The 72,089-nt window shown below is 48.0% G+C and overlaps 1 long non-coding RNA gene across 1 annotated transcript; it reads right to left on the reverse strand.

Moving 5' to 3' along the window:
- Positions 1 to 5,428: 5,428 nt before the first annotated feature.
- On the reverse strand, positions 5,429 to 37,512 carry LOC144172772 (uncharacterized). Its single transcript, XR_013323099.1, has 3 exons — positions 37,141 to 37,512; positions 30,530 to 32,853; positions 5,429 to 5,864 (listed from the first exon to the last, which is right to left on the reverse strand). It is a non-coding gene; the product is annotated as an uncharacterized LOC144172772 (long non-coding RNA).
- Positions 37,513 to 72,089: the final 34,577 nt, after the last annotated feature.

Raw genomic sequence — 72,089 nt, forward strand, 5'->3', positions numbered from 1 at the left:
TCGTCGAAGTGTAGGAATTTAAGGTCATTGGCAGGGCTCGGGCAGCACCATTGCTCGCCGGCAGGGGTGTCCTCAGTTGTCGCTGGTCTGTCGATGGTGTTGGATGGGCGGTGTATCCAGGCAAGGAGGAGCACCTGGGTTACAAGCAGCCGTGAGTATATGTTTGATAAGGTGTATAAAAAACCCCCCGAGTTTAAAATTTTTCTCCCCTTAAGTTTCTCCGCCTTTACCAAGAAGTCATGTTTCTGTTTCCAAAGATTGCCCGTTTCCTGCGCATCATTTCAAAAAAAAAACCTACGAGAATAACATTTTACTCCTTTTAAGTTTCTCCGCATTTACCAAGACGTCCTGTTTCTGTTTCCAAAGATTGCCCGTTTCCTGTGCATCTTGTCCAAAAAACAAACCCTCCGAGATTATAATTTTGCTCTCTTTAAGTTTCTCCCCATTTACCAAGACGTCATGTGTCTCTTTCGAAAGATTTTCCGTTTCCTGCGCATCTTTCCTAGAAAATCCTCCAAAATTTAAATGTTCCTCCCTGTGAATTTCTCCGCATTTACCAAGACGTCATGTTTCTATATCCAAAGATTTCCCTTTTCTCGCGCGTCTTTTGTAAAAAAAAAACCTCTGATAATAAAATTTTACTTTCTTTAAGTTCCTCCACATTTACCAAGACTTCATTTTTTTGTTTCCAAAGATTTCCCGTTTCCTGCGCACCTTTTCTAAAAAAAACCATCCGAGATTGAAATTTCACTCCCATTAAGGTTCTCGCCATTTACCAAGATATCATGTTTCTGTTGCCAAAGATTTCCCGTTTCCTGCGCATCTTTTCTAAAAAAAATTCCCCGCATTTCCCCGAGGGGAAGAATGTGAAAGTGCGATTGCACGAGTTGAATTTGTGCGGTTCGGTAATGTTCGCGAAAGAGAGATCACACACACACACACAACTACAAAGAAAGAAAGATGCATTTATTCACAGACACCTATTTGTGTTGTCGTTGTACTTGATTGCTAAAGCGGATCTCAGCTTTGAAATTTCGTGTCAGTACTCCTTTAAGCGGGTGCATTAGCCCTTCTCACGCCCGATTCCTGGCCAATCCCCCACGTGGGTATGTGCCATGTCAGCGGCCAGGCAGCGCGCGCCCATCTCCCCCCGTTGCCAAGGAAGACGAGGAGATTCCTGGCCAATCCCCCACGCGGGTATGTGATGCGGACATCGCCGGTGGACGCAGGTTCAGGGTCGCTTAAGAAGTGCATTGCACTTAAAAAAAACCCGAGATTATAATTTTACTCCCTTTAAGTTTTCCCGTACTTACGAAGACGGCTCGTTTCTGTTTGATACCAAATGAGCAATTAGCGGGTGTGTCCACCACTCTATGCTTTCCCAGTCTGTGCGATCTTTCTATTTGTACAAGTCCAACCCCAAGTTTTTTCAGAGCGTCGATACTTGTTTTGGAGACCACAGCTTGGCTTGCTCCGTAGAAATCAGTACACAGTATTTTCATTCTGTCGAGGAAAGGTGTTGTGTCTTGCGTCCGCGTATGTGCTGTAGTTCCAGCGTCGTAAGCTTTTGCAAAAAAGGCAACTGCACATGGCATTGCCCGCAGAAGCAGAGGAATGTGCATGTCATGCAGGATCGCTTCACCAGTTCCACGTGCCCAATCTATAAAAGGTAACAGATGCGAAAAACAAACATATGTGGATTATTACAACTTACTCGCAATATAAAAGCGAAAGCGTAGTTGAACCTTGTAGTGATCTGTTGCACTCTTTCTTGAACATTACGGCCGAAGCCGTCACCACTTGACCATGCAGCTCCCTCGACACCACCTTCCGAAGCTTGTTCTGCTGGCTCGTCGTCGCCAGCAGCCTCCTGATAACCCTGTCACTGCCTTCATTTCTCCAGGGGCTCGCATTGCACGCGAAGCAGTTGCCTACCTTTTCCCGCTGGTGCTTCCGTTTCCTGGGGCCCGCTGCGTCGCCTTTTGTCACAGCCTTCCCCGTAACAGAGCTTGGCTCAATAATGTTCACCTCTCTCTCTCTTCTGACACACGCATTTTTTGTACATTATGCGTTACATACATAGATAAGTAAAGCGTTCGCCTTAAGACCAGCGTTACGGCGACCTAACCCCTTCAGGCGTTCCATCTGGACTTAATTTAATCCCGTGTTTTGGGCAAACATTGGTCAATGAATACATCGCGTCAAAATTACATTCGTGAGACTTATTCTAAGTGGATATTCTCTCATTATTACACAAAGAAGTTTACGGTCTTGTATTGAAACAACCACGCCCCCCCACACCCCCCCCCCTCGTCTTGGACTGCTCTTGTTTTACTCGATCTAAGCCGACGAGCAACGACCGCACCCACAAATAACTCTACAATTGTCGTGGCGTACCTGGTACGCTTCATGGTACGCTAAGGAAACATGAATGGTCGGTGGATAACGACTCTTTCGCCCACATGTCTTCGCATACGCCTAGGTGTGCATATGCTCCAGGCTTTTAAAGCACTGCATTTGTACCCAAGCAGCGTGACAATCTTGCACGAGAGATCATGAGCCCAGATCACTGTAAAAACTGCGTTACTTGTCCCTATTTCGTACTGTTGTCAAAAAAGGTTGCATATATACGCTGGTCATGACGGTTTTTCTTTTCTTTGTGACGTACAAGTAGAAGTATGACCGCTTCCCGGAAAAAAATTCAGTTGCGAGCACCGTGTTTTGTGTTTTCTCTTCTCACTCTTGGTCTTCTTTCGAGCTGCTCTAACCATGGGCCAACTTTCTCCAAGGTTGCCTTTGCACGACCATTGGAAACGGGATAAAAGATAACGACCAGAATGAAAATTACTCTTATCTTATAAGCCCGCAGCAGTTCCCAAATTGCCAACTCTCCTCCTTCATGTCAACCTAATCGACCTGTAAATTCCCTCTGTAATAGATGTGCTGCAGCAACAGTTCCCATTGATAATTTTTGCTTCACGTTTAGCAGTAAGAAAATATGGTGGCATCGCATGTGGTTTTCTGAGAAACAGGAAATGCCAGCACCCAAAACAATGATAAACAAATTAGCTACTCATACAGTGTGGGTATACTGACCATTATTTTAAATGTGCCGGAACTGACCTGTAATTTGGGTCGTGTCATTTTTAGTGCGCAGGACTTTGGCCACCGCTACTGCACTGTGGCGGCGGCGAGGGCCACGGGCACGGGCACGGCGAGGGCGTTGTAACCGAGCGGGTTACGACAGAAAGAAAACGGCGGAGGAAAATATGGCGAACGGGTTCGGTGGAGGGCAGTCCGCGGTGTCCGCGGGGACGATGATGTACGTACGCTTCCTAAGGTGCAGTTGGCGGTTCCTTTCGGAGACGCACTTCGCGCCGCCTACGCAGAGGCTCACCATCGCTGCCGTCGAGAGAACCAGCTCAGTTTAGCTGCACATAATTTTCGCCTTAAGGGGTATCGTAATCGCCAGCCACAGCAGTTTTTACCTTTGAATGATTTCAAGAGTTCGTGGGCGACACGTTACCTTTCCGAAACCTATCTATAAATCTTTCTGCAGTGCTCAAAATGTATAGCCATCTCGTTTATAGTGGGAGTTTTTCCCAAGAAGAAAATCTCCATGTGGCACTCATAACTCTTGGGCACCTTCCGGCACCATCCCCGTAAACTTGGTCTTAATGGCGCAATCGGCTCACCTATGGTATAAGCGCAAACCATACAATTCCCTGCCGTCCTGCTTGTCGATGCAAATTCAATCTAAATCACCTTGTGATTCAAATAAGTGCAAAACACGTAAAAAACACAGGATCACACATCCTAGAAGTGCGCCCAAATAGGGGAGGATGAGGACGAAGACACCATTCATGGCAAATGTAAATCGTCTTCCCAAGAGAGAGGAGCCCTTCCTCCAAAGCCGCTGTAACATTGGGTGGCATCCAGGCCCTCTTGGCCAGTCTGCGCTGATCTTCCAGGTTCGAGCTCGACAGCATGGCTTCCCACTGGTCGGTCCATGGATTGTCGTTCCCAGGCACTGTCGTAGCTTCAGAACAGGCCCACGGGATGCTGTGGTAAAGCGTAGCTTTTTGCCGGCCGCATAGGGGGCACTTATTTGGCGGGTGAATGCACGGTACGTCGTGTGCAGGAGGCTGGGATGTGGATTTGTGCTTGTCTGGAGTAAACGCGTTTCTACAGCTTCGTCTTTGGTTATCTGTTTGTGCGGCGGAGGAAGAGTATGGTAGCTCAAACGCTGATGCTGTGGAATGTCATGGTATGTCCGAGGGATTGGCGGAAGAACTGTGGACTGGTTTCCCTGCTGTGCGGGACAGAATAATCATGGCTAGGCTGTAGACCAGTGACCGGTCGCTGTTCTTCACGACTGCCACACTCCTTCACTGTTAGGTGCGAAGCCCCTTAGGACCTCGCCTTGTCCGTGGCTTGTCCCTTGGCGTCCGTGTACACAGTGTTGCGCACGGGCGAGGAGCATTGGATTGCATTGGATTGGATTAAATGGAATTGTATCGGATTGTATTGGAATTGCATATACTGTACACACGCGTTGTCACTCATTTACTTGCGCGAGTGGGCAATGCCACGGGTGATTTACGGCAAGAACGATTCCCAGTTCTTCGCCCACTCGTCACGATTCACTTCGTGGAGATGCGTGCATTTTTTTGTTACAACCTCGAAGTTCCTCTACCAGGTATCCCGCAAGCATTTGGGTATGTTGCGGCTATTGCGTGGGCCATGAAGATGATTGATACAGGCCATCAGGTGGATATTACGCACGTACGGAAAAATTCAGGCTCATAAGACGCATAAACAACATTTCGCTATAAACGGTAGTGACACCAACTTATCACCAACAAACGACCAATGGATCTCTTTTCTTCGTCACGAGCGAGTATATCCTCGTTTGCCCGCAATCGTTTCTACATCACCGCCTCACCGGGCGATTGAAGCAGCACAAGGGGAGCTCCTTCGCTATAGTAATATACCGCACAGATGTCACCAGGTTATATAAACTGTGGGCAAGTCACCGCGACAAGGAGTTTTTGTCTAGGTTTAACTTCAACCAAATGCCTGCATATCATCATTTCAAGCCTAGCAAACATTTCAGTTCATGGTAAGTCATAGTCACGCTGGAATTCGCCTTCTTGTCTGGTTGTTCGCGAAATGTATGATGAACTCAGAGAACGCTACAGATGCAAGCTGTCATGCGAGGGTTATTCAATGTTTGCTCGGTGTGTAATAAATCATTTAGGCAAAAAAGCATTCACGTTGTCAAGTACTAGTGACTGCTTTGAAATTGCTGCGGGTAAATTTGGTTTTTCTATAAATCCAGAAACCAATTTTTAAATAACATAAAACCAGTTGGGCACATCAAAACAACAGCATGCTCGATTTTTGTTTCCCTAATACAGTTTTTACCGTTTTTGTTTAAATGGCGTTGTCTAACAATTCCTTGGAGTAGCCCGTTTTCTGAAAATGCTTGGTACAATAATAATGCAAACAAGAAGAGCAGGTTAATTCACAACTTAGGAACCGTTTTATTGCTAAGCGGGTGAAATGGTTGCTGTCATATTGTGGTAATTTGGGTACACAACCGTAAGCGAGAAGAAACATGAAAAAAAAAAAAAAACAGATAACGTTGGATCAACCATATCGTATTCCTTTTCAGTATTTCATAACCAAAGTTATTTTTCTTGCCATTGCTTCACACATTTCATAACTCTTCTCATTAAGTAAATTTTGTTCCCATTTCGGAAAGAAAATTTCAGGCATGAAATCTCCTTGAGTCCACCCTGACTTTTCACTCGAAACCCGTTTCTTGTGGTGCGGCGTCGACTATGGGTTGAAGGTCAAGACTGCAAAGGCAAAAATAGAACAAGCACACAGTAAAGAGTAGAGCAGTAGGTAATGGCCCCAGCATATTCCTCGCTATGTTTTTTTAGTCATTGAGTGCTTAACCCCAAATTATGAAACAACGCTTACTTTTCAACAGTTACAAATTGCCATGAGTTCTATTGCGTGCGGTCAACGCGTTTTCCAGCTTTCCTAGACATTCGGCAATCTTCGACCGCTAAGAACAAAATATTTTTTTTGTTGAATCAGGTGTGAATACTTGCGCTATGATTTTATTGATTGCTAAAATGTAATGCATGACAGCTATGCTTGCTCATTAATAAAATGAAACTCTTTAAACATTGCATCCACAATACTTGGACAGATATTTCAGGGGCGTATTTTGGGTCTTCACTCCAGGTTCTACACACACTCGGGGTGATTGTATGCGTGACTATTCCCAACATATTTCAAAGACGATTGTGTTTATTGGGCCACTTGAACGCGAAAATTTTCCCCTTCATGTATGTTGGTTGGTCTGTCTCTGTGTAATTCGATTCAACCGCCCAATAAAAGTAAAACAGAAGCTGCACAATAGGTTTATATACCCACAGCCAAATCTAAACGTCTACGTCCGGTGGCGATGTTCATACTTGTCAACATTGGTGAACAAGAACAACACATTATGCATAGATGAGACAGAAAATCTATAGATAAGTGATATTTGCAGCTTCCCTTCATTAAAAATTATATATAATTCATTTTGCGATAGAAAATGAAATACTACATCCACTGCAGAAAAAAAATTTTACACCACCCAGATCCCCTACCCTTGAGCAGTGGGAGTGCGCGTTGCAGAGCTGCTAGCTCGAAGACCAGGAGGCCCTGATCTCTCGGGTGAAGATGGCAGCCGCGGCGCGCGGCCTACCGGAATAGGATGGCCGCCCACAGCTCCTAACTCTTTTTCTCCCCTACCCCGTCCCTGTTGTTTCAATAAACGTTTTCTCTCTCTCTCTCTCTCTCTCTCTCTCTCTCTCTCTCTCTCCATCGCGATTGGCCACCAGCGGGCCAACCGATGCAATCGTGCTTCGCGTCGGCTCCACCAAGTACCGGTTCTCCGACGCGCCAAGTGGATGCAAAACCACTAAACTAGTACCAATGGACAGATATTCTCCACGAGATCACCGGGAGACCAGATTTTCCCCTGGGAAGCCATTATTTCTCATTTTACGAATCCGGGAAGTTTCGAAGCGGTGGCCGCCACGGTAACCCTAAATCAAGAGTTAGCCGGCCGGTGGCGGTTATGCAATGGCTTCCTCGAGCCTCGAAGCCAAGATGTGTGTGCAAGCAAGTCGAAGGGGAAGAAATTTCGCCTGAGGATTTTTTCCGAGATGCAGGATGGAAGCTTGCGGGTGAACGCGTGTCGAGTCGCCGACAGCGCAACGCGAGCTCGACGCCCACTGTGGCGAATACCCAAGCCAAGAAAGCAGCGAGAGGTAACAAGAACGTCAAGGCCTCGATAATCAAAGCCGCAAGAATGCCAGCCTTACCGCTGGACGAAATAAAGATCATCATACCACCAAGAGGCGACCTTCACATCGCCAAGCTAGGGGCCACGGAAGACTTCTTGGTTATCCAACGAGCGGCTGGTTTCAACAACAACTAAGACAGCGAGGACATCCTGTGCCCTAAATTTCCAGAGAACATCATCGTGGTTAGTACATCAAAAGAAGAAAACGCCACACGCTACCAAGGCCTTCGAAAGATAAACGTTCTAGGCAAACCATATGAAGTCAGCGCCTACTGCGCCGACCCTCATGACACCGTCAAGGGGGTGATCAGAGGCATCCCAACCAGGATAAGCACAAGAGAAGCTGACATTCATGGTAGTAAATGGGAGAAATCCAACGGCCGTGGCGACAGAAAAATCAGCAGCACAACAACTGTCATCGTAGCCTTCGAGGGCTTGCAAGACCCCAACTTCGTCAGATTCAGGACTGGACTTCATCCGCCACCTGTACAAAAAACAAATCGAGGTTTGCCATAAGTGCGGACGCATCGAGCACCTCAAAGACGTATGCCCAACAACAACCGCCTGCGTATGCGTGGGATGCAGACTCCAAAACCCCGAGGAGGGTCACCCCTGCACACCCAAGTGCAAACTCTGCGGCGGCACACACCCAACCGCCACAGAGAGTGCAAGGCGAGGTACAAGACACCGTACATCGTACGCAGGAGGCAATGCGAGCGACGGAAGGTTGCCAACCCACTTGATAGCGAACGCGAATTCCCGGCGCTCGGAAATCTAGCTGCGCACAAGTCAAGAACGCCTTCCAGGAATCGCTCGCAGTCGAGAGAGGGCAAGCAGAGGAAACACAGCTGTAGCGCCGACCGCTCCAAACCCAGGTGGTCGTGTCAGTCACAGGACAGAGTGAGCTGGGCCGACAAAGCACGAGGGGCCATGAAAGGAAAGTGAACTGAAACCAAGAAAAAATCCAACCAAGTGAGCAAGAATGAAATGTATGAGCTGTTCAAGGAACTGTGGGAAGAAAACACAGCCATGAAAAGAGAAAATGCAGCCTTGAAGCCCACCATCCAGGAACTCAACAGAAGGCTGGAAGAGAAAAACACAACTGAAAACAATACAAATCAGAGCGAGCAGCCGGGTACCAGTAAGACGAGCGAGAGGGTCCCAGAACTGGCTACTAGAAGCGAGCGGTTCAGGCACACAAGGCTAAGAACAGCGTCGAAGACATTGCGAGGCTCGAGAGCATGGTGATGGCCATGAAGACTGCCATAGACTCTATTCAAACCACCCTCGTGGAACATAGAAACATGTTCATAGTCCTCGAAAGGAACGTACAACTAATCATTAGCCACGCCGTCTTCGTTCAACCACAAGTAACCAAGCCCCACCCAACGAATTCCACCCGGGACAAACATGGCCGCCGGCACAACAAGCGTAGTGTTGTGGCAGTGGAACTGACGTGGTTTCCAAGGAAAGTGAGCATTCGTCCGGCAGTACATCCAGCAAGTCGGCAGGAACCCGGACGTGCTGCTACTGCAAGAGACACTCACGAATACACAGTCCCTCCCAGGGTACCCTCTGCATGCGGCCCCTGCAGGTGGCAGAGGAGTATGCACCCTGGTAAGAAGGGTCTAACCTTCGTCGAATATGAACTCAACAACGTCAGCGTCGAGCACACGCTAAGGGAACGCATTCCGAAGAAACACTGAAGGGACAGCATTTTCATCGTAAACTTATATAGTAACCCGTCGCAAAAGCAACAGAGATTTAGGAACGTCCTACATAGGGCGAGCAAAGCAGACGGCAACCACGTACTGCTCGCTTGCGGAGACTTTAACGCAATGGACCCCGCATGGGTATACGCCAAAAGTAACATCAAGGGGAACCTGGCGCTGAACGCAAGTGAGCTGAACTTTAAACTCATCACAGATGCCGCACACCCAACCAGAATTGGGAACTCTGTGTCCAGAGACACCCCCCCCCCGGACCTCACTTTTGCGAAAAATGACGAGACAGCCCCGATCACCTGGCCAAACACCGGGGACGACCTCGGTAGTGATCGCACGCTAGTAAAAGTCACCATACCCACCCGTAGCCGTGCCGACAACAGGAAGAAGTACACCTGGATCTACTGGAACGATTTCAGAGAAGCCAGGGCACAAAGCGGCGGAGACGAAGAAATCGATGACATAAAAAAATGGTCTAACAAGATCACCCTGGACACGCGCAACGCGACCAGGGAAATCGAGACCGAAGTCGAAGTCGACAGGATACACAGCAAGGTAGCCCACCTCATAGAAGCCAAGAAATCCATAATAAACAGGTGGAAGGGACAACGGCTTAACAGAAAATTACGAAAGAAGGGGGCGGAACTCAACAGGACGATCGAAGAGCACTGTCCGACGCTCTGCACGCAACAGTGGAACGAGCTGTGCAACGCCACTCATGGCCAGATGCACAACGGTCGGACCCGGAACCTGCTCAAACACCTCTTTGATGAGACCAAGACCAAATCACACCAAAGGGACCGATTGGAAAAATTGCTGCACAAGGAGGTCGCCAAGCACGGAGCCCAAAACGTTGAGCGCCGTCTGAGAGACAAATACACCCCGACAACGCCAACCGAACACCACGGAACACACCAAGGCGAATCCAATGAGCGCTTGTACAGAGACATCGACGTCGAGGAGTTCAGGACGGCACTGCACGAGCTCAATACCAGATCGGCACCAGGTCCGGACCTCACCTCGAACAAAGCTCTCAAGAACGAGCGATTCGAGGCAGCAGTCCCTTCGGCCGTCGGCTCACCGATATAACATACGCACGCAGGTTGCCCCACCCAGTCTACTGCCTGGAAAGTCGGTCGCAGCTGCGCATGCCTGTTCATGGATTTGCTGCGACTGGGCATCTGTGGCGTCATCAGCTGCAGTAACTTCTGCGGGGCATCAGGCGTCGCTGCGTCCACAGGCCTTCTCCAGGAGGACATAAGCGCACGGCGTCACCTCACTGACCACTACCCAACGAGCGATTCGAGGCAGCAGTCCCTTCGGCCGTCGGTTCACGGATATGAGCTACGCACGCAGGTGATTATAGTTTTATTCGCAATTGCGTACCAACCGCCTGGACTTCTTGTCTCGAGTCACTCACGGGTCCCACTGTTGCTGCGCTTTCTAAAGAATTTGAAGAATTCAAGAATACTGTGGAAACAAAACTGCTTGATTTGAGTCGCGCGCTCGACTCTGTGAAACTTTCTGTTGTGACATGTAACCCAGCTGATGTTAGGAAGCTTGAGAACGAAGTTGTTGAGTTGAAGAAATCGACGGATTACATCAATAAAGAATTCGAGGCCGCAAAAACCAAGAACGCTGCCCTTGCTGCTCAAAACAAAAAAACTCGAGGAAAACAATGACACGCTCATGCGCAAGGTCGCGCAGTTCGAGCAATATTCGCGCTTAAACAATCTCGAAATAAAAGGCGTACCTGTGACGCAAGGGGAAGACTGTGAAAAGATAGTGGCGTGTCTTGAGAACAAGATGGGATGCCCCTTAAAACCAGAGGACATCGACATGGTTCACAGGATTGCGACGCGTAACAGTACACACATGACCATCGTTTTGCGGTTCTTCCCCCGTGGTAAGCGTTCGAATTACCTCACCAAAGCCCGCAATGGCCGTCCCAAAACCAGTGATCTCGGCTTTCCTGCTTCTCAAGAGGCTCCGATTTACGTTAATGAGCACGTAACGCCTGACAATAAAGGACTTTTCTCAAAGGCACTCGACCTCAAAAAGCAACGTAAGTGGATGTTCGTCTGGACGGATCGTTGTATTATCAAGGCCACAAAAGACACTAGAAGAACCAGTGTACCGGCTCGCATGCGAAAGCGATCTAAGGTGTTTCAGCATGTAAACACTGGTTCACCCACTTCCATGATTTGTTAAATTTTCTGTCTTACGTATCGCCTGAGCCCGCCAAAAATGCCTTGAGTCATCTGCAAGGGCTATCCGCAATACATATTAAGGCTCGGTGCTTGAGAAAGAACTACGATAATATTAGCACTTTCGTTGATTCCCTGGAACACAGCTTTTCACGGTTGTGTTTTTCTGAGACTTGGCTAACGCCCTCCGATAAAAACCTTCTCAACATTCCCGGTTATTTGTCCGAATATTGCGATCTTTCCGAAGATCCTTACGGTGGTTCTGGTCTGTACATTCATAAAGACATTGCTTACAAACACCGACCTGACTTATCGCTTAACGTGGGGAAATGTATCCGTTTGGGTAATAAAATTCGATACTTTCTCAACATGTGACAACAGTTGTAAAACTGCCTGCGGCACAATTTATCGGTCCCCCTCATCCGAACTATCAGCTTTCTTTAGTGCATTTTCACTCGTTCTTGATTTACTATCTCTTGAAAACAAAAACGTTATAATTTTTGCCGACATTAACATTCTTGATACCTCCAATTCTGTTTGTTCAGAGTACATGAGTTGTTTTCTAGCTACGGTTTTCAGTCGCTAATGTCTGTTCCCACGAGGTGTAGTAGTAGGGGTTCTGATTAGTTACTCGATCCCATTCTGTCAAACTTTTCCACTTCCCCCACTGTTGGTGCAATTGAGACATTGATTACAGACCATTTCCCCGTATTTCTGTGCTTCGATACCAACCTGTAAACATCAATAAACTGAACTTCAGGTCTTTCTTTGACCACGAAAAATACTTCGACTTGATTTCTAACATTGACTTGTCCTCTATCATCAACTGTTTCGACCCTGAAGTTGCCTTGGACCAGTTTTGCACTGTCATTAATTGTTCGGGTAATAACTGCACTACCGTAAATCAGTCCAATCGAAAATACTCTAGTCCGCGCGCACCATGGCTTACAACTTCTCTCCTACGTTCCTTGCGTAAGAAGGATAACATAAGAAAAAAAACTAAAGGACAACCATTTAATGACAAACTTAAAATGCGGCTAAATAATTATGGTGTAAAATCCTTTCTCTTGTGCTCAAGAGAGCTAAACGTAACTATTACGAAAAATGCCTTCAGGAGTGTGGCAATGACGTAAAGAAAAAATAAGAAATACTTAATGAATTTTTAAATAAGGTCCAACAACCGGACAGAGTAATTACTCTACGTAAGGATGTATCCGTTATGACTGAACCCGCAGAAATCGCAAATGCCTTCTGCGAATATTTTTTTCCGCAATGTGCATATCGCCACGGTTTCGCATTACGCTCAGCCTTTCAATCGCAGTTTGCAATCTTTTTCTTGAACCCCACCTGTCCGCAGGAAGTTGAGTCCATTCTTAGCACACTAAATGTAACAGGCCCTGGCTTAGATGGTATTCATGGCAATCATGTTATCATTAGTAAACCTATATCGCACGTACCGAGTCACATTTTTTACTGTGTATTTAAGACCGGAATTTTCCCACAGCTCCTAAAAGGGGCTAAGGTTGTTCCTGTATTTAAAAAAGGTGATTCTACAAACCCCGAAAAATATAGGCTAATTTACATTCTTTGTTTTTTCGACAAGATTCTAGAAAAACTAATAGAGGTAAGGTTGTCTAGGTATTTCAACAAGTTTAATATTCTCACTTCCAACCAATTTGGATTCCGAAAAGGTTTCTCAACTGACATTGCCATTGCTACTTTTACTGATAAGGTTAAATCTTACATTGATGAAGGTAACATCTCGGGAGCGGTCCCAATCAAAAGCTTTTGACACCATTAATCACAGCATTTTGTTTAAAAAATTGGAATAATATGGCATAACTGGTCCAGGTCTAACTGTTATAAAAAGTTTTCTTAAAGATAGGTATCAAATTGTTTCCATCAACAGTCATAATTCCGCATGGGTAATATCAAACAGGGGTGTTCCACAAGGTTCTATCCTAGGCCCCATGTTATTTTTAACCTACATTAGTGATCTTCCTTTGTGCCTGTCCTATTCTACTTGTATACTTTATGCCGACGACACCAGTGTTTTATCACACCATCAGGATATCGATTCCCTTATCTCTAATTTACAATTAGACCTCCTCTCCCTCGAGCAGTGGTGTCATGCAAATAAAATTTCCATCAAAGTCTCGAAGACCTGTTTCGTACCCTTCTATTCTCCTCAAAGAAAATTGGGCGCCATCTCATCTTTGAATATCAATTCTCAACCGATTCCGTTACATTAAAAGGCTTCTTTCCTGGGTATCATTATGGACATGCACCTAAAATTCCGTTTTTATGTTGTCTCTACCTGCAAAAAATTTCTTACAGAGTAAGTGCACTTCTAAGGGCAAGGCATTTCTTTAACGTTCGAACTCTCACTTGTCTGTGTTTTGCATTCATCCACGGTCACTTAACTATTGAATTTCATCCTGGGGAGGTCCATACAATGTTTACATTACCCCGTTAGAAAAGATCCAAAAACAGGTCATGCGTATCACTACTTTCTCGCCCCGTCTATCACCATCGTCGCCTCTATTTTCTCAGTTGAATATTCTTCACCTTTCTAAATTATATGCATATAGTCTTGCCATCATGTTATTTCGCGCAATAAATAATGACCTTGTACTAGACATGTTCCCTTTTTATTTAATGTCCAACCGTAATAATAGACGTTTTGCGTCTCAAAATAACCTGTCATTACCCAAAGTATGAAGAAATTATGGAAAACAAACTATCGCATTTTCCGCAATAAGCTTTTGAAAGACTTTAAGCATTGACCTTAAAAACTCTAAATCCGTGTTCTGCTTTAAAAAGTATTTACACTGCATTTACTGGAATAAAAGGAATTAGGCTATGCCAGTACTACTGGTTTTGGTTGTGAAGAACATTTTCTGGCCTCTTGTTTTTTGTTGTTGTTGTTTGCGTGTACTCATGTATAAATTATTTCTAATGAAAATGTTTGTACTTGTTTTTTCATTTTTTTTCTTTTTCTAGAATGGTTTGCTCTCATTAGGTATGTGCAGTATATACAGTGGAGCCATATTCTATGCATACTTTGCTATTGTTTGCTTTTGACTTGTTTCTGTATTGCCACTATTTTTTTACCGTTACGTGCTAATGAATTGCTAACTTCCAACTACGTCTTTTTATATGCTCGTAATTTATGGTGTAGGAGCATAGGAGGTCCCACCCACGGTTTGTTACCTTGGGACCTCCTCTCGTATACTTACATTATGTAATCGCAGATTATTGCATTTTTTGAAATAAACTTTGAAACTTTGAAACCTGGACGACAAATGTATCGAGAGCCGGACAAAGTACTACAACAAGTGCTGGAAAAGTAGTGCCGTCCCGAAGAAGTGGAAAAAGGCCAACCTCATACTAATCCCCAAGCCAGGCAAGCCACCGAGTACCGGCAACCTCCGCCCGATCTCGCTCACATCGTGCGTGTGAAAGGTGCTGGAGCACGTCCTGCTCAGCAGATGGCAGGAGTATCTCGAAAAAAAAAGAACTATACCCAGATACAACCATCGGCTTCAGAGTACACCTCTGCACTCAGGACGCCATGGTTCAGCTGAAACAACAGGTCATCGACGGAGACTCCAAGATACCAAGGCAATACTTGGTCTCGACCTGCAGAGTGCCTTTGATAAAGTCAAGTACTCAACAATCCGGAGGCAGATATCCCGACTGAACATGGGCGGGAGGACGTATAACTACGTCAAGGACTTTCTCTCGAACACAACAGTCGATCTGAAAGCGGGCGACCTTAAGATGGACGAGAAGAACCTCGGCAGCACAGGCACACCACAAGGCTCCGTCATATCGCCGATGCTATTCAATTTCGTGATGATACAAGTCGCATAAAAACTCGAACAGATCGAGGGAGTCAAGCACACAATCTACGCGGACGACATCACGCGGTGGGTTTGCGGGGGCAGCGACGCCCACATAGAAGCAACCCTACAAACAGCCATCGACGCGATTGAAGACTGCCGTGAGGGTACGGGCCTTCAATGCTCACCGAGCAATTCCGAACTCCTGCTGTACCTCCCGAGCAAAAGATAACATAGGAAAAGAATTAGGAGAGAACGCGAGAAAATTAATATTAGAACCAAAGCAGCTAGGGACGGTGATCCCGACGGTGAACACAATCAGAGAGCTCGGAATGACAGTCGAGGACAACGGGAGAAATGGAGACACCATCACCCGCCTCATCTGCAAAGCGGCAAATGCAATGAGATTCCTCGTGAGAGAGGAAAGCCTCGTCAGACTAATTCAATCATTTGTGTTCTGCCACATTGCGCACGTGGCGCCTTTTCGCAGATGTAGAGGAGCGAGGAAAGCAAGATCGACATAGTCATACGGAGAGCCTACAAGATGCACTAGAACTGCCGGAAACCACCAACACGAATCGGCTACTGCACGTGGGTGTCCACAACACGCTGGAGGAAATAGCCGAAGCACAGCGCGCAGCCCAGCTTGAAAGATTTTCGATGACTAAAAGAGGCAGAAAAATCCTAGACAAGCTCGGTATACGATACCACGACCAACAAGGCATCAAGAATCCGATACCGGCGAAATAAGAAGTGGCTTCAGAGTTGACCCAATCCCTAATAGTGTGCCCCCATAATACAACCAGGGGAGAAGAAAGGCGAGAGCCGCGGCACTCATAGACCTACATGCTGGCGACGAGGGCGTCGGATACGTGGACGCGGCCGAATACCCCGGCCGCTAAGGCTTCGCCGTAGTGGTGGTCGATGCCAACGGGAACACTAGAGCGTCAGCCAGCACCCTAAGCACTCAACAAAAAGAGGGCGAGGAAATAGCCATCGCAGTGGCCATCGCGGATAGGGACTGCCAGACCGTCCTAAGCGACTCCAGGCAAGCCGTAAGGAACTTTGCCTAGGGGAGGATCGCACTGGCGGCGATCAGCAAACTATATAACAAGCAGGAAAGGACAAGAACGTCCGCATAAAGTGGTTTCCGGCGCACGCAGGAAAGACGTCGGAGAGAAACGAGAACCACAACGAGACGACACGCGCCGCGGCGCGAGAACTAACCGACCGCGACCGCAAGGGCTGTCGACCACCGTGGTTCAGCTCCAAAGACCGCATGGTGAACTACAACGAGATGACGAAGTTCTTCAGACTGAGCCGCAGGCTTATCCCGCCTCCCTGTAAAGGGCTGCACAGAGCCCAGGCGGTTTTGTTCCGACAACTGCAGACGGGCACCCTACCCAGTCCGCCATTACTAAACAGGATGTACCCCGAGACATACCAGAGCGACAAGTGTGCGGCCTGCCACCGGGAGACGGCAACCTTCTCGCACATGCTGTGGAACTGTACCAAGAACCCCAGCGAAGAAAAGTCAGGAAGCATACCGCCGCGACTGGCAGCTGCGACGAAGAGTGAAAACCAAGAAACACCACTTTGAGCCGTCCAGTAGGCCCTCAAGGCACTGGCCAGGCAGGGGCTCCGCGAACCGGCAACGGGGAGAGATAGATAGATGAAACGTTTATTTGAACTGAAAGGTCTTGATTGAACTAGGGTAGGTTCCCTCCTTCCAGGGCCTCTGTTTCCTCTGCCCCAGTCTTGGCCCTAAAGATCAGATACTTCTGAACCCCAGGGTCAGAGCTGGCCAGAGCTGCCTCCCATAGCTCATATAACTTGGTGTTGGTGTTTACTGAGGGCCATATAGTACGACAACCCCAGGATGATGGAATAGGGTGGATATTTCACCGCACTTATTACATGCGTTTGAGAATTTCTCGGGGAACATCTTCGATATCCTGAGGATGTTGGGATAGGTGTTCGTCTGTATTTGTCTAAGAGACTGATGCTCTGCAGCTGTTAAGTTTTTATCTGGTGGAGGAAAGAGAGCTCTGGCTTTTCTTTGAATGTTGAGTCGCTCACCAAAGGTATTGGGGAGAGGGGTGAGTAAGCTAAGACTACTGGCTGAACGGTTAGTAAGTTCTCGCGCAGCTTGGTCTGCTCTCTCATTACCCTCAAGCTCCTCATGTCCCGGTGTCCAAATGATATTTTGGAACTTAGTGATATTTAGAGGTAACATTTTTGTGAGCCTTTTGTGGATTCGGCAACGGCAAACGGGGATCCACGCCGGGCGCCTGCCCCGAGAATGACGTAGGCTCAGCCTACGCGCGCGCGCGCGTACTGCAGGCACCAATAAAGTTTCTCCAATCTCCCGTCGCCCGCGCTACTACAGCTCCAGGCAGAATTTTAAGAAATGAAACGGCACCAGTAATGAAGGTTTCCACTGGATAGGTTCCATGCACGTTCCGCTTGGAACGCACGTGGGTGGAGTAGGGCAACGTGGTTCTATAAGCGTTAGAGCGGGGTGCCTCGGTCATCGCCTCAGGCGATGCCTCGATTCGTGTAGGGCAGCGCTGGCATCGAGGCAACCAGTGTGGTGCAGTGGAACGCGGTAAATTTAAAATAAACCTTTAGCGTGTTTATCTTGGCAGGAGAGACGGGAGAGCAACAGCATGAGAGGTGAGCGGGAAAGAGATTGGAAGCTTTTACATGGCAGCGGCGGCAGACGACTATCGTCTTTAGTCGACATTTGCGACGGGAGGAGCAGACACGTGGTCATTTTTTAAAATTGCACAGCTGTAAACGAAAGCGCACAGGAAAGTTTATACGCTCAGCCGCGTGTTTGGGTGTCCGTAGGATGAGAAGGGGCCCTAGTTTTCTTAGCTACCTAGCCACTGTTCTCTGCACGCGCCGTTGGTGACCGCACGTGTTCACCTTTCGCGCTCTATGCCCACCTTCTTCCTTCATCCAGCTGGTTGCCTCCCGAGCTTTAAAATTTGATATAACACGCATATAGTGACCCTGGAAAAATGTCTTTACATCAACAAAGTCGTGTTTAGAAATGACTTTGATTTTATTTAATTGAAGTAAGCGCGGTCTTTTCACGCTGGCTGTACCACATTGTGCGTCGCACAGCAAAGCCTACTGGTAAGCAAAAGATGCGCAGAAACGAGCGCGAACGTAGGGAAAGAACACCACCGACGACGATCGGGCTGTGACCGCCAGGGGAAAGCGGGATACCGAATACCTCGACACGGAAAGAACAAAGTGTCAGCGTGGCTGGAATCCCGCTGAACGCTTCCCCGGAACGACGGCACAGTTTGTGCTGTAGTTTGCGGGTCTACGAATTCGGCGTCGATTGTGCGGTGTGTGTGTTTGTGGTATCCCGGGGACCTCAGCCCAATTGCTACAATAACCCTCAAACTGTTGCGCTGGACATCCTTTTTCACAGAGGGGAAGGAAACCTATTTTTTAAGAATGAAGGCTGGCTTTTGGAAGATTAAGAGCCTTACCTCATGTGATTCTCCAGCAGTTATTATGGGCTTTGCTCTGATTCTGCGCCCTTTTTTAGAGAAAATACAGAGCGGGATTTAGGGCTTAAGCAGGGCTCCCTACCTTTACAAGTTCCGCCGCAAAATTCGGGAAGCCTGTTTTCAGAAGGTTGTTCTGTACAGTTTCTTTTGTGAAACCTCTCCGATAAAGAATGTGATCGCAAGAAGCACTGAAAGAGAGATGGTAACAGAATCCAGGATATATAGCAATGGAGGAAGAATAGCAAGAAGGAGATATTGGCCAAGAGAGAAGCATGTAGGCACGCCCAGATATCCCGTTGAAAGATCTAAAAGGGGATACAGTGGAACCCCGTTAGAACGTTTTTCACCGGACCGGGAAAGAAAAACGTAACAGCCGGGAAAACGTAAGAGTGAGGAGAAAGCCACGAAAATGGGCCGGCGTCTAACTGGCGCCGTTGAATCACCCCCTACGTAGAGCTCCATTGTTGCCATCACGTCTGTATTACCGTATTAACTCTGTGCTGTCATCGCACATACATATTTTAGTGGATCTCTGAAGTGTCGGTGATGTTAGTTGACGTGTTGCGCGCCGGGCTGCCGTTCAGTGTTGCTTCCGCAGCGGCAGAGCCCGTGCCGCGGCATTTCTTCAAGGCGCCGTAGAGCGCTATTCCGCGGAAAGACCTCAAGGTAACGTCACAGACATACAGCTGCGACATTCGTTGATAGCCTTAAAACATCGTCAACTGTTACGAACGCATCGTGAACGATCAAACAAAAGATACCGCGAGGCAGGTGGACCCTGGGGGAGAGCGCGGTGCCCCCTATTTCCCCTAACATACCTGAACACCTGTCGAAAGAAAGACGCCAAAGTCATGCAGAAAACCACCCAAAGGGATGTTGCGTCCTGCCAAAATGATGGGCTTTTCTTCGACAAAACTAGCGCAAGTTACAGTATGGGTGGTGTAGAAAGCGCCGAGAGTAGCAAGGAAGGAGCAGCAGACGACGCGCCTAGACCGATCTCAACGAGCGCCTAATCTCAACGCTACCGCAGCGCCACGACCTGTAGGTCGGCGGCAGCACCGGCCCGCGCCGTGGTACTGGAAGGCCGCGCTCTTTACAAACTGACCTAATCTAAAAACGCTGCACGGCACAATTACAACAGTGCGGCGGCGCTAACATCACGCAATTCCGGCGTTCAGAAGTTAAACTTCTGTTGTAAGCACAGTAATGATGGTGATAGAACTCGCGATGGATGGCTATTTTGTGACGGCCTCTCCAACTCGCTTGCGGCTTCTTTTAGCCAGTTCAGTATAAAAGACTGGCCAAGCCTCATGAAACGGCAAAATGGCTGTGCCCAAGCGGCTTCGTAGTGTCAGGTTGCGACGCATCATACGAAAACGGGCCCACAGTTGAGACGTTACAGCGGGGTTCACAATCCATTAAACGCTATTGAAGCTGTGCCGGAACCAATGGCAAACAACGTAACAGCCAGGAAAACGCAACAGTAAGGATCGTAACAGCGGGGTTCTACTGTATAACATTATTCACCCACTTGCGCTGAAGATGCGGCGGCCCGACGTCAGCTGTAACTTTATGTCCTGATGTGAAGGCAATTACCCGTTGAAGTCCATTAACCGATGATCGAGTAATAAGAGTCAAGTTACTTGACACGGCGTAAAACTGAACTTGAAGGTTGCCTAATCTTAAGCATAACCTTCGGATGTTAAGCCTAGCGTCGCATTTTGCGCTGTAACTTCGTGAATAGGTACTTATTGGAAAAATACCTTGTACGTCATGCTGTCGGTATTGCCTGACATCGCAACACTTCGACGCCTAACTTCAGGCATAGGCAGGCGCGAACCCGACAGCTGCTGCTTCTGTTCTAGCAAAGTGATACTTACCTACAGTACAAACAACAGCCGCTGTGGGGAATTAGCAAGCGCTTCATAAGCTTCGTGCATACTGAGGCAGGCACCAAGCAATGAATTATTTCGTCAATCAATTCTTTACACCGCAAGCTCTGGGGGGCTCGACGGCAAAAGAATCTGGGCCTGTACACTGCATGTTGAGCGCGTACTATGAAGCTTACAAAAGTGTTTCTACCTACGGAGTACCACCCCTACGCTTTGCGGCGTTATACACCGCTTGACAGGCGGAATGTGGTATGCTGCTGCAGGATACTGTCGCGAAGGCGGTAAAGTTAAACCTTGACATAACGAAGTTGTCAAAATGTCGCAATTTTTTATTGATTGATTGATTGATTGTAGGGTTTAACACGCCGGCGCAACGCAGGCGATGAGGCGCGCCGTAGTGGAGGGCTCCGGATTAATTTTGACCACCTGGGGATCTTTAACGTGCGCCGAAATCTCGAACACATGGGCGTTTTTGCTTTTCGCCTCCATCAGAAAAGCGGCCGCTGCAGCCGGGAATCGAACCCGCGACCTCGTGCTCAGCACCGCAACGCCTTAGCTACTGAGCCACAGCGGCGGGTCGCAATTTTTTGTTACATGCGGGTTTTCGTTACACGCTGGTTTCGACTTAAGCCTCGCGTGAATGGAGTGGAAACTAAATCAGAATGCTAGACCTCACTGAAAGTGAACTCGCCCTTCAAGGACTTATTTCAGAGAAGAAAACTGCGTGATTTGCGCCTGTTGCTTTAGTGCTAGCATGGGCACTACACGGCGCTACACGGAGGGAAGGTCACTTACCCCGTATTCACACGAGTAACAAAATTATTACTTTTGCCTTTCGAAACTGGTTGATTCCAAACGCGTGTCAAAAACCAAACTTATCCTGAAAAGGGCGCCTTTTCCCGAACTTGATGCTCACTTCCGCACTCAAAATTGTTGAGAGGGTGCCATTTGGGATACTGTGCCTGGCAGCAATGGCATTTACTTGCTTGTCTTGAAAATAGGAAGTGTTTCGTTTTCTGGCAGCAGAACTCATCACAGACGAACCAACACCAGAGGCAGCAGTGGAGACGCGCGACCAGACGCCTACAGGCAGGCCTAGCACCTCAAAACGTAAGTGTCAAACCGACACCGCACTCAGGCGTGCGAACGCACGGTCGTTTGCGGTGCGGAGAAAAAAAAAAGATGAAATGTAGCTACCCTTGCGTCGTGGTGTGACGCTACGCAAGCGGAATCTCAAGCGGGGGCTGCGTTATAAGCTATAGAATGGCGCTAGCCGCTGCATTCATTATCCCCATCATGACTAATTTTGTTTTCAGCGATTACAGACGTTTTTGTAGCTGCTGGCTCCTTAAAGTAGTGCTAGTACTCGGTTAGTTAGTGCGTTTACCCACCCAATTTTTTACTAAAAGTTCAGAAAACAACTTCTGATCAGCTTGGCGAGTTCGTTACATCAAGGTTAGCCGCCGCAACGCCTTCGTTACATAGAGGTCGCGAACACATGGGCTTCAATGGGCGTGGAAATGGGGCATTGAAAAACTTCGTTAAATCCAGACATTCGTTAGAAAGGGGTTCGTTACCTCAAGGTTTAAAGGGAATTTGTTGCGAAATAGCTACGAGCTAGGCACTTCGTGCGCGATGCAGAACGTAATTAAACGCGGTGATATGACGCGCCCGCAGCAGTCAGCCGACTTAAAATGTGATAAACCCCCGTTATTTGCGAGAACTATACAAAATTATGCCAAGAAATACAAATCACGAGTCTTGCGAAACAGAGCATGGCTGCACCCGCATTCCATTACTACTAAGACCGAACAGCGGCGTTCTTTTTGCATTTACTCAAGGCAACAGAAAAAGTGCGCGAAGTGAACCTGTAGATAACGCTGGAGAATTGGGAAAAGACAGGACTACACCCATACATAAACACCATCTCTGGTCGAGAAGCCCTAGGTCCGTGAGCTCTTTCCTCAGTTTCCGGGAAAGATGGGTAGTGTGTGTTAGAGAAATTTTGACAAAATACAGGGTGTTAAGTGGATTACCTTAAATTAGCATAAAAGACCGCCGGAAGCTCATTTATCGTTGCTGTTGAGATGGTTTTTTGTTCTTTGTGTTTCATTGTTTCTAGGACGGCGAGGTGGTGGAGGTGCAGAGCAAAGCGTGGAAACGTCTTTTAGTGTACTCCGTTTTTCTGGACACACCGGGATGTCCCCTACGATGCGCGCCGGGGACCAATACGTGTATGTAGCTTGCAGAGATATATGCAGCCAAGGAAATGCTGCCCTCTGCGTCCTTTTTTTTTTTTTTTTTTTGAGCCTGAGCTCCATCTTAATTGTCTTGAGTGGAGGAGAAGCCGGTAACTTGTGTGAGTGTTGCAATGACAATTGTAGTGATAGGCCATCGAGAGAGACACTAGAACTGCGAGATCACTCGACGGTCAGAAAGTATGAATGCGGCAACCTGCCGCGGGTTCTGCAGCCGTTGTGCTTCCTAAAGATTTAAAGCTATAACCACAAGCGCGGTCGAGCTAAAAAATATTTTTCTAGTCCTTCCAGCAGGGACTTTAAAGCAGCCATGGAGACAAAATTCAAGTTTAGACTTTATTCACTGAGAGATTACTCAATTTGACTTCTAATTTGATTCTCCCGCCAAATCTTGTGTTTTTGTGTAGTCTGCAATGACGTCACAAGAACAGGTCTTCAAGCGAAACCAAGTGCGCCATTGCTCGGAAGCCGACCGCGGAGCCTTTTTTACCCTCAGTCCTACTAAATAGCGCAATCATACTGCGCCGAGCCGTTTTCTGCCTTTGCTTTGTTTTCGACCGTATTAATTTGCACATTGCACCTTTTGTTAAGCTAGGAAATCATTGTTCCGTGTGGCATGGTGTTCGCTCGACAAATGTGGTAACGTAAGACACCGTCTTTTCCGCTAATCGGCCAGTTTCGTCTGAGACAACCCCAAAGCCCCGCACTGCTGTGCAGTGTTATGACTCACTGGCGCCATGTTTGCGAGGATCAGTCGCCCGCCGGTGGACCACCCCACCGCTTGTCGACGGAAACGAAAGGAGGCCGACACGACGCCGCGGCGGCCACTGATTGACAGCGGCTTTTGAGCGGCGTTGAGTGTTGTTGCCCCAAAAGGGATTAAGGAGCCGCCGGTATTCCCCCGGCCTGAGCAACTGAACGCGTGTGCGCGTTAAAGCCCAGACGGCGACGACCGGACAATGGGACCCCGTGGCGGCGGCAGCACAGCGAAGAAGGCAGTGGCAATGGTCAAGCCATTAACCCTTCCCGGAGTGATTCCACGAACCTTGTTAATCTGTGCTGTTAGGCTCCCTGGGAACGCAGCGCGCGGCAGACACCAAAAGAATACGCGGCGCCCGCGCGGGTCCTGACGAGTGGCAAGGGTGTGTGTGTGTGCGTGTGCTGTGCATCTGCCGACATACCTGAAAGGCGTGTCCCTACCCGAGGGCGGTGCTTCACAGCGAGGAACGTACACATCACCATTGGTCCGCATTGTTTTGTATGGGGATCCCTAACCTAGGGAACTAGGGATCGGGGGTCAACAAAAACGGCGTGCTGCGGCCCGCCAAGATCTGTCTTCTGTCTTCATCTCGATAACTCACTGTAAAAATGTAAATAAACCCGTTGAGTTTGCTCTAAGCTCTCCCCTAGTCCTGGCTCGACGGAGCGACGGCGACCGGCCCCGCTACCAGCAGACTGCGGTCGCTACAACTCGCGACAACTGGTGGCAGCGGTGGGATCTGAGCCTGGAGGACGGAGAATGATCAACACGCCGAGATCACGGAGACTGACAGCTGTGAACTGGTGAGTGCTGGCTTTGGTTTTTTTGGTTGCCAGGCCGATAAGATAGAAGTGCAATCTTTTCGCTGGTAGAGGCTACCACAGAAGCAGTTGTTTCCGGAACTTATGGGTAGAGAGTGAGCCGCACCACACTAGTTCTCTGTCATGGATTGGAAGCGTTTGTTGAAGAATCAGCTGCTGATTCTAGGGGAGGAGCTGGGAGCAGAAGTAGATTCGGGGATGAAGGAGGACGAAATTGTTCGCGCTATCGAGGGCTTGAATCTCACCAGTGAAGATATTACAGAAACGTGGAATGAGATTCAAAAGCAACAGGAACAGGAGCGCGAGCAAAAGCGGGAGCAACAGGAGTGCCAGCTAAAGCAACAGGAGTGCCAGCTAAAGCAAAAAGAACTGGAAGTAGAACAGCTGCGCCTGGAAGTGGAAGTGAGGAAGATGGCTGAGGTTCAAGGAGTGGAGGTAGCAGGAAGACAAAATCTTTGTGATTTATCTAAGCTAATGCAACCCTTCAAAGTAGGGCAAGATGTGGGCCTCTTTCTTGTGAACTTCGAGAGAACCTGTGAAAAAGCGAAGCTTGGCCGTAGCACATGGGCTCGAAATTTGCTAAGTTTGCTGCCATGTGAAGCAGCGGATGTGATCGCGCGGCTTCCGGTGGAGGATGCGGACAATTACGACAAAGTGAAGGATAGCCTTCTAAAGAGGTTCCGACTTTCGTCAGATGCGTTCCGGCAGCGGTTTCGCAATCTGACAAAGAAGCAGGGCAGCACGTATTCTGAGTTTGCCTATGAGTTGAAGGTAAACTTGGTAGAATGGATGAAGGGAGCCAGCGCTTTTGGGAACTTCGAAAAGGCTCTTGAAGTAGTAGCTCTCGAACAGTTCTTTTCTAAGCTTTCCGAGCCAATGAAGCTCTGGATCCAAGACAGGGCCGGAGTAGTAACAGTGCAGGCAGCTGCCGACTTGGCTGATGAGTACGCGTCACGCCGGGGAGAAAGGGACGAGGTTCCTCCCGCAAAAGCGGGAGATAGAGGAAAACCTTGGACGGGAAAGCAGGGGGCTGGCGCAGGTATGACGGCACAGAAAAAGGCGGACTTCGCTGAAAGTAGTCAAGGATCGCAAAACAAACAGGAGGGAAAGGCTTCGGAGTCTTCTTCCAAAAAGAGTCCTTTTGACGCGCGGCAACCACCTACCTGCTACAAATGCAAGGAGGTCGGTCACATTGCCATAGGCTGTCGTAGGCCCAGGCCAGCCCTTTCGTACACTTGTGACTCTGCTACTAGCGAGGAGCTACTTAGTCCTTACCTTTTTAACCTAACAGTGAACGGGAAGCCATGCCGCGTCTTACGAGACAGTGGGGCAACCATTGATCTGGTGCACCCGGACTACGTGACACAAGCAGATTACAACGGCAAGTGCGCATGGATTAAACCGGTTTTGCAAGAGGGAAGCATTTGTCTCCCGGTAGCTCGAGTAGTCATCACTGGGCCGTTCGAAGAAGTAGAGACGGAAGCGGCGGTGTCAGACAAGCTGCCCTCGCAGTACTCCTACTTGTTCTCGAATCAGACCGACCGTCTGCTTAGAGAACAAGGGAAAAGTTTTCAGGAGGGAACAGTCCAAGCCTTGACTAGAGCTAAAGCATGCACGCCAGCAGCCGAACTAGAGCGGAAAGAACCGAGTTTCACCGGAAGTACAGCAACACCAGCTGGAGTCAGCACAGCGGAGTCTACTATCCCGTCGCCTACTGAAAAAAAGAGAGAGGGGTCAGAGGAGGAGACTCGCGCTGGTATAGCTGAAGGGGAATCGGAAGAGGGGCTGCTCGTGTTGCCTGTATCCAAATCACTAGACAATGTACGGGAGAAAGTGACAAGAGACGAGCTCATCGAGCAGCAGAAAAGCGATCCCAGCCTTAAGGAGATTTGGAACACCGTCAGGGAAGGGGTGGCGAGGAAGAATGTCAGTTTTCCCGTCAAAAATGGCATATTGTACCGCCACTACCAGGATGCAAAAGGTCGCACGTTTGACCAGATTGTAGTTCCGACTAAGTATCGGCATTACATTGTTGATCTCTGTCACGGAGTTGGTCGGTTGGGGCATTTAGGAGCTCGGAAGAGCAAAGTTAGGCTCCTAACGGAGTTGTATTGGCCAGGATGCTTCACCGAGGTTGAGAACCACGTAAGAGCGTGTAAAACCTGTCAGAGAGTGGGAAAACCGCACGAGAAGGGAAAGGCGCCACTTGAGCTTCTTCCGCTCATTTCAGGGCCCTTTCAACGGCTGGTAATAGACGTTGTGGGACCACTCCCAGCGACAAAATCAGGCTACCGGTATTTGCTTACCGCTGATTTTCTAGCAACCAAATTTCCAGAGGCAATCCCAATAAAGGAGCAAAGCTCAGTAGAAGTAGTTAACGCACTACTGTCTGTTTTTTCGAGAGTGGGCTTTCCTCAGGAGATATTGTGCGACCCGGGCTCAGTGTTCACCAGCGTACTGACCGCGGGCTTCCTGGATAAGTGCGGGATAAGGCTGATGAGCCGAGTTCAGCAGGGGGCTGAAGAATCCCCTGTTCTCTACTTAGTCGACCTTGCTATGTACTACAATACTTGGGAAGACCACCTGTACCATCTTAGCGATGTCCTTAGACGTTTGACGCACGCTGGACTGACAGCGAAGCCGGCTAAGTGCCAGCTAGCTCGCGCTGAAGTACGGTACCTAGGGCGCGTGGTAGGGCAGGGCAGGAGGCGACCTGACGAGTTGAAAGGAGAGGCGGTTAGCGAATTCCCGCAACCAGAAATGGAGGATGCTTTCCAAGGCCTCAAAACGGCTCTTGTAAACTCGCCCGTACGGCATGCACCGAACTATGATCGTCCCTTTACTGTGCAATGCGATGCCCGCAACAGAGGCTTAGGAGTAGTACTCTGCCAGGAGGATGAGAACGGGAACGAGAACCCTGTGCTGTACGCCAGCAGGAAACTCTCGGTTCGCGAGGAGGCCTACAGTGCGTCAGAAAAAGAATGTGCCTGCATTGTGTGGGCCACCCAAAAATTAGCCTGCTGCCTCTATGGAACTTCTTTTGTCTTCGTCACTGACCACTGCCCACTGACGTGGCTGTCGCAAATGTCGGGAAAGAATCCACGACTACTACGCTGGAGCCTTGCGCTTCAGGAGCTTAACTTCACTGTGAAGTATAAGAAGGGTTCCGCCAACGCTAATGTTGACACATTAAGCAGAGCCTTTTTAACTTTTTCGCTTTTGCTTTCTTTTGTTTTCAGTTGAGGAACGTTTTGCAGTAGTGATTTTGAGTAGTGTTTTAAGTAATTCAGTCTACGTTTTTAGCTGTGAGAAAGAGTATTAGTGTGGTTGCCATATGCAAAAAAAAAAGCGTAGGTGCATTGTAGCACCTTTGAAAGAGTAGCCTGGTTGCCGAAAACTCATTGCCGGCGCTTGCTGGTTCGGGGAGGTTGGTCTTTGTGGTTTCAATGGTGCTGGAAGAATGCTGCTACTGTGATCTCTCCCGTCGAGCAGCTGATACTACACGACGTCCGAGATCTTCCCGTCGGCGGAGGAGCTGTTATGACTCACTGGCGCCATGTTTGCGAGGATCAGTCGCCCGCCGGTCGACCACCCCACCGCTTGTCGACGGAAACGAATAGAGGCCGACACGACGCCGCGGCGGCCACTGATTGACAGCGGCTTTTGAGCGGCGTTGAGTGTTGTTGCCCCAAAAGGGATTAAGGAGCCGCCGGTATTCCCCCGGCCTGAGCAACTGAACGCGTGTGCGCGTGAAAGCCCAAACGGCGACGACCGGACAATGGGACCCCGTGGCGGCGGCAGCACAGCGAAGAAGGCAGTGGCAATGGTCAAGCCATTAACCCTTCCCGGAGTGATTCCACGAACCTTGTTAATCTGTGCTGTTAGGCTCCCTGGGAACGCAGCGCACGGCAGACACCAAAAGAATACGCGGCGCCCGCGCGGGTCCTGACGAGTGGCAAGGGTGTGTGTGTGTGCGTGTGCTGTGCATCTGCTGACATACCTGAAAGGCGTGTCCCTACCCGAGGGCGGTGCTTCACAGCGAGGAACGTACACATCACCATTGGTCCGCATTGTTTTGTATGGGGATCCCTAACCTAGGGAACTAGGGATCGGGGGTCAACAAAAAGGGCGTGCTGCGGCCCGCCAAGATCTGTCTTCTGTCTTCATCTCGACAACTCACTGTAAAAATGTAAATAAACCCGTTGAGTTTTCTCTAAGCTCTCCCCTAGTCCTGGCTCGACGGAGCGACGGCGACCGGCCCCGCTACCAGCAGACTGCGGTCGCTACAACTCGCGACAGCAGCTAAAACAAGCCTAGTGCACGCAGTATCAACAGCAGTGCGCATCGCTACTTGTATTCTTACGTGTGCTTTCGTAACTTCCACTCTTTACCCCACCACTGGAACTGCCGTAAAAAGAATGCGCCCCAAATTTAAGCGCAAATAGCTCGTTCAGCAAGCTTAAAATCTCTGCCTAAGTTTGCGTGTGCTTTTGCCGGCCTCAGCCAATGGCAGAGCTGGGCATGTGGCATCGTAGGTTCTGTGGCCGGAAATGAGCTAGTGGGTCGCATGGCCATTCCCTTGTTTTCTAATTATACAGCTTAGTTGAGCGAAGTTTACGTTAAATGTGGTGTCAGTAGGATTCTAACTAGGCGATCTTTCGAATAAACAAAACTTGTGTTTTGTCTGGATGGCCCCTTTATTACTACGTGATTTGTGAGTATTCACTATATCGGTTTAACGAGCACTGTAGGTGAGAATTTGGGTGCTTTCATCAAAACGCGAATCGCTTTCTGTATTCTTTAATATTATATGAAACTTCCATCCTAACGTTCCGAAGGGTAATGTGGCTCAAAGAAGTATTTTGTGTTGGCCAATATTGTGTGCTTTTGCAGTGTTATGTATGTTAAAACTGTGATCCATACGCTTGTAAAGACTGTTAGTAAGCGCTCTTTAAATGTAACATCATGCTTCCAGGACGAGGTAACCCGCTGCGGTGGCTCAGTGGCTAAGGCGCTGTGCTTCTGAGCACGGGGACGCGAATTCGATGGCCGGCCGCGGCGGCCGCTTTTCTGATGGAAGCGAAAAGCGAAAAATTGGCCGCGTATCTGCTCCTTTCGTTGCAAATGCCGTCAAAAGACGATAGTCTTTATCTTCTTTTGCCAAGTAAATGCCTCCCTTCGCTTTCCCGCTGACCTCTCATGTTGTTCCTCTTGCGTCGCGCTCCTCCCAAGGTAAAGACGCCAAAGGTTTGCTTAAATCATTTTAAATTTCCCGCGTTCCACTGCTTCAAACCGGGTGTCTCGATGCCAACGCTGCCGTACGGCGAAGATGCGCGTGAATCGAGGAGCCCTACTTCAACGTTTATAGAACCGCGTTTCCCTACTGCGCGTGCGTTGCAAGCAGAACGTGGAACCTATCTAGTGGAACCTTTCGTAACTGTTTTGGGTTGATTTGTTAAAATTCTGCCAGAAGCTATAGTGGCGCGGGCGACAGCAGGCGACGGCGGAGTGAATTTTTTTCTGCAGTTGATGAAGTATTTAATTTCGCAAAAGTGAAGCATGTAGGTTTTTTCATAAAGGAACAATGCAAATATCACCTCTGTATTAATTTGCTGTCTTATATTTGCGTAATGTCTTGTTCTTCTTCAACAATGTTGACAAGTGTGAACATTACACCGGACTTAGACGGGTAGATTTAGCTGTGACTATATAAGACTATTGCGCAGGCATTGTTTTACTTTGGCCGGGTGGCTGAATCGAGTCACAGACAGACAGACAGACAGACAGACATTCAGACAGACCAAAATTTCTGAGTTTAAGTAGCCCAGGAAAGAATATCGTATTTCAAAAGCCCGAGTGTACGAGATTTTGGCGTACGTTAAAGATCCCCAGGTGGCTAAGATTAATCTGGAGCCCTCCATTACGGCGCGCCTCATCGCCTAAGTTGCGTCGGAGCGTTCAACCCTACAAGAAATCAAAGCAATTCTAAAACGAGGTTTCACTTGGTTTAAGATAAGCCTAAAACGGGTGCTAATTTTAGTTCCAACACTCTCGATGCGGCATGATATCACCGAACTGTTCATGAACTGAAAGATGCATTCAAGGTATAGGAACCATCACCTGAGGATCAAGCGGCCGTCTCTGACGAATCCGCCGCTCTCCAGATTTTCGGGCTTGAAATATTTGTCATGAATCTTAATAAGATGGCCGCTCACTTTCGTTGGTCTTGAAAAGTACCCAGACCCAAGAGCACTTGGCGTCGTAGAATGGCACAGTTTGTCGGGTCCGTGTGGATGGAGGATGCTGAACTTCAGTTGGAGATTGAACGGCCACTCCTGAAACTGATCAATCAGCCCTTCGTGTAGTCTGAAGCAAAAACCAATGTCGCCGTCACCATAGAAAACGAGGCCCGCTGACACGTAGTAGCCACGAAGGTATACTGGCTCCCCTACGACCAAAACGCAGTCTTCCTTTGCTATTTGCTTTAGTGGCGCGTATTTCTCGAGTATCCACCTGTGCCGTGTTTTTGCTGCAACATTAAGGATTGAGAACATGAGGGCAGAAGAATTTCGGAAGAGATCGCTCGTTCGATCACACTGGGAATCAATCGCCACTGATATTCGATCAAGTACGTCCTTTGCTTTGCGGTTCCCGTCTTCCAGTGCTTCTATGTAAGCAGTATGTTCCGCAACCATCTCGGCTTTTGTTTCAGAGTGCTCGTCACTCACTGCTTCGCGGAATGCGGCGAAGTGCGCAGCAAGCTCAGTTTTTGTTTGCGTGTTGCCGGCTCGTATAACTTGTTTAAATGCGACCAACTGCGCAGCCAGCTCAGCCGCTGTTTTACGGTGCCCGTCACTCAAGGCTTCCAAGAATGCGTTGAGGTTCATTGCTAACTCAGCCCTTGTTTCCCGATGCCTTTCTTCCATTGCTTTTGTGAATGCGGCAAACTGCGTAGCAAACTCCGCCTTCATTTCGCGGTGCGATCCTTCTGTCGCTTTTCTGAATGCGGCAAACTGCGTAGCCAGCTCACCGTTTGTCTCGCGCTGCCCGTTCCTTATCGCTTCTCGGAATTCTGAAAAGAGCGTAGCCAGCTCAGCTGTTGTTTTACGATGCCCGTGTCCCATTGCTTCTATGAATGTACCGAAGTGTGAACCCAGCTCAGCCGTTGTTTTGCAGTGGCCGTCTCCGATTGCTTCTATCAATGTCTCGATGTGCGTTGTCAGTTCAGTCTTTGTTTCCTGATGGCTATCTTCAATTGTTTCTTTGAAGGCGGCAAACTGTGTGATTAGCTCAGCCGTTGTTCTATGGTAACCTTCTCCCATTGCTTCTCTGAACGCAGCAAACTGTGTGGTCAATTCAGCGGTTGTTGCACGAAGCTCTTCACTCATTGCTGCCCCGAATGCGGCGGACTGCGGAGCCAGCTCAGAGATTGTTTCACGGGGCAGGTCTTTCGTAACTTCTGTAGATGTGGCAGCCTCCGCAGCCTGCTCAGTTTTTGTTTCATGTGTACCGACTCCTGTCAATGCGTCTCTGAATGCAGAGAACTGCATTGCCAGCTCAGCCGCTGTTTTGCGACGCCCGCTTTCCATTGCTTCTATCAATGTGGCGAAGTGCTTCGTCAGTTCAGCCTTCGTTTTTTGGTGGCCGTCTCCAATTGCTTCTGTGAATTCGGTGAAGTGTGGGCTCAACTCAGCTTTTCGTTCCTTATTTCCGTCTTTTATCGTTTCTCCGAGTGCGTTCAACCGCATAGCCAGCTCGTCCTTTATTGCTGTTCTGAATTCGGCAAACTGCGTTGCCAGCTCAGCCTTTGCTTCACGGCGACCCTCTTCTATTGCCTTGCGCAATGTGGTAGCCGCTTCATTCGGGCCTATACCTAATTGCACCGCTTCTGATGGACTTTGAATCCGTGCTTTATGTCTTTCAACCATGCTGTTATTCAAACCCTGTTGGTTCACATCCGACTTGTGCACAAAATCACCAGGCTGATCTTTCCGTTCAGCCATATGAAGTCGTAGTTGCCTAAGGCTCTCTTGTAATTGCCTTTGTTTGGCGTTTCTCTTGTTGGTGTCGGCGTCGTTCGAAAGCGTTTCCGCCAGTGCGATGTTAAAAACTCGGCTGATTTCCTTTAGCTGGGCTTGAATCGAAGACAAAGCTGTTGGATTGAAGGTGGCTATTCGCAGACCCTGTTTCGTAAACTCGGCACGTGCGCTGAAAGTTTCTTGTCCTTGCGAGACAGTTTGATCCAGTTGGTCTGTAGCTGCAATGGATACTTTTGCGGCTCCACCGTGAGTTTCCAGATGCGCGCACACGTCGGTGGCGAGGATTCCAGCTGCACACTTGGAACATCTTACCAAGTGGTGCTCACAGTCGTGGTGAAAGTGCTTGGAAATATTTTCAGCAGCTGTGACGACATTGCAACCGTTGGCTTGATTCCAGCAGAAAACCTGCACAAAATAAAAATATTTGTGTGAGATAATTTAGCATTTACTATTTTTGCAATATTTTTATTTATGAAACATATTTTCATACGACGGGTATTTTCGAAACGAGGCCGCATTTGTTGTCGGCGCTGCAAAACAAGATCAACCTCTCACTGTGCCAGTATCATGTCTAAACGAGTCGATAATAGTGTTCACTTGTGCCTGTGGTGTTCTGCGGTGTCACTGGTGATATGCTGCTGCCGGCACCGAAGCCCGTAATTGGCACCCAGAACCGCGTCCCCGGATAGTTCATGTAGGAGTTTGAGCACTCTACCAAAACGCAGCTGTTTTTTTGTAGTGCCCTAAACTTACTATTTGCTAGGAGACGTGGCCATAGCAAGTTTTTAGTGTGGGGAAAGGCAAGAAGAAGCGAAAGAGAACCCAAACATTGCATGAGCTCCTATCAGCCACGCAGCGCCAATCTCGCAAACGCCGCGGAGAAGCGGCGGCAGGCTGTGCAGCGATCGCAAAGCTCGAGGTGCATTGGCAGCTGCCAGTATAGTGCCTAGATATATTCTAGGCTTTCTACTGCTAGCGACAGCGGCCGGTGGGAGGCGAAGGTGTTCGCGAGAGGGAGAACACAGGGAGAGACGTTGTGGAGTCACAACGTAATGCTGGCGGTCGGGCGCACAGATCCTGGCCACTTCCAAGAGGTTCTCCACAACCAAAAGTCTTACGCCATTCTGGCAAAAACGTTGTCTCGTCGGTCATCGACTAAAGAGACCGACGCTCTAAAGCATCTGCGTTAGCACTCGGCAACTGGAGCTTGAAGAATTTTGCTATACCGCGACGGCAATCCAAGGACAGGACGTGCGAAGAACCGACTCATTTCAAAAAATTTTACCGTATTTCTTGGCGGTGAAAGTTTTGATATGCCGTAATGTGTAAAATAAGCCCTCTGAATTTTCCACAATGTGAAAGTGATGCTATTCCACGCAGTGAATGGCAGCACCCATTGCGAGCTTAAAGCAAAGGGAGTCTAGATGAAGACATCAAGCTCAATTTTGAACTGTTACGCTCATGATTTTGATTCCAATGGTTTAGGTAGGTTATTTTTTGTCAGTTGTTACACCACTGTCCAGTTTATGCTGCTGCTGCTGCTCAGTAAACGTTCTTCAGCTTAGTTCTGTGTCTTCAAAAAAAATACAGGGTGTTTGTAATGCTGCCCAATGTCAGTATTTCTTTCCCTTTTTTGTCCAAACTGACATTGATGAGTGTCGTCGCAGTATGCAAGTTTTAAAGAGTTTTTAATGTGTTGTGCAAAAAAAATTGTGCATCTTAGTTAGTGACATGAGGGGTCTCAAACTCACATCAGTAAGCAAGCAAGCCACAGTCGAGAAGTTCAGCCCCGCATGGGAAGGTTGCAATGCAAGAAAGGCAGGGGGGAGGGGGGTGTAACAAATTGTCACCTAATGCTGCCGTTCGAACGAAACAAGTCCTTTCCCACCCATTGTAAATATGCTTGGTCATTTCTGTATGGAATTTGGTGTCACCATTCGAGAAACATATCAGTACTGATCTCCAGGATGACTAAAATCTAGGTACTGATATTTGTTTTACGGTGATCCTTTAATACATCAAAATGTCAAAATACACCATCTACCCGTGTGGAACCCTGATGAGGATGCGAGCATCGTGGCGGTTCCGTGTGGTTCCATTGTGTTGCCGTTATATTGAGTGATCTGGTTTTTACTAGCGCCAGAGGGAATTCCGCGTCCGGGTCCACACCGGTGGCAAAGGCACGCAAGTGCTGTTGTGTTATGCTGAGTAGGCGGTGGTTCTCGAGGCGCCGAAACTCGTCCATCATGTTCTTGTCGATGTTGTCTCCGTGGTAGAATGGCTAGTCTCAGTCAGCTTTGGTGAGGTAAAGGTTGTTGACATTGCTGCACCGGCTGAGAGCAATGTACACGCCCTCCTCTTAGCAGCTTTGTCTTCTCGTTCTTCTTCTTCTTCGGCGGTTCCCCTACGGGAAGATGACGACGGTGGTTGAACGCGAACCTATCTCGTGATGGATTTTTTGGTTGGCCAATCCCTAGGGGCATCCTGCCACAATCAGCATCAGAGGCGCTGCGGACGGGGCTGGTTGAGCTGCAAGGCGCGTGGCGCTTCCCGCCACAGCTTTCGCACAGGAAATTCAGCATCCCCCTCTAAAGTTTTCAGTTCGTCGTTTCCGTTGACGTTCAGCCTCGTGTGCCTTCGTTGTATCAGTAGCTTCTTGACGTAGTTTGAATGAGTCAAGGACATAGGGCGCGTTCGTAGCACTTACTCCTTTCCCGGATTTGTAGCACACGCTCCTGTCCGGGATTTGTAGCGTAGTGGGAAGAGCACCGCGTACCTCCCGTTGCGGCCAGAGAGCCGTGGGATCGAAACCGGGCGCCGCTAACTATTTCTTTTTTTTTATAGTGTAGTATGGCGGAGCTGTGGGTGTAAAAAGGAGAGTTGCGCATGCGCAGTGAGCGTGTAGACGGCGCCGCCATCAACGACGCAGGACCAGGCGAGCCTAAGAAATGCTCCGCATTTAAAATACGTAACCTGTTTGTTTTCATTTACTCTTGGAATTGCACGCTTTCGCTTATTTAGGTGCGAAACCCCTTAGGGGTTCTGGCTGGTGGAGTCTCCTGTAGTCTCATGTAGTCACGGTACTAAAACCCCTGTGCAGTCGTTTTGCAACGCCTCGCGCTGGAACGTAATGCGTACTAAACGAACACACCGGGACACTCGTTTTCCAACGCCTCGTGCTCCTTTTTAGCATACTTCATAGCATACCCGCCGCGGTGGCTCAGTGGTTAATGCGTTGCGCTGCTGAGCACGAGGTCGCGGGTTTGATTGCCGGTCGCGGCGGCCGCTTTTCTGATGGGGGCGAAAAGCAAAGACGCCCGTGTGCACGAGATTTCGGCGCACGTTAAAGATCCCCAGGTGGTCAAAATTAATCCGGAGCCCTCCGCTACGGCACGCCTCATCGCATGCGTTGCGTCGGCGCGTTAAACCCATCAATCAATCAATCAATCAATCAATCAATCAATCAATCAATCAATCAATCAATCAATCAATCAATCAATCAATCAATCAATCAACCTACTTCATAGCATGCTCCGGCGTGTTACACGGAGACAACTTACGGCCAGTTTGTGTCTCATTAAATTGCTTAAATCCGGTTCAACGCCAGAAACGACGCCCCCGCCTCAGAAAGCTCCCAATTGCTCCTCCCATCGGCGCTTCTCCGGCGCCCAATCAGCCCGCGCCGTGCCGCAATAGAGAAACTTACAATCTCTGAATACACTAATACACTAAATGCTTTGCCCTTCCCCAAGTTTCACGCTAGTGCAGATGGCCCAAGATTTATCAGGGACCTTTGCCTTGTATCTGCTTCCCATGGTAACCAACGGTGTCGGAGTCGTCGCCTGCACTGGTAATTGTGGAAATTTAATAATTCTTTACTATACCGGATGTCACCCTTCTTTAACCTTTTCTCGCTTTCTCTTCTCCTACCGCTGTTCGATATTGCTTTCCTGGTTTTTTTTAAACTTCCGTCGCCCAATGATGCCAATTAACACTCTTCTGTTCACTGCATGAATTACGCATTTTTTTGTGAATTCCGCGAGTTAAACCGCTCGGCTTTCGTTGTACTTGGCATGGAATGCTGCGCATTAAAATTGGACGATTAAATTTGCCGTCCCTGACACATAAATGCCTCTCTTTTCTTCCATCCCAAACTCGGACGCATTCTTTTGTTCATCTTGACCTTTCCACAATAAATAGGGTTAGGTTCGCTAAAGTCTATTAAGTGTTTTCGCAATCCAACAGCTCACGCGTCATATACTGGAAATTATTAGTCGCATTTTGGATGCCACCTCAAGGTATATGCTTGGGCGCGAGCCCTTTTTTAGTTTAGGGGAAAACATTCTTTCAAACGCGTTTGTTCAAGTTTCTCAACGCGAATATCAAGCACACCAAAATTTTCAATCATTAAAACACTGCCCAGTATTAGTTATGTGTCGATGTTTTACCTCAGTTATGCCGATCGTTTACTTTTCACTCAACAATGCGGACAAATACAAAGTATGGCACCAGATTTAGTAGTTTGGAAAGGTTTTGCGTATATGTTCTTCTTGATCAAGAATTCTATTACCTTTCAGGCGGTTCACTAAATAGAGGGGCAGACGTACAGGGAAGCCTACATTTCCGATGTTTAGTACCCCAAGAAAGACGATCGTCTTACAGAGTTCCCCGCTGTCTTGGTGAACGCCCTACCTGCTTTGCCATGATGCTTCTGGCCGGATGGTTTATCCATGCCACTTCCTCGTCCGAGCAGACGCCTCCGTCCAGCGGGCAAGCCAGCCGACCGCGTCGCCCACACTGCTCGTGGCACGGCTTGCAGAGGGAGTGGCCGCAAGGGAGGAAAGCTATGGCCTTGGGGACGAGCCCGCATGCACCGCAAACCCTTGTGGCTGGGAGCGGTTCTAGGAAGAAGAGCGGTCTCCGGTCGATTTCTTCTGAAAAGCCCACAAGGGTGTATTCACGGCCGCCTGGAGCCATGTGGCACGATGGAAGCAGCGCCCGACACCGAACGCTACCGCGTTCGTTCGCCGTCAGCGATGACAGAAGTGAAGCGGAATGTCGCTTCCCGACAGTCTGTCCCGCGTCGAGAGCTCGAGTCTATCTCGACGTTTATCGAGCTTCACGGTAAATGACCGTCTTCTGGAGATAAGAGTGTAGCAGTGTTTGTGCTTCTCCCGCAAAATCACTGTCAGTTTCAGATGTCCTTATTATCGTTCACCTCCTTATCTATTGGGGGTCAGCCCTTCAACAAAAATATGTAAGGAAGATACGCTCAGTGGTTTTTCTATTTGCACTGCTGCATTGGGGAATTTTGTTTACCAAAAATCAGTGATGTGAACTTTTATTGGCCGTCTGAGGTTGACATTTTCAGTGTCCACGTGTACACTAACAAAAAGAAAAAGGCAGGGATTCGTGACGAGGAGTCGAGAGAGAGTATGCAGGACTCTATAGTATGTAGTAACTATGACTCCAAATCAGTGAACAAAAAGAGACCAATTAATTACGCTGTTATCCCAGTAATGAGAGTCACAGTGACCATTTTTGAAAGGTAGTCCGGAGTCTCCATCAATCCAAGAGTCGAGAAGGAATATCCAGGACTTCTACTCCATATTGACGAACAAAGGCTGTCTCGTTGACTATTCTGATTTGATTGATTGTGGGGCTTAACGCACCGACGCAACATGGGCGATGAGGCGCACCGTAGTGGAGTGCTCGGGATTAATTTTGACCACCTGGGGATCTTTAACATGCGCCGATCCTGTGGCACCCCGTAACGGGGGTCGACAGTCTCTTTTTGAAACAGTGTTCTATTAGATGAAGAAGAGTTCCATTAGGCAAACAGAGTCGAAATGGAGTATGGGTGACTGTATTAGACATATCGCTATGATTCTGTAAGGTAAGCCATGCATGCATACAAAAAACACCAATTCCAGGCACTAAGATTTCATATTTAAATACACATTTAAAATGACATAAATTTAAATTTCCTCAGCCATGAAAATTGACTCAAGTACTGGGAGAAACGTCAAGTTAATACAAAATCACGAGAGGTGATCTTGAAAGTGTTTAAATTAAAATTTGAAAAAAAAATTATCAGTACTGGTAAACAATTTACCTGATCACAACTAAGATCAATAAAAGATTGCCATTCATTGAGCTTTCACAAAGACCATATGAGGCTTTTTTTTTTTCGAATTGAGCTAAATCCGGAAACCGAAACTGAGCCGTATAAAGACGCAGTAACAAGAGAAACTGTGCACCTTTTCCCTAAAAAAGGGTTGACTAGAAAATAGTTGAGATAACGCCCTGAAAACGTGCGCGAAGATCATAGTTCATACCAAAAATGAGCCAGATCCTGCTCTTTCATGGATCGAAATGGGCCAAATGCATTTGTTCAATGGGAGGTTGCTTTTGGCATGACTGTTCAGACTATTTCGTGGCTGTTTTTGGAAGTTTTTTCTGTGCGCTTCGGAGATGGCCTATTATGAATTCAGACGGGAATTAGGAGATCGGCGAAAAATGTCTCCCCACATGGCAACGATGAAGCAAAAATTTTCATGTTCATCTAATCAACTTTCCTCATTATCAACTCATACCCCTTATCTATGCCCTGTGGCAAAATAAACGCTCTAAAAAAGCGAACGGAAGAAGTGAGCGAAGTGAAACAGAGATGCGAAACAATGATTGCATTTTGTCGCTCTTTTTCTCGCGAAATAACTGTGTTTATATATATTTTTTACTCCCATATTTACCATTTCAGTACTTTACTAAATAGCCGTCGCTTACAAGCCCTGGCAAATCCCCCCACCCCCACTCTAATAGTACGAACCACTTTATTTATTAAGGTGAAGAAGATATGAGTAGCCTTCTTGTGAAGCATTTTGAAAAATCCCGTGATGGCGGGACTTGAAAAAAAATTGCACCATCTTCCCGTAGGGGAACCCTGAGTAGTATGCGAAGCGGCCATGGGGTCGACTGAAGTTCCCATTAGTTTTCAGTTCGTCATTTCCTTTGACGTTCAGCTTCGCGCGCCTTCGCTGTATCAGTAGCTTCTTGACGTAGTTTGAATGAGTGAAGCACATAAAGCGCGTTGGTAGCACATGCTCCCGTCTCGGTTTGCAGCACAGTAGGAAGAGCGCCGCGTACCTCCCGTTGCGGCCAGAGAGTCGTGGGATCGAAACCGGGCGCAGCCTAACTACTTCTTGTTATAGTGGACTGCGCTAACGTCATCCCAAACGCTGACGGGGCTGAAGAGACGCGCATGCGCAGTAGAGTGCGGACGGCGGACAACGACAACGAGGGAGGGAGGGACAAAGCCCCGAGCATGAGATGCTTCGCATCTAAAATCCCGTGATAGCGGTCTGCTTTTTGTCCCTAAAGGCGACAGCGAAAGCTCCTTGTTATAATAAATGAATCTTCTTGAAAACTTAAAAAGAAAGGGTGGGCGTTCCTTCCGGTCATGACTTCGGAGACACGCTGTGCTTCTTCCTCGTATTCCTTGTTCTCATTGGCAGCGACAGGTTAAGCGCCTCTGACCAGAGACATCATGCCCTCATGTGTCAGTGCACCGCACACTCACCGCACTCGCTCAAGCCGATGCCGTTCGCAAAATATGCGTCTTCCGAAACGTTCGCCAAATGTGGGATTGGTTTTACCGTATCTTGCCTTTTATGTTCCATGCAGACTTGTGTGTAGGCACAGGGTGCGTTTTTCTGCCTATGTGCCAGGTGCCAAAGCGCCAGTGCAATGGCGCGCGGTTCGAATTATCCGTGAGGGAACCTACCCTTGGTTCGAATTAACGGGTTTCTGTATACGTTGACTTCTATGGAGACTTGGCCGGAACAGATCGTGCATTTCTAATTACCATGAATTCAAATGATTGAAGTTCAAGTTAAAGGGACAACTAAGGGTAAAAACGATTTGGCCTGCATTGATAGTTTACGGTGCCGAGGATCCAAATAGACCATTCTCGCGACTAGAAGTGGTTTCATGAAGGAGAAAATGACAGAAACGTGAAAATGGGTGTCGACGCTCTGTACGCTTTCGAGTACTACGGTTCGTGACGTCACGAGAGTTGTGAACGCGAGAGCTCATTGGAGGGGCATCTGTAAATGTTTTCCTGGCAAAAACAGTTCAGTGGTTCAGCGCGTAGAATAAATCTAAATTAAATACTTACGTGAACTCGTCTTATTGAAGAACACAGATTACAGCTTTTGCTCATTGCCAGACAGGCTGCTTCCCCCAGGCTTCAGTGTATGCCGTCATGTTTTCAGTCTCGTTTTGAAAAAGACGTGCTATACATTGGTGCGCAACTAGCGAAGTGAATAGTCTACGATGATGAACGCCCGAGCTTCTGCGAAAAATAACGCCGGCAGGAAGCGACAAAAAGAACAAGATGTTTAAGCTACCCGCCTGAACTTCTAATCGTCCGTTCTCCGCGCGTGGATGTTTCTATTGGTAAAGTGTGCACGCGCCGGGTTCGAAGGTTATAGCCCGTTAAAGGTAAATGGGTAATTACCTCGTGCTCCTGCGTTCCCCAGAAGCCGCTGTTGATAACCCGTAAGCCTCGCGTAGCACTACTCTTGGGCCATGGGGAGGTGGGCAGGACTACTCAATTGCAATGTTCGCAGGCCGAAATATGTGACCGGCGGTTTATTCAAGGAGTGCGCACAAAGACATTTCACTGTCTGGCTATCGAGTTCAAGTGCGTGAAGAGGAGACGCAACTGATCGCATTTCACTGACACGCTGCTTATCCCGCCAGGAAAGCGGCAGCACGCGGGAGCTCGTAGAGGGGCGTCGGATAACGCTCACCCGGCATACGCGCTCGAAGTATTGTAACGGTGAATTACATAACCGTAATTGCATAACTTTACTGTTCTAATGTGCACAAAAATACGGGTTTATAAGGTTTCTAAAGGGTCTGCTGAGTTTTTGGTCGTACAGGTAATGGCGGTGTGCTCAAGTCACGTGATGAAAATTTCGATCAGCTGGCTCAGAATCCGAGGGATGCGTACTACAGAACCCCAGCGGGAAAAGAAATGATAAAAGCGCCCTAACTTGCCCAAATGAACCGGGTGCACTATTGCACGGTTACTTATCGGAATTCTCGAGCCTCAGTTTATCTGTAATTGGCAGCAGGTGAGATAACAACGCGAGCCCCGGACAGCCGCCGCGCCAACTAGCGTAATCGCGTCACATCGATTTGGACTCTGTTTTCATTTGCTGTCGCAAAACTTACAGAGTATGAATTTACCCGCCTTTTAAAAGCCGAATCCCCACTACGCTGCACCTTTCCTGGTTATTCGTTCCGCCGCAGTGACCTTCATCCGTCAGCGCTGAAGCTTCGCCTTCCTTTCTTATCACGTCGATTGCTCGGCGCTAAATGGCTGCTCGTAGTCCTGCTCATTGCCCAGCGGAGGCTGGGCTTCCCTCCTCAGCGCACGGTTCAGCACAAGCAGATCCCGTTACTAGGTGAGCATTTAACAAGTGATATATGAAAATACTGCCGTGATAGAGTTACAGGAAGGAACGGTAGAGAAACCCACATTGCAAATCACACGGAAGCGCTGCTTTTCCGTCGCTAGGTCTCTCACTTTCACTATCGATGGCGTGCCGGCAGGCCTGTTTGGGCCTGCCCTTCAGTGCAAGGTAAAGGATGAATCCGATTATCCAGTAGATATAGCTAGACCGCAGGCCCGCAAAATCTCTCGAAAACGCAAACTTTCACGATACGTCCATTGTGTGCATAGTCTTTGCCTTCGCCCGTGATAACTACGGGCCCTCTTTGCGACTCTGTGAATTCTTCCGGAATTAGTGGATTCGCCGGAAGGCTTGCCTTATTCAGTTTCATTCTGTCACTTACTGTGGCTGACCAAGGGGTTGTCTGTCCTTTCGTCATTTTGACGTTCTATGACGTTTACTGGGACCAGTACTGAAGTTTCCCTGTCTTATCTCTATGGAAAAAACACAATTTTTGCTGGCACTGAATAACTCTCTGAAATGCAACAGACACGACAACATACGCTTGTTCTTGCAATTTAACAATAATAGGACTTGTAGGCCGCGAACTTTATGTCACTGGCGGAGAGGACCTAACGTATTACATACAAACAGTTGACGGGGGCGTATGCCTCACTCATTGGCAACTTCAGCCTACGAAAGAGTTATGTGGGTTTACGTAACAACTTGCAAATTGCGGCTGCCACCACCGTATATTGGGCGAAAATTTCACACCTTTGGTGCCGTGAAATCTCCGTGAATTTGCAGAAGACGGAGTTTTGCACGCGACACAGTTTACACTGCTTTGAAAAAAAAAAAAAATATTTTAAACTGTTTTCGTGGGCGAAACGCCTCAAAATAACGTGCCGTATTTTGGTTTTATGCAAAGCAATAAACTGGCAGTTATTGATTTGGCGTAGCAGCAACGCCAGAGGGCCGTACAAGCCTTTCCACTACATAGAACCCAACGCCTTGCGATTGTCCACACTTCTCGCATTAAGCTCGTGGGTTGCTCGATCCTATTAAACAGAAAAACAACAAATAATATTCATTGTTTTATTCATTACTCCGCAGATTGAGATCGAGTTTGACGAATAAGTGAATCGGCGGCATCTGTTCACTCGGCCATTTTTAGGAACAGAGTTTCGCTGTCCCCACCGCACCACAGAAAAGATGGCCACAGCCGTCTTTTCCTGAGGTCACTTCTAACGTATAGCAATAGACAATAGCGTGACGCCGGTTACGGCCGGGAAGGCGATAGCGCAACAAACAGCTTGCCAGTTAACATTGAAGCAGAGAGCTCAAGTATGTTACTGAAAGCGTGTGAAAAGAAAGCAGATACGAAAAATAGATGGTTTAACAGACGCCTTTCTTATGCTTAACCGACGCCTTTCACTCGCTTTTGGGTAACAATTACTTGGTCGCATTGTGGTGTTGACGCCGTGTTTTCACTGCCCTCCTCAGCTGCCATATTTAGTTTAGATCTGGCCACGTCCCATGTCTTTTGGAGAACACAAGTTCTTTCTTGTCGGAGACCCACGAACAGGGCCGCGGCGGCCGCTTTCCTGATGGAGGCAAAAAGCGAAAACGCCCTTGTGTGCGAGATCTCGGCTCACGTTAAAGATCCCCAGGTGGTCGAAATGAATCCGGAGCCCTCCACTACTGCGCGCTTCATCGCCTGCGTAGCATCGCCGCGTTAAACCTCCTAATGCATCAATTAAGAGAGAGGAAGATCGAGCCGTGAGGATCGAAAAACGCCGTAAGCGGGACCACATTCAACCATAGACAAAGGCAGGTACTGGATGAATAGTATAACAAATATAGCTAAATAAAAGGTTAACGAAGTGCAACTAAGACTCCACCCGACTATGCTAAGCTTTTGCTTTGCATGTCCAGGGTTTGCTGAGCGAAGCCGCAGCCCCTTTAATTGTTGAACTGACAGTCCTCCTACGTGCTGCTGCTAACGTTGTTTGTAATCATGCCTGATTAATATTTTGTTTGTTTTTTTCAACCAGATACGTACAATAAAAAAAGGCACTGCGTTGAGCTGAAAGTTTTAGCTGTAAGTTCTGCGCTTTGTCTGTTTGTTACCTTCTCTTGTGTACCGTCGTTTTGCGGTAGTGATTTATTTGATGATGTAGCAACTGGCACAAGTTTCTCTTTAACAAGTAAAAAATGGATACAGCAGATGGGGCACCAGCAGTGAAATATGGTGAAATTGAATTGGCTGGAGCAAACCTCCTCCGTGGTTATCGTGGAAGGAGTCTGGAACCGTATGAGTGCGTCGATGTCTTTTGGCTTGGAGAGGGTACATAAAAGGTTTACTCGCATCTTGTCTCGCTGCGACCCCCCGCTTGAAAAATACGATTACAACGACATCCTCAAGCGGGTTAACCTGGAATAATTATACATCAGACGCACGAGCGCGATTCATTTTTTCCGTTCTAGTAGGGCATCCATTTTAAACTCAGCAGCCCGAAAAAAGTGAGCTCTATTCAGCTAAGGGCGCCAATGCAAGCCCTCCGCCCCACACATGTGCTTTGATTTAACGACCACACAGGTGTTGGTTCCAGTGTGCCGTGTGCAACGCGTGCGTAATGATGATTTTTGTGGGTTGTTGGACGCCTTTTTGAAGTAGTTGAAGCTCTTCATGCCACTTCATTATGGTAAACAAGAGATCCACAGTTCCTGTCTTTGTATGCATGTGTGTGTATGTTCATGCGCGCGTATGTGTTGTGCATACCATCAATGTGCTTTACATGTATTTCACGATATCTGTATTATCCGGTGTGACACGACAATTTTGGCTGTTTAGAACATGAGCGTTTCCAGATGCCTGCGTTTTGTCATGAATTCTGTCTTTGGGCATGCTAATGTGCCCGACAGTAATGTTCATGTTTTACATGTGTAATTTGTGCTAGTGTTTATGTATGTGTAGCGTAACGTGTACGTGTGTGTGCGCGTGAATGTGTGTCTGTGCGCGTGCGTGCGGGCGTGTGTGTTCGAGTGTATGGTGCACTTGAATTTGTGATTCCCTGCACTACTCATCCAGTATTCATATTCCATTGTTTGGTCTGTATAGCGCCCTGTACTTGTAGTGCACCACCCAAGAAGGGCTGATGCTGTTGGTCAGCGCATCTAAATAAATAAATAAATAAATAAATAAATAAATAAATAAATAAACAACAAACTAAATAAATAAATAAATAAATAAATAAATAAATAAATAAATAAATAAATAAATAAATAAATAAATAAATAAATAAATAAATGCAAGACAGGTGGTTTCTCAGTGCTTAGTGAATGCGGTACTGTTGTAGTAACTCGTGCATACCCTGTGGCACTGTCTCTCTGTATTACTAGCTCGGGGCTCATGATTATACTTCCAAGAGCTCCTCCAGTCAAGATAATATCTCACGCTTCCTTGTAAAAGAGCGCTGTTACATTCTCCCGCCATTGCTCTGTTATATTTTCTTGATTTTCACTTACAGAGCGGCACTTCCCAATGGGGCAGACACAGAATCATACAAGTGATACCTTTTTGCCTATATCAACAGAACAGAGAAGATTTAGCAGCATATTTAAAACTACTTGTGTTTAATCGTACAAAGGTATTTTTGTTTTGCTGCGCCGGTCATAGACATTGTTACGATAGTTAAAGACAACGTTTTGCGTTGAGTCTTTGCCTAGTAATTTTCTTGGTGCACTATTCACACTGGATTGTAAATAAGAATGCCAGCAGTCAATGCACTACATTCACCTACCCACACAACAAAAGCCCTGGACAAATACGGTCGTAGGCAGTAAATGTTTTATTCGTCACAAGGACGTCCAAGAAACTGAAAGGAGCGTCTTGCTATCAATCATGATATCAAACGGACACTGAAGTGAGTTTGTCAACCTCCCTTTTTGCGTGCACTGCGTAGACTGGCTCAAATTAACACACTTTTCATCGTTTATCCGGTTGACAAGTCGGTAATTATTTTATAAAGCGAGAAAGAAGAAAAATTCCCCCGCATTTCCCCGAGGGGGAGAATGTGAAAGTGCGAATGCACGGTTGTCGGCCCGCTTGCGGCGCTTGCGCTCGGCCCCCGCAGCCCACCGCCTCGCCGCCTTCTCTTCCATCTCTTCCATCGGGTTTGTAGTATCACGTGTACACCACGCAGTTATCAAGCCGCTATAACGCCGCTGAGTCGCCAACGCACGCCGCTGACGACGTAGTTTGAATGCGTTAAAGATATAAGGCGCGTTACTCACGCTGATATCAGCGTGGCGTCCGTGGCTTAGTCGGTAGCGCGTCGCGCTGCGGCCGCAAAGTCCTCGGATCGAAACCTGGCGCCGGATGCTGTTTCTTTTTTAAATATAGAGGAGCACTGCGGACGCCGACGCCGCCGCCGCCGCCGCCGGCGGTGGATGGTTTGGGGTCGCTTATAAAGTGCATTCGCACTTAAAATTACGCCCAACTCTTCTCACGGGAACCCTGGTGTGATGCGACCTGAAGGGGGTTCCATTGGCGTCGCATCAAGCAATCGTCGGGTACAGCAAGAGAGCAAGCGCAAGCGCAAGCGCGGACGACCGTCGTCTGAGAGACCAGCCGGAGCGCGGCACTCCGCTTCTATGCGCAGCGCGCCCGACGGAGAGGAGACCAAGGGGAGAGAGAGTACTGGACATGCGCACAGTGCGCAGCCACGCGCAGCGCGGCGGCAGATGTTGGGAGAGAGTGTTCGCTATCGGAGAGAGGAGAGGAGGCGAGCGGAGGAGAGACGCAGCTGTGCGACCGCCGACGACGGACGCACGCAGGACAGGGCAGCCGGCAAGAGATGCTCCTTTCAGCGTCGCATCTAAAATGACCATGCGTGGTCCGTGGCAGCCGCACCAACTAAAGGCTGTGGCGACGGGAGGAGATGCACCTTGATTGGACGATGTGTAAAGTTAGCATTCAAACAAGTTTCGGTTTCAGTTCTGTAAAACAACGTGCTTGACATCCGACGGCATCGTTGGATGGGCATTCTTGATATCTCAGTAATCGTCGTACCGCGCTTCTACCATGTTGTCCGCTGTAAAATGTCTAAGATAAGCCTCCCAGGACGGCTTGGAATCGTAGCAATCCTCCCTAGCCGAGGCCTACGCAGTGGATGAACGTCCTCCACATCACCGCAGATGCTTAAATGCCATGCCCTTTTCCCCCATATTTGGAGCTTGCTTCAGTCATGCCTGTACCGTAAAAAGCGTGTTCGCACCAAGCCAAGGGTCTGTTGATTCTGTCCTGTGCCCACTGCCCGCGAGCAGTCGGTGCTTGGGGCAACAGCACGCCAACGAGAACTCTCTAGCGCGTCATTGTCAACCTGCGCGCGTTCTGTGCACTAGTTCGTGGAACAGTGAACGTTACGGCCCAAAAATGGTGAACTCAATATAGGAAACATCGGCCGAAAACTAAAAATTCAGCTTACAAAAAAACAAAAAAAGGAACAATGCACCCTGGGGATTCGAAATTGTGACTTGGAAAAGCATACCTAGTGCTCCAAACCACTCGGCCACGGGCCAGCGCTGCCGGGGTTGGAAATATAAGGTATGCAATGTATAACCAGTTTACACTTTTATTTAGTTTTAGCATTTCGAACAGCTTAGGAGACTATTTGGTGTATAGTGCTGGGGGAGTGTGTGTCGATCCCCATAATTTCCACAATATCTCACGTCTAGCAATTGCATTTCTGAGACGGAAAAGCGTTCGCAGATGTGTGGCCGTGCTGCTGACCGCTGTGCTTGTTCTCCCAGCGCAAGAAAAGGGCTTCGTACTCCCTAGTTTTACGCTGTACGGTAAAAGTATCAGTTGATTTTACTTTCTTAGTACCTATATTGACTTCGCTGACTCTTCTTCCGCCTTCAAGTGGCCTTAGATTTTCCTACTGGCGTACCAGTGAGCGAAGCATCGCATGTGCGCTTGTGCAGCGCTTGTATCGAGCGACCTTGACTTGGAGCTTGATACAGTGTACAAACTGACATACCAAAGAAAGGCACATTCTTCCATTCACAAACGTGTCGTAGCTTTGTTTCAACTGAGCGAACGAATTGCGACGACCCGTCGGCGGCTGGCGTACTTAAAGGAGCCATGAAGAGAAAAATACAAGTTTGGTTTATGAGAATGACTGCTTAGTCCCTATAACAATGATACCAATATCATCGCAATCTTCGAAGAAATATCGGAGATATGAAAGAAAACGTCTGGAGCAGTCGCGACCCGCTAGCCAATTTCCCGCAACTTTTCTATGACGTCATGGAACCTTTGTTTGTGCGATTCGCGGCCGCCTAACTACCTGTCGTGACGACACATTACCAGTGTTGTACACGTTCCTCCAAAATAGGAACGAAAGCTCGTTCCTCGTTCCTTGCCAATTTCGAAGCGAGTTCCCGTTACAAGTTCCTTTATTGCGAAAGGAACGCGTTCCAGTTCCACTTCGAACATTGGAACGCGTGGTTACATTAACGTTACAATTACGTTTTTAGATTAAAATATAGTGTCGGATAATCCTGGGGCGAAATTAAGTGAGACATTTAAAACTCACGTCTGTCTACGTATATTATACCAATATTAACACCACCGGCAACAGATTATCTGGAGATAAAGATAATCAAAAGAAACGCTCCTAGGCGAATTTTTTCAGGGAGCACCGGACAAACTCCAGACGGCTCGAGGACATTTCGGTGCAGAAATTTCGGTGTACGGACATATCGGTATACGGTCGTTTCGGTGCACGGACATTTCGGTGTACGGACATTTCGGTGTACGGACATTTCCGCGACCAAATTATCTTGTGCTTGCCTGTTTGCGACAGCTGTTATATTTTTATTTACGCTTAACGTGGGTTATGGACAACAATCTGGAGCAGTGAATTTATTTTTTTGTTTGATGCCATGTTCGATCTTTGCCAGGTATTTTTAGAAATTCTACATTTATATATTTTTGTTTAATACATCTTCATGGGGATACCTGTTATGAAGCCGATTGAATTCTTTAGCGCACGTTTTTTTTTTAAATTTATGACAGGTTGTTAATTTATATTCGCTCTTTTTAGCTAAGACAATTAACCGGTGTTTACGATGGTCTACCGCCTCTTTTGTATTTTTTTTAAATTACACACCCTCAAATTACATAAATTACATGCACACTCTCAATATCCGAAAAGTAACAAACATTAGCTAGCCCCCCAGAATACAGAAAACCTTCTGAAGGGTATTACGTAGGCTGGGCTGCCTTGCTAAAATGAATTTGCGAGCACTGGTCTAGGATATTGTGGGGGAGAAAAAACGGGCCTTTTGAAAAACAGCCGCAGGTTCTAATGTCCTAAATGCTGATTAAGCGCGTACTGGTTGTGCATACAAATTCCACCCATTGTTTTCGGGACAACCAACCTTCGTTTAATGTTTACAAGCCTACATTTACCAGATTTTAATTCTTTGTTCTACCACCCCCCCCCCCCCGCCTCCCACCTTCCGCTGTACGTTCAAATCTCGACCAGATTTCTCTTTCAGCCATATTATTTTCGGTTTCCCCTGAAAATCCTACTGGCGTGGTGGAGTTCACAGTCTCCGAAGCGTCACAGCAGTGATTTTTTATTTTTTATTTAGAACATACTGCTAGCCTCTTAGTGGATGCATTTGCAGGAATTGGATGATACATTCAGAACAATAATAATAATAATAATATTTATTAGTCAAACAGAAGTCATGTACATAATCAGGCCTACCTAAGCCGCAACGGGCTTGTCAGGCAGAGCCTGGCAGGCGACAAGCGTTAAAAAAAAATTATATATGTTTCAGTACGCAGTACCAACCAAGAACAGATAACCATTCGGTATTCCCGAAATCTCTGCAAAGCACTAGCGCATGCGCCTTAAAGCCTTTTTCAGTTTATATTTCGAGGCATGCGCAAAAAAGTCAGATGGCAAAGTGTTAAATATAGCTGGCACATAATAACGACGTGTTCTTTTCCCGTACCTTGTGGAACAACGAGGAATTGCGTAACGTTGCTTCGGTCTCAGGGACCGAGCAGGAGTGTAACACGTTTTGAATGTATTAATCCAAAAATGTTTTAAGATAACGGTTTCATTTAGGAGCGAGGTAAAATCGGGCAACATCAAGGTTTTGAATACATTGTCATCTTTCTCCATACACAAGTCATATGCAATGGTACGCAGCAAAAAACGCAAAATGGAATTGACTCGTTCTATCCAACGTAAAGAACAGTGACCATATACTGTAATATCGTACCTAAGCACACTATAACAAAGGGAATGTACAATGACTTTTCGCAGCGAAAATGGAATAAATGTTCTTAATTTGTACAACAAAGATGATACAGCACGAACTTTTTTACATACATAAGCAAAGTGGGAATTCCAAGAAAGGTCGCTATCGAAATACAAACCTAAATACTTCACAGTGGACACATACTTTACAGGAATACAACTACAAGAAGAGCAGGCCGCTGAGTGTAAAAATAAAGATTGCGTTAAGTCAACTTTTTTCAATGGATTGTGAAAGCAAATCAGCTGTGTTTTTTTGGTATTAACATCAATGGAATTGGCCGTAAACCAATTCATAGTTTCCATTGCAGAAACTTGAAGCGACTTTATGGCGTCAGAATGACGAGAAGCATAAGAAACAAGAACCGTGTCATCGGCGTACTGAAATATTGAAGACGATACAGAATAGGCGAGGTCGTTAACATACAAGTTAAACAGCAGAGGACTCAGTATAGACCCTTGTGGTACACCTGACCTAATAAAAGAAGCATTACTTGAAAATTTACCAATCCGAACAACCTGAGTTCTGTCAAGTAAGAAGTTTTCAAGTAGACGCAGAAAGTTGTCCCGAAAACCTAGTCTTTGTAGTTTGGTGAGCAGGAGGGTATGACACACGCTATCGAAAGCTTTACTGACATCAAGAAATAATGCACATGCAATCTGGTTACGGTCGAAAGTATAATTTAATAAATCAGAAAAGTCCTCGAGCAAAGTTTGAGTACCTCGGCCTCCAATAAACCCATACTGAGATGGAGAAAAAACATCATGAGTCGATAAAAAACTGGTCATAACATTTAAAATGTGTTTCTCTAATATCTGAACTATGCAAGAGAGAACAGAGATAGGTCTATAGTTTTCAATTTTATTTCGAGAACCTGACTTAAACAAAGGAAAAACTATTGCCTTCTTCAACTGTATGGGAATGATGCCACTCTCAATGATATGGTTTAAAATGGAAAGAAGAACAGCTTTAATGTGGTCAAAATTTCTGCGCAGCACATTTATCGAAATACCATCATGCCCAGGTGACTTGTTGGCTTTCAGCGCAAATAAAATTGACCTGAGGTCACCTTCAATGAGTGGGGGCAGATAAGCCGATTTAGCTATGCTATTCTGCAACGTACAAATGCCAGGGGTAGATCGGGCAACACCTGTGACCCGCGAAAAAAAGTCGTTGAAAGTATTGGCAATATTCAGTCCGTCACCAGAAAAATGGGAAAAAAAGTATTCGTCCTTGCTAGATTGCACATTAGAACCTCTCATACCGTTAATTAAGGACCAAGTTTTCCTAGAATCGAAGCGCGCATCTTCAAACTTATTCCGCATGTGGTTGCGTTTAGCTAGACGTATCATCGCATTTACCTTATTTCGACTTTGTTTAAAGCTTGCCCTGAGAATTGCATTTTGTGGGGCACGTTTTGCTCGAGCCCAAAGCATATCTTTTTCTTTAATGGCGACAAGGATTTCTTTTGTCATCCATTTTTCATTAGAGTTTGTTTGCCTGACCTTAACTATTCGTGTCGCAGGTTTCTTGAATTCATCGAGCAAGGTTACGAACTTTTCGTACATGTTACTGGGAGATGTAATACATATAAAGTTGTGCCAGTCGTACTGTGCGATTTCCCTATCAAGTGCCCTTGGATCAATGACTGAAATAGTTGTTTTGCTCGCGACTCTGCGCACATGTGAAGACTTCGGTGACAAAGAGCATGCAACAAAATAATGGTCCGCAAGTTTAGTTTCAATTACAGCTGAGAGGGTTTGAAAATCGTGAACGCGTACGTTGATGTGGTCTAAACAAGAAGTCACGAGCTTACTGGACAAAAATTCTTCACGGGTAGCTTTTGAAATTGCACAGTCTAGACCCCATTTGGACAATACATCTAAATAGTCCGCAGTTAGTGGCAAGTTGGGGCGCAATGTGTCAATGTTTATATCACCTGTCATACATATGTTGTCACCAGACAACAGGGAAGAAATGGCCACATTAAGTTCTTGAAGAAATATGCGCCCATTACAGCAAGGTGGGCGGTACACCGCTATCAAGACAAGAGATAATAATGGGGAACATAACCGCAATGCGATTACTTCAGCTTGAGTGAAAGAAAAAGTTATTTCTGAAACCAACCACGTGTTTTTGATAAAGACAGCTATGCCTCCCCCTTTTCCAATGGGGCGTAAGTAAGAATAAACTTGATAGCCAGGAAGTGTGTAGTTGCAAAGGGCGTCTAAAGGAACATTTATCTCGGTTAACACAAAAACTTCACAGCAAGTTTTAAACGAGGAGGTTAAAGCCAAGAACTGGTCCCAGTATTTTCTAATGCTTCGAATATTTACGTGGCAAATTTGAACCGAACTACTATCACACCTAAAAAACTCTTTGACTGCAGTAAAGGATTGAGAAACTAGGAAGTGGTCTTTATCCATTTTTATACGATGAAGTCAAGGTCCGCTTTCGAATCGATATGAACGATGGGGCGACCTTCCTCTTTCCTAGCAAGCACCCTGCCATTCCTAGTCCACACAAACTTGAATCCTTTTTCTTTACCTTTAAGCCTAGCCAAGCGGAAGAGCTCTTTATTAGCGCGAGTCAGGTTCTCGTTGATGTAAAGGCGAGGGAACGTTTCCTCTTCCGCCAGCTCAGGAAGCTTTGTGCGCGCGCTGATCCACTGTTCTTTTATGCTAACTTTGTGAACTTGCACAAGGACGGGCGGTATTTTATTAGGACCACTAGGCAGACGGTGAACAGCTGCGATATCAGTTGTACTGAAGTTAGTCAGGTCAAGTTTCAGAGCTAGGTCGCACACAAAAGAAGACAAGTTTTCTTTTGGCTGGACAGCGAGACCATGAATTTCGAAGTTGCATCGACGGGTGTACTGTTCTAACTGATTAAGTTCGGTGGTCAACTGATACAAAGATTCTGCGTGGTCGTCCACTGCAGTAGTTACTGACTGTGCATGTGCATTGAGCACGGCGATGTCTGCCTTGTTAGCATTCATCGTAGCAACTACTGTGTCGTACTTCGCGGACAGATGCTCGATCGATTCCTGTATTTCCACGACTGCAGTCTTGAGTGACAACAAATCCTCCAGGTTTGTTGCGAGCCGCTCTACAGTGGACATGAGGCTATCAAGCCTCTCATTCACAGCCGAGAACTGCTTTGCAAAAGAGTTGTCACCGGAAAGGGCGTCTGTGTCTGCACTGGCCCCCGAATCCGATCTACATGGCTGGCAGCACCACGTTTCTCGTTTAACGGTGCTCATTTTCGAGAACGACGACTCGGAAACAGACGAGCACGCCTTTCCAAGGTGGAAGCTTTCGCCACATTTACAACATGTCAAACATTTCACTTGTGCGGGTATCAATTTGGAACATTTTACACACGACGACATGGCAGTGCAGTCAGCGGCGAACGTACAAGCAATGAAAGCAAACTGGTGGCGTAACTACCTTACCGGCCAACAGCAAAATCAATGGTCAGCACTGAATACTGGCGTGCCGCTGACTGCAGAGGTGCATGGTGGCTTCTCCGTATAAGTAGGCGAGGCCGGCCGCCAGGGGACGTGGTTGAAGGTTCCAGGCACAACGGGCATCAGGCGATGACCAACCGGTTCCAGGACAGGCTCTGGCTGGCTGGTCAGTCGAGAGGTCCCGCACGTGCGGAAACTGTGCACTTCCAAGAAGGGCCGATATGGCTGCGTGGATGCAGCCAAACTTGACAACGTTGACGCACGTCTGCCGCCTGGGGAGCCTGCCAACAGCAAAATCAATGGTCAGCACTGAATACTGGCTTGCCGCTGACTGCAGAGGTGCATGGTGGCTTCTCCGTATAAGTAGGCGAGGCCGGCCGCCAGGGGACGTGGTTGAAGGTTCCAGGCACAACGGGCATCAGGCGATGACCAACCGGTTCCAGGACAGGCTCTGGCTGGCTGGTCAGTCGAGAGAGTGCCCGCACGTGCGGAAACTGTGCACTTCCAAGAAGGGCCGATATGGCTGCGTGGATGCAGCCAAACTTGACAACGTTGACGCACGTCTGCCGCCTGGGGAGCCTGCCAACAGCAAAATCAATGGTCAGCACTGAATACTGGCTTGCCGCTAGACATAGCACACTTCGTGTTTTAAACAGAGACAAAGCTTTACATTCACCATGGCCGCACGAAACCTCTATAATGTGACACAAAAAAGCCACCCAAAAAGCCGCTGAGAACACAATGGCCTCTATCGTTTGCTGTCTACGCCCTTCCGCGCGTCGCAGTCATACCGACGGCGCCCCCACTCCAGTAATTGCTCTTTCTGCGCCTTCAGTCGCCCCCTTGGGAAATTACTCATCAAGTCGCGCACATCATGGACACCCTAGGTATACATCGCTTCCTCCCATTATAAGGAGCAAAAAAAAAAATGAATAGGCTAGTGTGACGAGAGCGGCAACTGTCGTCTTCAAGTTTTCGAAGTCCAGTCGACGCTATGGTGAAGCACAAGTGACATCCCTCTCTCTCTACATAGGGGGATGATTGCCGGCGGGGCTCAGCTTTCCCCTCCCCTAAGTAACGCCACCGTAAGTGCGATCATTGGTTTGTTAGTTTTAAGTAGAACTGACACCGAATGCAACGAAGGCGAGATTGATTGAGAGAATAATTAAAACAAAATGCACACGCGCTTATTCGACGTCGTTTTTCTGTTGTTCTTTTCGCGGAAGTTTTGCTGGGGGGGGGAGGAATAGAGTAAAAGCAGCAGCGTTTTGCACCGTTGGGTGAAGTGAAAAGAAAGCACTTTGGTTACACTTAAAGTATTAAGGTTGTTCACATGAATGTTAAAATAACACAAAATTGTTGAACGGATCCAAATTAACAATGTACATGAATGTTAAAATAACAAAAAATTGTTGAACGGATCCAAATTAACAATGTTAATTTTTACCATCTACTACAGAAATTGGGTCTCACGTGGCAATGCTCCGCCAGTGTTTAGCGTTCGTTTCCACGAACGGCGGCACAAGCACAAGTCTCGAACGTAAAATCATATCAACTCACAAAATTACAATACTAAAGCTGAAATGTTCAAAGAATGCCCGGGACATCCCCTCACTCAAAATGTCTGGGCCAAGACGTCGTGCACGAAAATGTCCGTGCACAGAAATGTGCGCACCGAAACGTCCTGTACCGAAATGTTCTACACCGAAATGTCCGGATCCCGTTTAGCAGACCCTCCGTTTCGTTGGCTACGTTGTTACCAGGTACACCGGGACCGGTCTGCTCCTGAGCACGCGGAAGGGCGAGTAGGAAGGTTGCGGAGGCGGGGACATGGCGAAGGCAGGCCCGCTGAACTAATCCCCTACCATGACGAATGCCCAAGTGCCCAGCCGGGTCCCGGTCAACCCAGTAACAACGCATACGACAGAACGGACGGACTACTAAAACTCTCTATTCTTTCCCCACCAGGGAACGATTCTATCGGCCAGACGCGCATTCTGGCCTCCCCAGACAAACGATGAAGGGTGAAAAGCATTTTTGCGGCTGCGCTATTCACCCGTCGAAGGCCGTGTAAGTTCAACCTGCGGCCTGCTGCGTGGTTATTCTTCTGCCTTTGACCTTCGAAGAAGCACTTACGGCTGAAGGGCGGGAAAATTGACCAGTTGATAGGAAGAGAAACGCAGCAGCGACTTGTGGATTTTTGTACTCGAACCTTGGCATCAAAAACAGCCAAATCCTAGCGATGTAACGGTAGGAACGCCGTTCCTGCCGTTCCTTCAAAAACGTAACGAGTTACCGTTACAGTTCCACCGACCCTTAATGGAACGGTGGCGTTCCTCCGTTCCTCCAAAAAGGAACTAGTTCCAGGAACGCCGTTCCTTGTAACGCCGTTCCGTACAAGACTGCACATTACTGGACGTCTGAAATGGGGCCTCTAGTTCCATTTGGCCACATTACTTGAATGCTAGCGTGCAGTTTACGCACTGAAAATTATGTTTTATTGTTGGCCCGTATGACGTCATCCTTGCTCATAACACGTCACTGTGGAGCAAAATTTGAAAGTTTTTTAATACTTCGTAATTGTTTTCGTTAAAAAACATCTTTTGTGGCTGTAGGGAGGTGAGTGAGATACTCAATCCTAGTTATTTCAAATTAAACGAAGTTGCATTTTCGCTTCATGGTTCCTTTAACGCTGGGCCGACTGACTCTGCCGGAAGGTTGGCGAGTTGTGCTCAGTGAAGCCAAATCATCTCCTCCTGACGTCACACGAAAACGCCACATAAAACGGGCGAGGATGCAGAGAGGTGGACAGCATTTCCGAATTCATTTTTCTAGTGAATAAATTCGCGCAAACGCGTTCAGAATGGTCGAAACATGGCCCATTGACTCCGAACTACGGTTTGCGCTAGTAATCCAGCAATGTTTACAAATCACTTCAGTGTCCCTTTAACAAATGCGAAGCTACGCCGGCGGGCGTAGGAGAACGCTTCCAAACATATCGCAATATATTCAGGACAAGGGAGGCTTTAGCCGTTGATTATAATGTGGGGCATACACGTAGCATATATATCGGACCCTTTTTATTTCAAACTCTTTCAACCCTTCTCTCCCATTCAGTGATGTCTAGGGTAGGTTAAGATACACAGAACACTGCAAAGCGGTAGCGTGCCAAGCATAAACAGAAAGTTGCCAGTTCAAAAAAATGCACATATTGATGTTCCCGCAGCTTAATATCAGTGGGGAGCTCTGACATCGCGTTTTAGTTGGATTTAGTTACAACATTTTTTTTAATGAAAAATGCCCGTAACTTGAATAAAAAACACATTATTTAAAAGCGTTGCAGATCAGCCTGATTTTCGAAACGCAACTCGGGGATTTTTGAAAAAGATGTACAAAACCGTAAAAGAACTTTGGTACGCTGGTCCACCCGGACAGTATGTGTTGTAAACGGAACCGATTCTGTGTATTCAATCTCTGAGGATCTAGGTCCCTTTGTGTGGCTTGGAAGATGAGGGAAGCACAACAGCTCCTCCTTCGCCATGAGTACTCGATGACCTTCGACGATGGGAAATAGCTGGAAGTTCAGGTATTGAGTGCCTTCTTGGGGGTCGCTGGTGAAGCGGCTGCTGCTCAAGGCCGGCGTCTGAGCATTGACGCCTGGTCTCTTTTGCCAGTTTCTTGGCACCCAGATAAGCGCTCATTCCAGGTTCCATTTTATCGTCCTTCATGAATAACGGCTCCTTTTCACAATTTGCTTGGACCTGCGTGCGGGAAGTTAAAGAAATGCACTGAGAATGTTTAACGTACTAAGCAGAGAATCTGTACCTTAGAATTTCCTGTATCTTCCGGCTTTCGGCTTGATAATATTGCGTGTGGATTGCACTTGATTACCAATATTGTTGTTATATAGGCTTGTGGATGTGTTGTTTAGCGGTTGCAACTGTTCCTAATCATTTCAGGTCCAAACGCAAAGTGAAGGATAGGTTCTAACGAACAATTGCGGTTGTGGTCTTTCTTTCTTTTTATATTTATCGGTAATTATCATAACTACCTTAACGAGACTACCGTGAAAATCGTATACCTTTCATTGTATAGTTCAAAAATGGGCGGTGACCCTGATCAGTCCATTTTTGTCTATCGCCGATTCACCATCTGATGTGTATACCGTGAAATAACAGCAAAAAAGTAACCTGCAATCCTAATAAGTAGAAGCAATTGTAGACCTCAGCTCCCAATTTCAAATTATTGTTTGAAGAGAGCTTACGCAGGCTTCCGCAGACGCTAAACGTAAATGTAAAGATTTTGAGCCCAACACTCAACATGTGCTGAAACTGAAACCATCATACAACACTGCAAGGCTAAATTTTTGGCAAACTCAGTTCAGGCGAATGGAACCGAGCGGTGATCTTACCTCTGCATCCTGGAGAGGCTTCGGGGACGTGAAAGACACCCTTCGTTCCTGCGCCTTTTCCAAGATATTCATGATGGCTGCGTTCTCCCTGGCCTCTAGCTCCTTCTGCCTCTCGACTAAACGAAGCAGCGTATCGTCAGCACCACGCTTCCTGTCCAAATGATCCCGGAACTCCTCCCGAAGCCGTCTTTCCTGCTCCAGAAGGCGCTCTCTTAACAGCAGGCGCTCTTCTTCGCGGATTCTTTCTTCTCGCAGACGACGGCTGCGGTATCTCATCTCCTCTTCCCAGCGCATATCATCTTCGTGACGGAGCAGCTCCTCAAGAGTCACCCCCTGTGGCTGGCGGCGATTTTTCCCGTGGTGGAGCACCTGAAAGCCACCCTGGACCGCCTGGTGTGGAAGAGCCGTGGGGGTCACCTTGGCGAAGCAGGATGGAGAGGCGACACGAAGACCAGTCTGCTTGACTCCGGGCGGTGGACAAGGGCCATCCGCAGCTGCTACCGGTGTTCTAAAAGGCCATGCTATTACTTTGGTCGGTGCACGATGAGCCCCTGTAGAAGCTGCCGTCACATGGGGAAGGACACTGCCTGCGCGTGCAGCGTCTGGCTCGCTATGCGCCAGAGGAGTTGATCTCGGTGTGGCGGCCATACTCAATGTGGCCCAGTTATCGTCGCGGCCGCGTGCCTTTGAGCCAGGTGTTGCGAATGTTAAAAGTCTCTTGGAAGCACAGTTTTCTTCGCTTGCAGCGCTGGTCGGGCCCCTTGGGACACAAGGACCCGTGTTTTCATTTATTAGTTCCTTTGGCGGCAGACGGTGAGGCCTTATTAGGTACGTGTGACTAGTATCGGGAAGTACCGAGCTGACAGGACAGCCACCTCCTGGGAGATAATTGTGAGACTGCTGCTGCGGCTGATTGACGCCCGGGTAGGAGGTGTTATAGTCAGTTCTTAGTGCATAGTTGTTGCCTGGTCGCACTTCATTGAGGTAAAGGTACTGCTTCGGAGCCGTAAAGCTGCTCCGAGGACCTTGACTTTCAACGCCGTCAAAAGGGCCACAGGTTGAACGATTATTATACAAAAATGCATTTGTACCAGGCTGCTGAAACGAGGCGTACATTCGGCTGGGTTGATAAGCCGGAGTAAAAGGTGGTCTTGGGCCGGGGTACCTTGATGCCTCGGGGTATATCTGAGGAGGGTACTGTGGGTAGCGGTACACCTGCCCTGCCCCAAAGGCGGTCGATGGTTGACTGTATTGGTAGTTTGTATGGCTTGGCCAACCCGAGATTGAGCGGGTTTCCAAGACGCCTTCGAAATGTGGTTCTTCGCCCTCATCTTCCCTTGATAGTGATTCAAGAGTTCTTCGAGGCTTTTCTGCTGGTCGCGCGCTCTGTCGACTTCGCTCTGGTCCTCTAGCAAGTCCTTCAACTGATTCTTGATATGCTCTACGCCCGGAGTAATTAACAGACTTTTTCAGTCTACGTTTCGATTCCTGCCTATTAGAGTAATTTCGCTCGTCATTATCATCGTCACCATCATCGTCATCATTATCATGATCGCTTCCGTCCTCTACTATTTCTTCGGAATCTCTGGACCTGTAATGAGACTTTTTTTGTGAAAAAGGACACTCAATTCTAATATTTAATTCCGGTTGTTTAGGTGGCATCTGGTTTCGTTCGTCGAGTTCTTGCCTCCGCTGGCCTCGGTTTTCATCATGTGCCAATGCCAACTTTTCCATCTTCGAGATTACAGTGACTAACCTATTCGCCAACTGCCTATCTAGGACGATAGCATCTGATGGAACCGTACGTCTTACCCCAGTGACACCTGTGCGTCGGTGCGGTTCTCTCGGCGTCGACGGGGACTTTTCTACTACCGAATGTTGCCTGGGCGCCCGCCCGTGGCCACTTGAGGCGGCGCTCTTCGTAGCGTTTACCGTCGACTTTTGTGACTGCATTGGCATTTCTTCAGCGTATTCGAATTCAGGAACGTCCCCCTTCTTACTGAACTCCGGATTAGTTTCATGGATGTTTCCACCAGTCATCCGAGTCCTCTGCAACTTCCCGTTTGCTGCGCTGGGTTGAGACGTATCAGCGGAAGGAAGGATACGGCTGCAAGACATATCGGCCACTGTGTTATCTTGACCATAACTTTCTTTCGCCATGTCTATGTTGATATGAGCGTTGTTCAGGCGCTGCGCGCGCCCATCTCTGGCGGGAGGGACTCCCTGGCTTACAGGAACCGTCGCAGTAAAATCTGGTACGGGCTCATAGCCGCTCGCTAGTCCAAAGACAGTTGCCGGCGCCATGCCTTGCGATGAGGATGAAGTAAGGATATGTTCGCTTTGTAACAGTGCCCGAGGCTGCGCATTGCCAGGGAGCTGCACTCCATGATCTCCTCCTGGAACAGGTGCTGTTGTGAATGTGGGACTAAATACATTCCCCGAAGAGGTTGCGGGTGGCGGTATCTCTCCATATGGTGGCCCAAAAAGGGAAGGCACTTGGGTTAATGCTGGGTGGTAGCCCTGGGCTTGCATATCCGCAAAAGTCATCATCCCTTGGGGGGCTTGAAGGGGAAACGTATGTCCTGAGCCTGCAATCGATGCGTCCTGCATGGCTTTAGTTAGGGAAGCCATTGAAATGGTACCGTTGTTTATATAATCGGGTCCAGAAACTGAGGACCACGCCGGAGCCACGGAACCTGTCGTCGCGTGAGAGGCTTCAGGTTCAAATGCCTTTGATTTCTTACGGTGACGATGTGAGGGGCGCCGTTTCTCCCTACGGTCCAGGTTGGGTACCGATCCCCCGGCCACGTCATGATCGGTGTGGGCAGGTCCTTCGTTTAGCGTGCCTGGCAGAACAACTTGTGCATCCATCTGGGCCGCCGGCGTCTCCATTTCTTCATCGCGATAAGTAACCGCCGCATCGATTTCAACGTCCGCGTTCAGCCCTGGAGCCAGGTCTTTGTTCAAGGTGGACCTACGGTGTCCAGTCCTGTGCTTGCTGCGTGGCATCCTTCTTCCTTCGTTCGCACTTGGGGTCCGTCAGGAGATGATGATGCTAGTGACTATCTCGTTACGAATCGCGATGACCATTTTTTGATGCGAATGTAGGGAGCATTGAGTAATTATCCTTCAAAACAAATCAAATATTTTAGAGAAATGTGTTTTTTCCAGCTTTGTGCTAATTTGCGCCCAAAGTGACGGTGTTTATGTTCGCAATAAAAGGCGGGTTTAAGAGCATTATATTCGTTCAATAGATAGCATTACATCTTCACGATGCAAGGAAGTTCCCTGACATCAATAAGAGTGCCCAATATAATTTATCGGCTTGTAGATGTAACTTAAAGGAAAAATTTTCAAATCTCAATGGTAAAGACAATTTAAAGTTTTCATTCTAAGAATTCGGGGGAGTAGTTCAAGAGTCTAACAGTCATTGTACTCTTGTAAGCATTTGCGCACTCCCCTCGAAAGCTGCGGGGAGTTGGACGCAATGTTCGCTCCTCATGAAGAGGAAGAGCAAAACTGACCGCGTACTTTTCTCGTGTGGGGCGGAGTGCACCCCAGTTCCGCCCCCCACCAGTGAAGAGTAAACCTGCGCATCATCTCCCTGTCTCCAGTACGAAGAGCAAAACTGCAATTTCATTCATGTATAGTGCGGTAGTAAGTATTGAGATGCACCCCTGCCATTTACGCACACCAATTCATCAGCGATATTTGATTTGCATATGTATATACATACCTTGTATTAACAGCAACATGGGGCCCGTCTGCAAGATGGGCGTGAGAGGAGCAGGTGATATCGCTGCGAGGGCATTTCAAATACAGCAAAATAGAAGAAGCCAGTCGTATGTATTTGGAGCCAGGTTTGACACGCCCGATTTTTCACTGAAGCGAGCTCTGTTGTTGGCTCTGCGAGGTGAGGTGGAGGTAGAACGCCGGTTCCATGTTCTCGGAGTCACTGGTTCGAATCTCCCCGGGGACGCTCTTTTTTATTTACTGCCTTTAGCGTTTTTTAGAATTGAAATGGCATATTTCAGGAGAAGAAACGCCCCCCAGTCACGCAGAATGGTCAAACGACGCCCAACCCAAGTGGAAGATTCATCCTTGGCTCCTTCACCGTGATGTCCCGCCAGCGTAGAATACACGGCTGCGCTTTGTAAACAATGTGCTACGCACGAAGTGGACTTTCAAACAGACGCTTTATGCAACATGGGAAGTTGGACCTGCCCGTATTATCATACTTGCTTCCACACAGTACGACGCGTGCTCGCTAACTGCTTGCATGCCTGTGCGTCAGCGCTAGATCACGAACACGCCAGCAAGATGTGTATTCGTTCGTTCGTTCGTGCGTGCGTGGAACTAGTTTTTCTTTCGAACATAACAGCAGCGGCGGCGCAGAGGCAGACACCGGAACTATGTGCACTGTGTAGCGATGCGCGCGGAGTGCATTCGTGGGCTTCGCAGGCTTCGCGCGTTTAAGAACGGGGCGTCCTCTGTAACATCCACCGTGGTCCCGCGTTATTCGCGCCAACAGCGCCAACTCCTCCTTTAGTGGCACGTGGCGTCCGAAAAACGTTGCATTTATCGTCATGGGAACGAGTGGGGCTGGGAGAACGCAGGTTGGTGACGTCGCGGGCGCTGCTGACATCTTTTCCATGCGGCAGCGGGGCCGTCGCGCGTCGGCCGCAGCAACCGAGCCATTCGGGAATGGCACCAGGCGCGAAAGCTGGACGAGCGGCAGCCGATGCCTCGGAAGGGTCACCACCCATTGTTTGGTATGTGTGTGCAGTAACGTGTTTAATAATTGAACGACGAAAGCATGCAGGTAAAAGTGTGTTTTATGGTGTCGAATTGTTGTCTTTGTCGCGGTATTAATTGGAGCGTTACACAAACATTCCTTTTGCTTTTCTTTTATTCAAAATTCATGTGAGGACGTCTCTGATTTGAAGTCATGAGAACACATGTGCTACATTCATATATTGCGTATACATGATTACTTCGTACACACTATTAAACTCTAAGCAAAAATATGACATATGCAAATTTAGGCATACAATATTGCACGATCCGTAAAAAACGTGCTACATACACATTTACTTATACAATAATTCATTACAAAAGAAGAACTTCGAAAGTTGTAGTCACTACACAGATTTGGTTCCGCGCACGCCTCGGCGGGAGAAGAAAAGAACTCGAAAGTACCTCTCAAAGTAGACTTACTTCTTGGGCTCGCCTCGAGACAGATATGTTCCTTGTACGTTAAAAAAGTCGATTCAGGTGAGAGGCAATAATTGGGAACCTATTATTTAAAAAATAAGCATACACAGGTATGCTCAAAGGCCTGCCTTTCGGGCCAGTTAACGCAAAATCTGAAAGCATTCATTCGACCATTAACCTGCATACACTTCCGAGAAATCATGTTCACGCCAACAAAATCCAGCGAGAAAAAAGTGTTAGAACACAATACCCGCACTATTGACCACTCATTTCTGAATTGAATCTACGTTCAAAAATAATGCGCAACCACGTACCGGGGGGGGGGGGGGGGGCGAAGAGAACGCGGGAGGCAGAAGAAGCGAAAAAATTACACCATCTTCCCACGTGGGAACCCTGAGGAGTGCAAAGCCGTGCAAACTCGTGCAAACTCGACATGCTTTGCATCTCCTCAGGATTTCCACGAGGGAAGATGATGTAATTTTTTTGCTTTTCGCCTCCATCAGAAGAGCGGCCGCCGCGGCCGGGAATAGGTCTCCTGCACTGCCCAGGGTGCGCTGCACAATCTGCTTCCGGGCACTAATTCAGTGTAGTACAAAGCTGCGTGGGTCCCATAAAATCCCGTGTTGACAGAAGCAAAATAAGCTCGATGCTCCCGATTGTTTTGCGACATGGTCACCAGCCCATCCCCGACGAGTCCGATCTTTTCCGGCGATCAAATTGGCATTAGGGGAAAAAGATTTGCAGCGCAAAATGCGTTTAAAGCGCCGACGAAAGTTCCCGGACGGCGACGGCGATCTGCCACTCAACGGTTCACCGAGAGATGGTCGTATGAAGTGAAATTTGAAGTGAAAATTCTAGTTTAAACTGCTTACTACTCTAGGTGACAAGGACTTTTCAAAAACAGCCGATCAAAAATTACACCATCTTCCCACGTGGGAACTCTGAGGGGATGCAAAGCCGTGGAGTAGTAGCGTGTTAATTGGTTGTTAAAGGCACGTGTAGTAGCGTATTAAATGTCTTCTTTCTTTATTGAGTAGTGGGGAACATTTTGTGGATTCTCGTTCTCGAAGCGAGGAATCCGCTGTTCGACGCTGGCGTTTCGAAGCGTTGTCACGTTGCCGAACGCCATCTGGATCAGCTACTCGCCGCTGGCGCTTCAAAGCGGCTTCTCGTTCTCGAAGCGAGGAATCCGCTGCTCGACGCTGCCGTTTACGTTCGGCATCGCGAGCTCTCCTCTCTGCAGCCTTGTCTTGGGAGGCACGAGACGAGCCGAGCGGCGTGGAGGAGAGCGGCGTTATCACAGCTGGTTAGGGCTCCTGGAGCGACAGTGTTGCCGGTGTCTTCCTGAGCCGGCACGAGGCGAGCCGAGCGGCGAGGAGGAGAGCGGCGCTATCACAGCTGGCGTGGAGAGGGGGACGGGGAGGAGAGGTGCGGACGCCGGATGACGGAGGGTCGACTAGGAGATGCTTTGCATCTAAAAAGAAGAGTGACGCAGTCGGTGATGATGGTGCTTTAAAAGCCAGCGAGTCCGGCGGACCGCCGGCTCGCCTGCTGCGGCGCGCTGCTCTTTTGCGTACCTGCGCACTATGCGTGCGCTTTCATTAAATAGTGCTCGTTTGCGTCGCCGCTACGACTACGTGGTGCAGCTTTAGCTTGCCGTTTTGTTGCGTGTCTCAGTGACAAAATTCAGCGAGCGTAAGAAGCGTGAAATCTGTTTTGAGATTCCGAAATTAGTGGCCGTAAAACAAAGTGGTCGGGCGAACCGAGAGGCCGCTAGCTTTCCTTGTTTGCGCTCACTTTACCTTATTATGCTCTTGCATCATATATTCCCAGTTCGCACTTAATAGGCTAGAATGAGGGTCAGCAAAGTTTTGAAGTGTAGGGCCGAGTTGCATGCAGCCGACACGGCGGAGGGCTGGACGGCAAATCGGTTGGGAGGGGAAGGGGGCTTTGAACGCAAAGCGCAAAAATCCAGCGAATCGTCAACAATAATTGACAATAGTCTGGCGAAGTGTGAAGATGGGGGAAAATTAAACTGGAAGCAACCAATTTTCTGTTCTTGTCTCGCTGTCTAACTCCGTTTGAGGACAAAACTGGCGTGTCGGCGTTCAGATTGTTAGCGACGAAGATAACCAACAGAGTCAGTGATGATCGCATGTAAATATCCGGGGCTGCGCGCCGTGAATGCGGCTATGTTATGTTATTTCTTCAGGCACCGGGCGTGCGATTTGGTGATTGTTTGCGTCCTTTAATAGCGCCTAATTTGTTTATTTGACGCAATGACTCCCCTGTACTCGCTAGTATACATGTACCCTGCCGTTCGTAAACCGTGCGGCGTAAAACGTTACGCAAGGATCATTTAGTTTGCGAGAATACAAAACAAAATTTCCACTCGTTTTCCGTTCATGGTGGTGCCAGACCAGCAGTGTCAGCTGAGTCGGCTGCGCAATTCTTGGATTCGCTTGCATGCTCCCGCTGAAGCAACCTTTTGCAGTTACCTCACGCTATAGGATGAGCAGCGTTGTGTGTTTGTGCTAATCGTGAACTTTCCTTTGTCTACCGCACGCTTGAAGAACGGTAATCGTCGTCAGGAAGTTAGACCGCCCGACCTGGCGATACTGTCCCATGCCGCGACGACCGCGACAGCTCGCTGAAAAGAAAGCCGATAAATCGGCTTGTTTGAGCGGATATTTTGTTTAGCCTCTGCAAATACTTCAAGAGCTATTTCATACAGTATGCAGTCATTTAAACATGCCACAAAGCGATTACCAGTGCTTCCGATACCTTACTTCATACGGCTCTACTCTGCCCGACTGTGGCTCCCGATCCAGTGACCTGCACTTACATAACAACGGAGAAGTGGCCGTCAACGCAGGCAGAACTCCTTGCAGTGCGGGATGCTCTGCTACACACATCGTTGCTAATCAACCACGCTTCACCACAGTGTACAATTTACACTGATTCGTCGGCAGCTGTTCGAGAGCTTCGTAAAACTCTCACGTCCAACGAACTTCTTCTAGAAATCCAGGACATAATGGACACTTATCCGTGTCGTGTGCGCGTGTCATGGCGCCAACGGAATAGCCACCCCGCAATGCAGGCTGCAGATGCCGGAACACACCCCGTGCGTGTGCAATATCCAGCTCCTCTTGCACCTTCGTCAAACGGTGTTCGCCTTGCCAGTGCAAAAGAACGTCTACGGCGCACCGCGCGCGCTCTCATACCCCCGTGCGGTACAGATCTCCCTGGCGGGTTGTCTCGCCAAGATGAGGTCCTGCTCAGACGTCTTCGCCTGGGAGTCGCCCTCACGCCAGCTGTGACGAGGTCCTGGCCTCCTCAATACCATGCCCCGTTCAACTCCACCTGCCCCTTTTGCCCCGCTCCAGTTGACCAGGCTACAGCAGAGCACCTGGTGTGGAGTTGCCCTGCTCTGCGAAGCCTACGCGCTGTGCACATCGCCACCTGCGGCCCGCGCCCCGGACGTCCGCCAGACTTCATGGCGTGGATACAAGGACCACATCATGGCCCCCTGCTCCGATTCCTTCGGGAATCCGGCGTGTATCTATACATTTAGTTTCCCCTTATGCTGATTAGCAAACTTCCGCAAAAAAAAAAAAAACTAAGTACAACCAAGTTTCACTCTGCCTAGTAATTGAAAACGCATGGAGGGCGGCGAGGGTTGTCTGATTTTATACTACCCAGAGGCGTCGGGCACTAGAGGCGCTGCATGTCGCCGAAACTCCAGCACAGGAGGCCTATCGAACCTGCGACCTCGTGCTCAGCACCGCAACGCCTTATCCACTGAGCCACCGCGGCGGGTCACTGCCAGAATCGTTGGAGTCCATTGTCAGCTCATCGGACGGCGCAGACCAAAGCAGCAACTGAAGGTTGCAGCGGCGCGGACCTGGTTTATCTGAAGTGGCGAGGAGGAGGGGAGAGGCGAAAGGGACATTATCACAGCTGGCATGGAAAGGGGGAGAGGGGGAGCAGAGCACACTGGTAGTGTGGAGAGGAGGAGGGGAGAGAGTGACGTTATCACAGCTGGCGTGGAGAGGAGGATAGGTGCGGACGGACGGACAAGATATGCTTTGCATCTAAAAGCCTTCCTGTATTGTAAGCCGCATGTACAAAGCTCATTACTTGCAGATATAGGCTAGATTGTCCCAAGCTACCCTCTAGCTCGTGTCTGAGCAGCGCCTCTTATTTCATGCTGTCCGATACGGCATGGCGATTCGAACTTCAAAATTATGGAACCGCAAAACCACTCGCGATAAGGCGCGGGCACGCAGGTTAGATTGAACAGCAAACCCGGCAATGCTACTTCGTTTTGTTCTTTTTAATGATCTAAACGCATGCAATGGCGGCTGCAGGCAACGCATACATTTCGGGTTGGCCTTTCAATGCTCCCCGTGAAAATCGAATGACATTGAACACTGTGAAATTAAGTCAGATTTTTTGGAGCCCTGAAGCAACGCTTGGTAGCAGTTTCGCCGCAAATATCAGTTTTGGAGCAAGATTGCACAGAAAAAAATGGTTAGGACGCAGCACATCCTAGCCACCAATCGCCGTGGTAGTAGGTACGCAGTGAACGACAAGAAGCGCGTAGTTCAGCTTGCCTTGTTTGTGAGCAGGCGCGGCGTGATGACTTTGGAGGGGTTGAGGAGTCACCAGAGGAAACGTCCAATGAAGTCGCAAACCGTCTTCGACTTGGGCCCCTAACCAAGCAAACCTGCTGTACGAAACAACAAAAATGTATTGATAAGAATCCGAATCCTGAATCGACGTTCAAGGAGGTAGCAATCATGAAATGGCAATGCCGCCACATATTCACTTTACGAGCAACAGTGTGCGCGCCCAAGGTGCGTTCACTTCTATGAAAACTTCGCGCACCTGCAGAGCTGAGACATATTTTCACATTAGTTTCCACTCCAAGACGACTGACATGTCTCATTACTTCACGTTACCTGCGCGAAGTATTTTGAAAATAGAAGAGTGTCATGGATCGGCTTTTTTGGAATTCCCTGTAACAACGCGAATTACCTTACCTGTCATCGCTGTAGAAGACGAGAAACGTGGCCGAACTGTTTCGCCCTGTACTGCTGCACCACAGAGCTGAGCAAGACTGGTGACGCTCCTTTTTCCGCGGCCCCATGTTTAGAATTCATTCGAATACATTTTATAATGCAGAGAAACTTTCAGCCCGTGGAGGCGTCTAGACAACACGCGCAGCCCATCGAACGCCGGCTCGCTCACGCGCGCGCACGCGCACCGAACTTGTCAGCCGTGCTCGCCGAGAGAAAGAAAATAAAAATATTGGCGCCGGTGATCTTTTGCGCGTGCGTGAGGAGGCGCGGAAGCATGGATGGTGTGGAAAGAAATAATCATTGAGGGAAAGGGGAGGGCCACACCGCAGCACCCTGCCGCTGGGACAGCCCCAATTTTCGAAACCGAAACTAGCCAAAGTCGACACCAGCTTGGGATCTTTCGCTCCTATGACGACTTTGGATTTATCTACCGGTCGAAGAAACGCTGGCGGGAAGTAGAGGTAAGCCATTAGTTAACCTCTACTTGTCTTGTGTGTTTAACGAAGCAGAGTTGCTCTCTAGTTTAGGTCCCCGGAAGCGGTTAGCCATAACGCTTTCGTGACTCATTTTGACCGTTGCGTAGATTTGAAGGGCGGCTTTTGTACCCGTGTGCAAACAGCATCAATTCTTGCACAACTTCAATTTTTTTGGTTTCGTGAAGTGTTGGTATCCTAGCCGAATGTTTTTGCAGGTAAGAAGCACGGTCGGACGAATAGTAACAGGGCTACCCTGCACTCTTGGCTCACTGGCTAGGGTTAGAGTAGCTGCCGTGCAGTGGCTGTGGGTACCTTCACGGCTCTAAAAAATTACTTACAATAGGCTGAGCGATAGGAACGTGTGTAGCGCGTGTTAGGCACTAAAATTGCAATAATTTTAGTGACCGCCGTGCGTACAGCAGCAGACTGAAGTGCTGTCCATACAGGTCTTTTTAACGTTTTGATTGAGGGCATGATGGGCGGAAACGAGACTTTTCGGGCGTACGCCCCGCACTGTTAAGGGGTAACACCGCACTCAAAGAGTACAGCAAATAGGTATTGTGGGCGACACAGGCCATCGACAAAGTTTTACACAGGCCGCTGGCGGTGGCGACTGTGGCAGGCGACGGGCCGTCGCCATAGCGGGCTTTTTCCCGGCCAGAAGCAGCCCACAAGCGAGCGACAGCGACGACGACGGAGGGCATTGGCGGCATTGCATTATTTTTTTCGTTTGTCGCTGTCGCACACACTGTTGGTTGTACCGATTACGTTACATTTTTCGCGTCGCTTGTCGCCGTCGCTGCATACTGTTACCCATAATGTTCGAGTGTTCTGATCGCTCAATAACGAGCCTATTGGTTCTCATCAAATGTAGTGATCTGCATCGTCTACGAACGAACTGTACTCGAGAATGAAGAAAACAGTAGCTATGTGACCCACTAGCAACTTTTCCACACTGAACTTGCGAACGTATAATGGGCCGTACGTTGCAGTCGGCTGCGGACGACAAAATCCTATACAAATAAATCAGGGATTATAACCTTACACAAAGAGTTATCGGTACTTAAATTTTGTGCAATGTGTTTATACCTGAAACGATAGCCGGCTAAACAATGGAAGCTCTGGACACGTAAACATAAAAGCCCTAATCGGTTTGGCGCGCAGTGCGTAGGCAAGCAGAGCTGTACTGCGCGCTGTCTGATATCACACAGGCCAACTGGCACAAGGAGCGTGGCTGCATCCAAGGTCACGGCACATTCGCATCTAGATTGGTGACTGCGACAAGCAGTATTGCATTCCAATACGGGTTCACTGCGTGCTCTCGGTGCAGAAACTAAGCTATCACCCAATAAACTTCCTTTAACGTTGTTCAGCCTCCTCAATTTGTTTTCCATTGTAGAACCTATCTTTGCTGTCCCCCTCTTTCTGCCGATGTAGGAACAAAGGAAAGACGCTACTTGCCCGACGGTTTTTCTGTTTTGAGAGAGGGAGAGAGAGCCCCGAGGCGTCAGCAAGAGTGGCCGTCGTATTGTAGACACTTCTCCTCACGACCTCGGCCATCGTGGATGGGTTGCTGCTGTCTGAATTTAGGCTCTTCAGTGTATAACACTCTTCAAAGGCGAAGCGCACCTTCTTGCTTCTTGAGACGCTACTTCGGCCTCACGCCTAGTGCCCTGCTCCGTACAGTTCTGAAGGCCGTCACCAACATTATGAAGCAGTAGCTCGAATGTGTTTGTTTTAATACCAAGTTATGCCTTTTTTAAATCTTACCACCGCACCCTCATTTAAGTACCCCCCGTACTAAAAAACCCAGTGGCAATGTTTCCCGCGGTTTCCTATTGTCCCACCAACATATATCTGTTGCAGAGTTTGTGTCAGCCTGTTTTTATCTTTGTGTTGATGGCATCTTGTAATGCGTTAATAGTAATCCAAGCTGAATTGTTTTAGTCCCAGATTTTTGTTTCGCAAAACTTCTTTGTAAATGTTTTTAATATGTCCTAAAAGAGACCTGGCTTTGCAGTCCGCGTGAAGTACTCACTGACGTACTAAGGCCCTTTTGCTGTATTTTAATGCTGTTAACTATTCCCCCACTGCCGCATTTCTAGTGATGCTTTACGTGCTACTGCCAGTACCTTTTTATTTGTGGATGGTAATGTCATCTTATCGTCTTAAGTAATGTTTGTATTTTGGAGTTTTCTGTTGCTTTGCTGCATTTTCATTTTTGAATTTTTCTATAATGTGTCATAAGTAGGAGCTATGTCTCCTTCTGTGTGGATCTGGAGTAGGAACCGTTTTTATGCTGTGATATTTTAATTCTGAATAAATTGGTTTTTGTGGGAAATTGCAAACTTAACCGATTGTTGCGATATTTTCTTTGAAAAGAAAGTCAGCTCGTTTTTTCTTCTTTTTCATGTTTCAAAATAGCTTGTCCTTCTCTGTTTGCTTGTAACTGTCTACCTTACCATCGTGGGGAGGGGGGTAGCAGCAGGCGGAGCGAAAACTCGCTGCCTCACGGGGAATAGCAGAACGCTCTATGGGCGTAACGGGGTGCTTTTCAAGAGAGAGTAGTAGTACCTTTCTGCAGTAGCCGGTAACGCCGCAGCCAATAGAGCTTATTCACGCCTAAAGGGAGTAACGGAACGCTCCGATGGTAGATGGCATTGCAATTCCCATACAGCGTTCAAGTACTCCGCCTCGAAAGCCGCAAGTAAATTCCACAAGGAGTATTTCGCCTCTCGCTTTGACGGCTAACAGTAGCCCAATGCTTCAAAAGCGAGTGAAATATGAGACAAACGTTTTTACTTCGACTAGACTGAGTGCCCACCACTCCTCCACTTCTTAGTTTGTTTGTCACGGTGACACTAGTTTCAGTTTGCAGTTCCCTGTTTCGGTCCTGAGATGTCTCCCCCAAGGGGCGATAAAGTTGTTACAAACTTTTACCAACAGCAAAGCACAATGGCAGCTGGATTATGGTTCACGGTACTGTATGTTTTCTATGTGTGAAACTTTTGTACATCTCCACATTGCCATCACCATTCTTAAGTACGCAGGATATGGGTTTGCGTTTTGCAAGGGCGTGCACTAAGTTCATTAAAATGGAGCTGGTGTGAAATGATTGCTCCTAAGACGCCTGATTTAATTCGTTAGCAAAGGCTGTCAACTACAGGCAATACAAACTCCAGT

This window comes from Haemaphysalis longicornis, unplaced genomic scaffold, assembly GCF_048455015.1.
Source record: "Haemaphysalis longicornis isolate Haplotype H1 unplaced genomic scaffold, Haemaphysalis longicornis Haplotype H1 scaffold_26, whole genome shotgun sequence".
Taxonomy (NCBI): Eukaryota; Metazoa; Arthropoda; class Arachnida; order Ixodida; family Ixodidae; genus Haemaphysalis; species Haemaphysalis longicornis.